Genomic DNA, 67,160 nt, shown 5'->3' with positions numbered 1-67,160 from the left:
GGGAGAGTGAAAAGGGAGAGGGGGCAGGGGAGAGAGTGGGGAGGGGAGAGAGGGGGAGGGGAGAGAGAGGGAAGATAGAGGAGGAAGGAGAGAGAGGGGGAAAGGGTGGGGAGAGAATGAAACTTGAGAGGGGAAGGAGAGAGAGGGGAAGGAGAGAGAGGGGAAGGAGAGAGAGGGGAAGGAGAGAGAGAGAAAGGAGAGAGAGGGGAAGGAGAGAATGAGACAGGGGAAGGAGAGAGAGGGTAAGGGGAAAGAGAGGGTGAAGGAGTGAGACCGAGCGACGAAGGGGAGAGAGTGGGAGAATCTGAAAAGAAAGGGAGAAGCGAGAGAGCAAGGAGGGAGGGGAGAGAGGGGAACGGGAGAGGGTGAGAGAGGGGAATGAGTGAGAGACGGGGAAAGCGAGATAGCGGGAAAGGGAGAGAGGGGTAAAAAGATGCAGAACGGGTCGTGATGGGGAAGGGAGAGAGAGTGCAAGAGAAGAGGGAAGCCTGTTGTGCCAGGGTTGGTCTTCGGGCTGTTTAATATTTATAATTAAACCCCATATTAATTGAGGTGAATTTAAATACTGAGCTAATTTTGAGTAGGTCCCTGTGAACTTTGAACTCACGACACCTGTTTATAAGACCAGTGCTCTAACCCCTGAACTACGGAGCCAAGTATGCTGATAAAGACAGGGGAAGGAGCAGGAAAGAGAGGGGCAGGGAAAAGAGAGAGTGGAAGGAGTGAGAGAGAGGGGGAAGGGGAGAGAGTGAGGAAGGGAAGAGAGAGAGGGGAAGGAGTGAGAGAGGAGAGAGAGGGGCGGCGGGGGGGAGATGTAGGGGAGAGAGAGGGAGGGGAAAGAGAAGTTAAGGGGAGAGAGAGGGAAGGAGTGAGAAAGAGTGGGTAAGTCGAGAGTGGAAGGGGAGAGAGAGAGGGAAAGTGGAGAATGGGGAAGGGGAGAGAGGGTGGAGAGAGAGGGAGAGGGGGGAGAGGGAGAGGGAGGATGAAGAGAGGGTGAGGGGAGAGTGTGAGAGAGGGCAATGAGTGAGAGACGGGGAAAGCGAGATAGTGGGAAAAAGATGCAGAACTGGTCGTGATGGGGAAGGGAGAGAGAGATTTGGAAGGGGAGCTTGTTGTTCCAGAGTCGGTCTCGGAGCTGAAATATTTATAATTCAACACTTGTTTACTGAAACACTGGGCTAATTTTAAATAGCTCCAAGTGAGATTTGAACGCTCGACTTTTGGTTAAATAATTTACATGACCAGTACTCTAACCCCTGAGCCATGGGGCCACCTGTGTTTGGAAAAACAGGGGAAGGAGCAGGAAAGGGAAAAGAGAGAGTGAAAGGAGTGAGAGAGAGGGGGAAGGGCAGACAGTGGGGAAGGAGTTAGAGAGAAGGGGAAGGGAAGACAGGGAGGAAGCGAGAGGGGAAGGGGAGAGGGAGAGGGAGAGGGGAGGGGAGAGAGAAAGGGGCGTGGGGAAAGAGAGGGAGGGAATGGAGATTTAGAGTGTGGAAGGGGAGGAGAGAGAAGGGAAGGAGTGGGAGAGAAGGGGAAGGAGTAAGAGAGAGAGAGAGAGAGGAGAAGGGGAGACTGGGAGGAGGAAACAGGGACAGTGGAGAGAAAGAGGAAAGGAGTGAGAGAGAGGTGGGAGGGGAAAGAGATTGAGGGCATAAGAAATAGGAGCAAGAGTAGGCCATACGGCCCCTCGAGCCTGATTCGCCATTAAATACGATCATGGCTGATCCGATCATGGACTCAGGTCCACTTCCCTGCCCATTCCCCGTAACCCCTTATCCCCTTATCGGTTCAGAAACTGTCTATCTCTGTCTTAAATTTATTCAATAACCCAGCTTCCACAGCTCTCTGAGGCAGCGAATTCCACAGATTTACAACCCTCTGAGAGAAGAAATTCCTCCTCCCGGGGTAGATTCAAACTCTGAAAGACCAGTTTGGATATTGGAGCTAATCAAGCTGTCTGGGGAGATTGGAGCTAATCAAATTGTCTGGGGAAATGTTTACCCTCGAAACCTGCCCCCGACAAGACATTTACATTTCAACAATCGATCGAAGGAAAGTACAGTTTCAATCCAAGCACAAAAACCCATGCAACATATGCATAATACGAATCACCTTTCCGGCCTGCATGGAAAGCTGGGACCCAGGCAGACAACTCGACACCAGAAACTAACTCCAACAAATTGTGAAGGCAAATGGTACGTTGGCCTTCATAGCGAGGGGATTTGAGTATAGGAGCAGGGAGGTCTTACTGCAGTTGTACAGGGCCTGAGTGAGGCCTCACCTGGAATATTGCGTACAGTTTTGGTCTCGTAATCTGAGGAAGGATGTTCTTGCTATTGAGGGAGTGCAGCGAAGGTTCACCAGACTGATTCCAGCGATGGCTGGACTGACATATGAGGAGAGACTGGATCAAGGGATGAAGGGGTATGGAGAGAAAGCAGGAAAGGGGTACTGAGGGAATGATCAGCCATGATCTTGTTGAATGGTGGTGCAGGCTCGAAGGGCCGAATGGCCTACTCCTGCACCTATTTTCTATGTTTCTATGTTTCTATGACCCAAAACCAAAGATAATTTCAACAATTGACACATTTTCAATCAAGTTACCAGTAACGAACCTGCCAAGACATAACGAGCCCGCCAAAACTGAAACAAGGAACCCGGCTCGAGTTGGTGCGTAGATTAGGAGCCTCTCAAAGTATAATCGAGGCCCTGTTTTTCAGTCAGTAGGTTATTCACAGGCTCCCTGCGGACTGTCTCACTCACTGACACCGCGGGTTAGGAGCGGCCTGGGGCGGGCCCAGGCTCTCTGCGGATTGTCGCACTCAATTATACCGCGGGCGGCGAGGTTTGGGTCATCGGTGGGTGGCGGCTGCAGGAGAGCTTCGGGCGGTGACGGGCCTTGGTTACTGGCGGGGGGTGGGGGCAGAGTGAGAGGGAGGTTTGTCAGGGAGAGTGAGAGGGAGGTTTGTCGGGGAGAGTGAGAGGGAGGTTTGTCGGGGAGAGTGAGAGGGAGGTTTGTCGGGGAGAGTGAGAGGGAGGTTTGTCGGGGAGAGTGAGAGGGAGGTTTGTCGGGGAGAGTGAGAGGGAGGTTTGTCGGGGAGAGTGAGAGGGAGGTTTGTCGGGGAGGGTGAGAGGGAGGTTTGTCGGGGAGAGTGAGAGGGTGGTTTGTCAGGGAGAGTGAGAGGGAGGTTTGTCGGGGAGAGTGAGTGGGAGGTTTGTCGGGGAGAGTGAGAGGGAGGTTTGTCGGGGAGAGTGAGAGGGAGGTTTGTCGGGGAGAGTGAGAGGGAGGTTTGTCGGGGAGAGTGAGAGGGAGGTTTGTCGGGGAGAGTGAGAGGGAGGTTTGTCGGGGAGAGTGAGAGGGAGGTTTGTCGGGGAGAGTGAGAGGGTGGTTTGTCGGGGAGAGTGAGAGGGAGGTTTGTCGGGGAGAGTGAGAGGGAGGTTTGTCGGGGAGAGTGAGAGGGAGGTTTGTCGGGGAGAGTGAGAGGGAGGTTTGTCGGGGAGAGTGAGAGGGAGGTTTGTCGGGGAGAGTGAGAGGGTGGTTTGTCGGGGAGAGTGAGAGGGAGGTTTGTCGGGGAGAGTGAGAGGGACGTTTGTCGGGGAGAGTGAGAGGGAGGTTTGTCGGGGAGAGTGAGAGGGAGGTTTGTCGGGGAGAGTGAGAGGGAGGTTTGTCGGGGAGAGTGAGAGGGAGGTTTGTCGGGGAGAGTGAGAGGGAGGTTTGTCGGGGAGAGTGAGAGGGAGGTTTGTCGGGGAGAGTGAGAGGGTGGTTTGTCGGGGAGAGTGAGAGGGAGGTTTGTCGGGGAGAGTGAGAGGGAGGTTTGTCGGGGAGAGTGAGAGGGAGGTTTGTCGGGGAGAGTGAGAGGGAGGTTTGTCGGGGAGAGTGAGAGGGAGGTTTGTCGGGGAGAGTGAGAGGGAGGTTTGTCGGGGAGAGTGAGAGGGAGGTTTGTCGGGGAGAGTGAGAGGGAGGTTTGTCGGGGAGAGTGAGAGGGAGGTTTGTCGGGGAGAGTGAGAGGGAGGTTTGTCGGGGAGAGTGAGAGGGAGGTTTGTCGGGGAGAGTGAGAGGGAGGTTTGTCGGGGAGAGTGAGAGGGAGGTTTGTCGGGGAGAGTGAGAGGGAGGTTTGTCGGGGAGAGTGAGAGGGAGGTTTGTCGGGGAGAGTGAGAGGGAGGATTGTCGAGGAGAGTGAGAGGGAGGTTTGTCGGGGTGAGTGAGAGGGAGGTTTGTCGAGGAGAGTGAGAGGGAGGTTTGTCGTGGAGATTGAGAGGGAGGTTTGTCGGGGAGAGTGAGAGGGAGGTTTGTCGGGGAGAGTGAGAGGGAGGTTTGTCGGGGAGAGTGAGAGGGAGGTTTGTCGGGAGAGTGAGAGGGAGGTTTGTCTGGGGACGGGGAGGGAGAATGGACAAATGGTATGTTGGCCTTCATAGCTCGGGGATTTGAGTATAGGAGCAGGGAGGTCTTACTGCAGTTGTCCAGGACCTTGATGAGGCCTCACCTGGAGTATTGAGTTCAGTTTTGGTCTCCTAATCTGAGGAAGGACGTTCTTGCTATTGAGGGAGTGCAGCGAAGGTTCACCAGACTGATTCCCGGGATGGCAGGATTGACATATGAGGAGAGACTGGATTGACTGGGCCTTTATTCACTGGCGTTTAGAAGAATGAGAGGGGATCTCATAGAAAAGTATAAAATTCTGACGGGACGGGACAGGTTAGATGCAGGAAGAATGTTCCCGATGTTGGGGAAGTCCAGAACCAGGGGACACAGTCTAAGGATCAGGGGTAAGCCATTTAGGACCGAGATGAGGAGAAACTTCTTCACCCAGAGAGTTGTTAACCTGTGGAATTCCCTGCCGCAGAGAGCTGTTGAGGCCAGTTCATTGGATATATTCAATGGGGAGTTAGATATGGCCCTTACGGCTAAAGGGATGAAGGGATATGGAGAGAAAGCAGGAAAGGGGTACTGAGGGAATGACCAGCCATGATCTTATTGAATGGTGGTGCAGGCTCGAAGGGCCGAATGGCCTACTCCTGCACCTATTTTCTATGTTTCTATGTTTTTACCACAGACCACCATAGCGAAGACAGAAGAAGTTGGCCTTCAGTGATCCCCGGCATCATCGGACACGTCACGGCATCAAGAGCCTGACGAAATCATCAATGAACCATTACCAAGAACCAACTTGGTAATATTGAGGCACCGGACCGACAGATTCCGACCAGAACCAAGTCGGAAGAAAACCGGAGATTCGAAGGTTTTCCACTCTACAACCTGTTCCTGACCTACCGACGGGCAAAACTTGACCTGAAGTAACCCAAAACTCTACCTCTGCAAGAGAAAAGTGGGCACTTACCCCATAGATCCAAAACGCACCCGACCGCATCAGCGGACACAACCCAACTGAAGAAAACTCGGTAAGAAGGCCTCGCCTACGTTCAGGGTACGGCAAGCAGAACCTGCCAGGCCCAGCGAACCCCGAAATCACAAACCACCGTCAACTGTCAAAGGAAGGATTGGGGAACATTATCCCTGTTACCCCAGAGTCGAACTTAGCTAGAGAGTGGGACAGGGAGGTGGGAGGTGTTCTTCTGCTGGATCTCTTCTTGTGTACGTATTAAAGTCTTCCCCATTTTGAGATTATGAGATTTTGACATTCACTGAATATTGTAACTTTCTTTCTGGAATAAAATCACCGTTTCTTGCACCAAAACCAGTTGTTGTTGCACTTTGTCACATCCCTCAATAAACCCAGGGTCTAGAATCGAGGGAGTGGGAGCGATTCGAGCCACTCAGAAGCTCAGAGGTCAACCTGACCCCCAAACCACCCGCTACAGAGAGGGGAAAGAGAGGGAGGAGATGGGGAGAGTGTGAGAAGGAGAGAGGGTGAGGTGAGGGAGGGAGAAGGGAGAGAGGGGTAGGAGCAAGAGATGGGGAAACAAGTGTTTCAGAGTGGGAAGGGGAGAGGGGGCAAGGGGGAGGGAGGGGGGAAGGGGAGAGAGAGTGGGGGAAGAGGAGAGAGGGGGGAGAGAGTGGGGAGAGAGTGGGTATGGGAGAGAGGGGGTATGGGAGAGAGGGGCGAACAGGACAGAGGGGGAGAGTCTGATGGGAAAGGGGAGAGTGAGAGCGAGGGAAAGAAAGAAAGGGAGGAAGGAGAGGATTGGAGACAGGGGAGGGGAGGAAGAAGGAGAGGGAGGAGAGAGAGAGGAGAGAAGAAAATGAAAAGGGAGAGGGGAAGGAGTGAGTGAGAGGGGATGGGGAGAGATAGAGGGGGAAGGGGGAGAGAGAGGGGGAAGGGGAGAGAGAGAGGGGGAAGGGGAGAAAGGGAGGAAGAGGAGAGAGGGGGGAAGGGGAGAGAGTAGGGAAGGAGAGAGAGGGGAAGGAGAGAGAGAGAATGGGGAGTGAGAGAGGGAAAGGGGAGAGAGAGAGGTGAAGGGGAGAGAGGGAGTGGAAGGGGAGAGTGAGGGGGAAGGGGAGAGAGTGGGGAAGCGGAGAGAGAGGGGGTAAGGGGAGAGAGAGAGAGGAAGGGGAGAGAGAGAGGGGAAGGGGAGAGAGAGGGGAAGGGGAGAGAGGGAGGAAGCGGAGAAGAGAGGGCGGAAGGGGGGAGAAAGGGGAAGGAGAGAGATGGGGAAGGAGAGAGAGGGGATGGGGAGAGAGGGAGGGGAAGGGGAGAGAGAGAGGGGAAGGGGAGAGTGAGGGGGAAGGGGAGAGAGTGGGGAAGGGGAGAGAGTGGGGAAGGGGAGAGAGAGGGGGGAAGGGGACAGTGAGGGGGAAGGGGAGAGAGGGAGGGAGAGAGATAGGGAAAGGAGAGAGAGAGGGGAAGGGGAGAATGAGGGGAGGAAATGGGTAGAGGAGAGAGAAGGAACGGGTGAGAGAGAGGGGAAGATGTGAGAGAGAGGGGGAAGGTGAAAGAGAGGGAGAGGAAGGGGAGAGAGAGGGGATTGAGTGAGAGATGGGGAAAGCGAGATAGTGGGAAAGGGAGGGAGGGGTAAAAAGATGTAGAACGGGTCATGATGGGGAAGGGAGAGAGAGAGTGTAAGAGAGATGAGAAGAGGAGAGGGGGAAGGGTGTGAGGGGAGCCTGTTGTTCCAGGGTTGGTCTCGGAGCTGTTTAATATTTATAATTAAACCCCTTGTTAATTGACGGTGAATTAACTACTGAGCTAATTTTAAATAGGCCCCAGTGAGATTTACTAGACCAGTGCTCTAACCCCTGAGCTATGGAGCCAAGTGTACTGGCAAAGACAGGGGAAGGAGCAGGAAAGAGAGGGGAAGGGAAAAGAGAGAGTAGAATGGGAGAGAGAGAGGGAAGGGGAGAGAGAGGGAGGGGAATGGGAGAGAGAGAGGGGAAGGGGAAAGAGAGGGAGGGAGAGAGGGGAAGGAGTGAAATAGATCGGAGAAGGCAAGAGCAAGAGGCAAACAAACGAGTGAGAGTTGAGGGAAAAGGGAAAGTGAGAGAGAGGGGCAGGGGGAGAATCTGAAAAGAATAGGGAGGAGGGAGAGACTGGTATTTAAATACTAAACTAACTTTGAGTAGACCCACAGTATGATTTGAACTTACGACCCCTGGTTTACAAAACCAGTGCTCTAACCCCTGAGCTATAGAGCCACCTGTTTTTTAAAAGACAGGGGAAGGGAAAAGAGAGAGTGGAAGGAGTGAGAGAGAGGGGGAGGGGAGAGAGAGGGAGGGGAAGGGGAGAGAGAGAGAGCGGGGAAGGGGAGAGAGAGAGGGAGGGGAAAGAAAAGTTAAGGGGAGAGAGGGAAGGAGTGAGAAAGAGTGGGTAAGTCGAGAGTGGAAGGGGAGAGAGAGAGAGAGGGAAAGTGGAGAAAGGGGAAGGAGTGAGAGAGAGAGGGAAGTGGAGACTGGGAGAAAGAGAGGGGCAGGGGAGAGAGCGAGGGAAGGGGAAAGAGAGGTTAAGGGAAGAGAGGGGGAAGGAGTGCGAAAGAGAGGGGAAGGGGAGAGAGGGGGGAAGGAGTGAGAGTGAGGGGGAACGGGAGACAGGGAGAGGAAGGGGAGAGAGAGAGGCGGGGAGAATGAAGAAGGGGGAAGAGAGGGGATGGAGTAGGAAAGAGGGAAGAGAGAGGGGAAGGGGAAAGAGAGGGATTGAAGAAGAGAGAGAAGGGGAGGATCTCAAAGGAAAGGGAAAGGAGAGAGAGAGACAGGAGGGCACCTGCTCTGGGAAAGGCAGGGGAAGGAGCTGGGGAGAGAGAGAGTGGAAGGGAGGGAGAGTGGAAGTGAGGGAGAGAGGGAAAGGAGTGATAGAGGGAAGGAGAGAGAGGGAGGCAGGAGAGAGAAAGAAGGGGAGACAGAGGCAGGAAGGGAAAGAGGGTGGGGGAGGGAGGGGGAAAGGAAGAGAGGGGAATGACTGAGAGACGGAGAAAAGGAGATTGCGAGAGAGTGAGAAAAAGATGTAGAATGGGGAAAGGAGAGAGAGATTTGGAAGGGAAGAGAGAGTGGAAGAGAAATGAGCCTGTTGATCCAGGATCAGTCTTGGAGCTGTTTAATATTTATAATTAAAGCCCTTGTTAACTAACAGCAAATTTAAATACTGAGCTAACTTTGAGTAGGCCCCAGTGAGATTTGAACCCACTGCTCCTTGTTTATTAGACCAGTGCTCTAACCCCTGAGCTATGGAGCCACCTGTTCTGGGAAAAACAGGGGAAGGAGCAGGAAAGAGAGGGGAAGGGAAAAGAGAGAGTGGAAGGAGTGGTAGAGAGGGGGAAGGGGAGAGAGAGGGAGGGGAAGGGGAGAGAGAGGGAGGGGAAGGGGAGCGAAGGGGCAGAAGTGACAGAGAGGGGGAAGGGGAGAGAGAGGGAAGGAGTGAGAGAGAGGAAGGGGGGAGAGATGGGAAGGTGAGAGAGGGAGAGTGAAAAGGGAGAGGGGGCAGTGGAGAGAGAGGGAGAATGGGGAGAATCTGAAAAGAAAGGGAAAAGTGAGAGAGAGGAGAGAGGGGAGGGAAGATAAGGGAAGGGGAGAGGGAGAGTGAAAAGGGAGAGGGGGCAGGGGAGAGAGGGCGAGGGGAGAGAGAGGGAAGATAGAGGAGGAAGGAGAGAGAATGGAAGGAGTGATAGAATGAAAGTAGAGAGGGAACGGGAGAGAGGAGAGAGAGGGGAAGGGGAGAATGTGACAGGGGAAGGGGAGAGAGGAGAAGGGGAGAATGAGACAGGGGAAGGAGAGAAAGGGGATGGAGAGAATGGGACAGGGAAAGAAGAGAGAGGGGGAGGGGAAAGAGAGGGTGAAGGAGTGAGATCGAGCGGGGAAAAAGGGAGAGAGAGTGTAAGAGAGACGAGAAGAGGAGAGGGGGAAGGGTGTGAGGGGAGCCTGTTGTTCCAGGGTCAGTCTCAGAGATGTTAAACATCCAGAGAGAGAAGGGGAGAGAAAGGGGGAAGGAAAGAGGTGAGGAAGGGGAGAAAGAGCGGGGAAAGGGGAGAGAGGGGGAAGGAGTGAGAGAGGTGTAGCAGCGAGATATAGAGGATAACGAGTGTGTAAGAATGGGAAGGGGAGAGAGAGCGAGGGGGAGGAGAAAGGGAAGGGGAGAGAGTGAGGGGAGAGAGGGGGAAGGGAGATGAGAGGGGGAAGGGAGAAGAGAGGGGGAAGCAGAGTGAGAAACGGGGAAAGCGAGATTGTTGGAAAGGGAGAGAGGGGTAAAAAGACTCATGATGGGGAGGGCAGAGAGAGACGAAAGGGTACGAGGAAGGCCTGTTGTTCCTCAGTCAGTCTCAGAGATATTAAACATTTATAATTAAAAACCTTGTTAACTGACATCAAACTTAAATATTAAGTTCATTTTGAGTTGGTCTCAGTGAGATTTGAACTGACGACTCCTGGTTTACAAGACCAGTGCTCTAACCCCTGAGCTATGGAGCCACCTGTTTTAAAAAAGACAGGAGAAGGAACAGGAAAGAGAGGGGAAGGGAAAAGAGAGAGTGGAAGGAGTGAGAGAGAGGGGGAAGGGGAGAGAGAGGAAGGGGAAGGGGGGAGAGAGAAGGGAAGGGGAAAGCGAGGGAGGGGAATGGGGTAAAAAAATGTGGAACGTAATGCGATGGAAAGAGAGAGCAGCAGAGAGGGGAAAGAGGGAGAAGGAGTGAGAGAGAGGCAGGCGCGTGAGAGAAATGGGAAGTGGGAGTGAGAGAAAGGGAGAAAGGGTGGGGAGAGAGAGAGGGGAAGGAGTGAAATAGATAGGAGAACGGGAGAGAGAGAGGCAAACATGCAAGTGAAAGGTGAGGGGAAAGGGAAAGTGAGAGGGAGGGGGAAGGGGAGAATCTGAAAAGTGGGAAAGAATAGGGAGGAGGGAGAGACTGGTGTTTAAAAAGTGGACTAATTTTGAGTAGGCCCCAGTGAGATTTGAACTCACGACCCCTGGTTTACAAGACCAGTGCTCTAACCCCTGAGCTATGAAGCCACCTGCTTTTAGAAAGACAGGGGAAGGGAAAAGAGAGAGTGGAAGGAGTGAGAGAGAGGGGGAAGGGGAGAGAGAGGGAGGGGAAGGGGAGAGAGAAAGAGAGGTTAAGGGAAGAGAGGGAAGGAGTGAGAAAGAGTGGGTAAGTCAAGAGTGGACGGGGAGAGAGAAAGGGAAAGTGGAGAAAGGGGAAGGGGAGAGAGAAAGAGGGAAGTGGAGACTGGGAGAAAGAGAGGGGCGGGGAGAGAGAGAGGGAAGGGGAAAGAGAGGTTAAGGGAAGAGAGGGGGAAGGAGTGTGAAGGAGAGGGGAAGGGGAGAGAGATGGGAAGGAGTGAGAGAGAGGGGGAAGGGGAGAGAGGGGGAAGGAGTGAGAGAGAGGGGGAAGGGGAGACAGGGGGGACGGAGTGAGAGAGAGGGGGAAGGGGAGAGAGGGGGACGGAGTGAGAGAGAGAGGGAGGGGGAGACAGGGAGAGGAAGGGGAGAGAGAGAGGCGGGGAGAATGTAGAAGGGGGAAGAGAGGGGAAGGAGTAGGAAAGGGAAGAGAGAGGGAAAGGGAAAGAGAGGGAGAGGAAGAAGAGAGAGAAGCGGAGAATCTCAAAGGAAAGGGAAAGGAGAGGGAGACAGGAGAGCACCTGCTCTGGGAAAGACAGGGGAAGGAGCTGGGGAGAGAGGGAGAGTGGAAGGGAGGGAGAGAGGGAAAGGAGTGAGAGAGGGAAGGAGAGAGAGAGAAAGGCAGGAGAGAGAGCGAAAGGGAGACAGAGGCAGGGAAGGGAAAGAGGGAGCGGATGGGGAGAGTGAGTGGAAGGAGAGGAAGGAGTGAGAGAAAAGCGAGGGAGGAAGATAGAGAGTGAGGGGGAAGGAAAGAGGGTGGGGTGAGGGAGGGGGAAGGGGAGAGAGGGGAATGAGTGAGAGAGAGGTGCAGGAGCGAGATATAGAGGGTAACGAGTGTGTAAGAGTGGGAAGGGGAGAGAGAGCGAGGGGGAGGAGAAAGGGAAGGGGAGAGAGTGAGGGGAGAGCGGGGGATGGGAGAAGAGAGGGGGAAGGGAGAAGAGAGGGGGAAGCAGAGTGAGAAACCGGGAAAATTAGATAGTTGGAAAGGGAGAGAGGGGTAAAAAGACTCATGATGGGGAGGGCAGAGAGAGACGAAAGGGTACGAGGAAGGCCTGTTGTTCCTCAGTCAGTCTCAGAGATATTAAACATTTAGAATTAAAAACCTTGTTAACTGACAGCAAACTTAAGCATAAAGTTCATTTTGAGGAGGCCCCAGGGAGATTTAAACTCACAGCCCCTGATTTACAAGACCAGTGCTCTAACCCCTGAGCTATGGAGCCACCTGTAACACCAGCTCTGGTTTGCATCTTACTATTGTTAACAAGGAGATGGGGCCTGAATAATCATTCTCGGTGATTCTTCCCTGAACATTGACAGAATCTTACAGCACACAAGGAGGGCCATTCGGCCCATCGTGTCTGTGTCGGCTGTGTGAAAGAGACTATTCCCACTCCGCCCCACCCCCCACCCCTGCCCTCCCCGCTCCACCCCCGCTCTACCCCCCGTCCCTGCTACCCGCACCCCCTGCCGGCTCTTCCCCCGGGGTTTAGCAGATCTGAAAGTGGATAAGTCTCCAGGCCAGGATGAAATGTATCCCAGGCTGTTGAGTGAAGCAAAAGAGGAAATAGCAGAGGCTCTGACCACCATTTTCCAATCCTCTCTGGCTTCAAGTGTGGTACCAGAGGACTGGAGGACTGCGAAGGTGGTACCTTTGTTTAAGAAGGGAGAAAGAGATAGACCGAGTAATGACAGACCAGTCAGCCTAACCTCCATGGTGGGCAAATTATTGGAAAAACTCCTGAAGGACAGGATAAATCTACATTTAGAAAGACACGGGTTAATCAGGGACAGTCAGCACGGATTTGTTGAGGGAAGTTCCTGTCTGACTAACGATTGAATTTTTCGAGGAGGTAACCAGGAGGGTCGATGAGGGCAGTGTGTATGATGTAGTGTATGTGGAGTTTAGCAAAGCTTTCGATGAGGTCCCACATGGCAGACTGGTCACAAAAGTAAAAGCCCATGGGATCCAGGGCAAAGTGGCAAGTTGGAGCCAAAATTGTCTCAGAGTCAGGAAGCAAAGGGTAATGGTTGATGGATGTTTTTGTGACTGGAAGGATGTTTCCAGTGGGGTTCCACAGGGCTCAGTGCTGGGTCCCTTGCTTTTTGTGTTATACATTAATGATCTAGACTTGAATAGAGGGGATATGATAAAGAAGTTTGCAGATGATACAAAAATATGCCGTGGGTTTGATAATGAAGAAGAAAGCTGAGGATTGCAGGAAGATATCGATGAACTGGTCAGGTGGGCAGAACAGTGGCAAATGGAATGTAATCCAGAGAGGTGTGAAGTCATGCATTTGGGGAGGGCTAACAAGGCAAGGGAATACACATTAAATGGTAGGACACTGAGAAGTGTCGAGGAACAGAGGGACCTTGGAGTGCAGGTCCACAGATCCCTGAAGGTAGCAGGCCAGGTGGATAAGGTGGTTAAGGCGGCATACGGAATACTTGCCTTTATTGGCCGAGGCATAGAATACAAGAGCAGGGGGGTTATGCTTGAACTGTATACAACACTGGTTAGGCCACAGCTGGAGTACTGCGTGCAGTTCTGGTCACCACATTACAGGAAGGATGTGATTGCACTGGAGAGGGTGCAGAGGAGATTTACCAGGATGTTGCCAGGACTGGAAAACTTTAGCCATGAGGAAATATTGGATAGGCTGGGGTTGTTTTCCTTGGAACAGAGGAGGCTGAGGGGAGATTTAATTGAGGTGTATAAAATTATGAGAGGCCTGGATAGAATGGATAGGAAGGACCTATTTCCCCTTAGCAGAGGGGTCAATAACCAGGGGGCACAGATTTAAAGTAATTGGGGGGAGGTTTAGAGGGGAGATGAGGAAATAAATAATAACTTGCTCTTTGATTTTTTTTCTGCCAAAATGCATGACCTCACACTTTCCAACATTATACTCCATCTGCCAAATTTTTGCCCACTCACTTAGCCTGTCTATGTCCTTTTGCAGATTTTTTGTGTCCTCCTCACACATTGCTTTTCCTCCCATCTTTGTATCGTCAGCAAACTTGGCTACGTTACACTCAGTCCCTTCTTCCAAGTCGTTAATATAGATTGTAAATAGTTGGGGTCCCAGCACTGATCCCTGCAGCACCCCACTAGTTACTGTTTGTCAACCGGAGATTGAACCATTTATCCCGACTCTCTGTTTTCTGTTAATTAGCCAACCCTCTATCCATGCAAATACATTACCCCCAACCCCCTGAACTTTTATCTCATGTAGTAACCTTTTAGGATGGGGAGAGAGAGAGTGAGAGGGGGACGGGGGGCCGAGAGAGAAAGAGAGCTGAAGGGGAGAGTGAGAGAGAGAAAGGGAGAAGGGGAGAGAGAGAAGGGGAGAATCTGAAAGGAAAGGGAAAAATGAGAGAGAGGCGATGGAAAATGAAAAGGCAGAGGCGGGAGAAATTCAAGTCACATATTTAAATACAAAAGTAATTTTGAGCAGGCCCCAGTGAGATTTGAACCCACGACCTCTGGTTTACAAGAGCAGTGCTCTAACCGCTGAGCTATGGAGCCACCTACTGTAGGAAAGACAGGGGAAGGAGCAGGAAAGAGAGGGGAAAGGGAAAAGAGAGAGGGGAAGGAGTGAGAGAGAGTGGAAGGGGAAAGAGAGGGAGGGAAGGGGAGAGAGGGGAAGGAGTGAGAGAGAGGGAAGTGGACTGGGAGAAAGAGAGAGGGGCAGGGGAGAGTGCGAGGGAAGGGGAAAGAGATGTTAAGGGATGAGAGGGGAAAGGAGTGCGAAAGAGAGGGGAAGGGGAGAGAGCGAAAGGGGAGAGAGATGGAAAGGAGTGAGAAAGAGCGGGAAAGGGAGAGAAAGGAGAAGGGGAGAGAGGGGGGGAGGCGTGAGAGAGAGGGGGAAGGGAGAGAAAGGAGAAGGGGAGAGAGGGGGGAAGGAGTGAGAGAGAGGGGAAAGGGGAGAGAAAGGAGAAGGGGAGAGAAGGGGGAAGGAGTGAGAGAGGGCGGGAAAGGGAGAGGAAGGAGAAGGGGTGAGAGGGGGGAAGGAGTAGGAAAGAGGGAAGAGAGAGGGAAAGGGAAAGAGAGGGAGGGGAAGAAGAGAGAGAAGGGGAGAATCTCAAAGGAAAGGGAAAGGAGATAGAGACAGGAGGGCACCTGCTCTGGGAAAGACAGGGGAAGGAGCTGGGGGGAGAGAGAGTGGAAGGGGAGAGAGAGTGGAAGGGAGGGAGAGAGGGAAAGGAGTGACAGAGGGAATGAGAGAGCGAGAGAGAGAAGGGGAGACAGAGACAGGGAAGGGAAAGAGAGCGCGGATGGGGAGAGTGAGTGGAAGGAGAGGAAGGAGTGAGAGAAGAGCGAGGGAGAAGGATAGAGAGTGAGGGGTAAGGAAAGAGGGTGGGGTGAGGGAGGGGGAAGGGGAGAGAGGGGAATGAGTGAGAGACGGGGAAAATGAGATAGAGATAGAGGGAGAAAAAGATGTAGAATGGGGAAGGGAGAGAGAGATTTGGAAGGGGAGAGTGAGTGTAAGAGAAATGAGCCTGTTGTTGCAGGGTCGGTCACAGAGCTGTTTAATATATTTATAATTAAAGCCCTTGTAAATTGACAGTGAATTTAAATACTGAGCTAACTTTGAGTAGGCCCCAGTGAGATTTGAACCCACAACCCCTGGTTTACAAGACCAGTGCTCTAACCCCTGAGCTTTGGAGCCACCTGTAACACCAGCTCCTGTTTACATCTTACTATTGTTAACAAGAAAGAAGGGCTGCCCCTGGGCCCTCAGCTCTTCTGGGCCCTGAACTCTCATTCGCTGCACCTCCGCCACGATCTCTCGTCACTCCTTTGCTGCTCACGCTCCAAACACCAACCTCGGTTTTGATGATGTCACCCACCTGAAAATTGTTACTGATTGATGGTGAATTCAGAAACAGAAGCACCAAAATTGAGTAGGCCCCAGTGAGATTTGAACCCATGACCCCTGGTTTATTACACTAGTACTCTAACCCCTGAGCTATGGAGCCAGCTTCCTTGGGCTGTGGGTCATTCCCCAGTTAGTGCTGTGTGTTTGAAGAATGAGGAGGGGTCAGTGAAACGCTCAGATTGTGTCTCATCCCCCAGACTCCTGCCTCCGTCTCTTCAATATTCACCTCTCAACATCGATATATCGGGTCTTTCACGTAGTAAAACATCCCAAGGCAACTCAGTCACACTCTGTCCCAATCTCTCTGCCTCTCTGTCTCTCTCAATCTCAATCTCTCTCTGTATCTTTCGCTTTCTCTCTCTCAGTGTATCTGTCTCTCCATCTCTCACTCTCACTCGATCACATGTTCTCTCTTTGTGTCTCTCTTACTATCTCTCACTTTCTCTCTGTCTCTCGAGGGGCAAAGGGAGAGAGGGAAGGGGAGAGAGGGGGAAGGGAGAGAGGGGGAAAGGGAGAGAGGGAAGGGGAGAGAGTGGGAAGGGAGAGAGAGGGAAGGGGAGAGAGTGGGAAGGGAGAGAGAGGGAAGGGGAGAGAGGGAAGGAGAGAGAGGGGGAAGGGGTCAGATGGAAACGAAAAGAAAGGGAGATGGAGGAGGCAGTGGAGTGAGAAGGGAATAGAGAGAAGGGAAAGGGAGAGAGAGAGGGGAATGAGTGAGAGAGGGAAGGGGAGAGAAAGGGGGAAGGAAAGAGGTGAGGAAGGGGAGAAAGAGTGGGGAAAGGGGAGAGAGGGGGAAGGAGTGAGAGAGAGGTGTAGGAGTGAGATATAGAGGGTAACGAGTGTGTAAGAGTGGGAAGGGGAGAGAGAGGTAAAAGGGGAGGGGAGAGAGTGAGGGGATTGAGGGGGAAGGAGGAAAGTGAGATAGTGGGAAAGGGAGAGAGGGATAAAAAGACTCAGAAAGGGTCATGAGTGGGAGGGCAGAGAGAGATTTGGAAGGGGAGAGTCAAAAGTCCAATGAAAGCCTATTGGTCCTCAGTCAGTCTCAGAGCTGTTTTAACATTTATAATTAAATGCCTTGTTAACTGACGGTGAATTTAAATACTGAGCAGTGAGGGGAAAGGAAAAGTGAGAGAGAGGGGTAGGTGGAGAATCTGAAAAGTGGGAAAGAATCGGGAGGCGAAAGAGACTGGCATCGAAATACTGAACTAATTTTGAGCAGGCCTCAGTGAGATTTGAACCCACGACCCCTGGTTTACAAGACCAGTGCTCTCACCCCTAAGCTATGGAGCACATCTTTTGGGAACAACCGGGGAAGGACAATCACCTGAACAGAGAACAGATTTTGTCGGCTTTCTGGTCCTTGTTTGGTGGCGATCAGCTTGTTCCATTTAAGTCTGCACCTGTCGACTGGTAGTTGGCCAGTTATACGCCTGGCAGCTTTTTATTGTGACATCATCGGCGCTCCGTCGAACGAGGATGACTTGTTTCCACACCAAAAGGGATGAGTTCACAGATGTTTCAATGAAGGACCCGATGTTCCAGTCCTCAACTCCAGTTGAAGGGTGGAAGATGCCTGTGGGTGGATTGTTTTAACGTGGGGTGACCGTTGTACACCAGCCACCACACGGGCTTGACAGAGCGAGGTCTGGGTCCTGTGGCAAGGGTTGACCAGGACAACTGGAGACCTGCTCTGCTGCACGGACCCAGTGCGCGGACATAACGCACAGTGTGGGCTGGGCCCGTGCTGCCCCTGGGCCCGTGCTGCCCCTGGGCCCTCAACTCTCATTCGCCACTCCTCCGCCCCGATCTCTCGCCGCTCCTCCGCCCCCGATCTCTCGCCGCTCCTCCGCCCCGATCTCTCGCCGCTCCTCCGTCCCCGATCTCTCGCCGCTCCTCCGACCCCGATCTCTCGCCGCTCCTCCACCCCGATCTCTCGCCGCTCCTCCGACCCCGATCTCTCGCCGCTCCTCCGCCCCGATCTCTCGCCGCTCCTCCACCCCGATCTCTCGCCGCTCCTCCGCCCCGATCTCTCGCTGCTCACGCTTCAAACGCCAACCTCGGTTTTGATGAGGTCACCCAGTCGCCCACCTCAAAATCGTCGCTGATCGACAGTGAATTTAGAAATAAAAGCCATATGGAATAGATCCCAGTGAGATTTGAACCCATGACCACTGGTTTATAAGACCAGTGCTCTAACCCCTGAGCTATGGAACCACATGTTTGGTTGAGGACAGGGGAAGGAGCAGGAAGGAGGGAATGGAGTGGGAAAGAAGAGAGAGAGGGAGGGGAAGGGGAGAGGGGAGAGTGAGAGAGTGGGGAAAGGGGAGAGAGAGAGTGGGGTGGGGAAAGAGAGGGTCAGAGTGAGAAAGGGGAGAGAGAGAGAGGGTGACAATCTGAAATGAAAAGGAAAAGAGAGGAACAGTGAATTTAAATATTTGAGCTAATTTTGAGTAGGCCCCAGTGAGATTAGGCCCCTGGTTTACTAGACCAGTGCTCTAACCCCTGAGCTATGGAGCCATCTGCTCCGGACATGACAGGGAAAGGAGCAGGAAAGAGAGGGGAAGGGAAAAGAGAGAGTGGAAGGAGGGAGAGAGAGGGGGAAGGGGAAAGAGAGAGGAGGGGAAGGGGTGAAAGATGGGAAGAAGAGAGAGAGAGTTGGGGAGGGAGGGAAAAGAGGGGGTTAGGGGACGGGGAGAGAGAGTGTGGAGGGGGGGGTCAAAAATGGGGAAGGAGTGAGAGAAAGAAAGTGGGGTGGGGTGAGAGAGGGAGCGAACGGAGAGGGAGAGAGTGTGACGAAGGAGTGGGAGAGAGGGGGATGGAATGAGAGAGAGGGATGGGGAGAGGAAAGAGAGGGAAGGGACGGGGAGAGAGAGAGTAGAAGGGGGGAAAGGGGGGAAGGAGTGAGAAAGGGAGAGAGAGAGAGACAATCTGAAAGGAAAGGGAAAAGAGAGAGAGAGACAGGAGGAAGGAACAGAGGCTAAGATGAATTTAAATACTGAGTTAACTTTGAACAGGACCCAGTGAGATTTGAACCCACGACCCCTAGTTTACTAAACCAGTGCACTAACCCCTGAGCTATGGAGCCAGCAAATTGGATGAAAACAGGGGAAGGAGCATGAAAGAGAGAGAGAGGGGAAGGAGTGGGGAAGAGCGGGAGGGAGGGGAAGGGGAGAGAGTGGGGAATGAATGAGAGAGTGGGGGAAGGGGAGACAGAGAGGAAGAGAGAGGGAGCAGGGGAGAGAGAGAATGGGGTGGGGAAAGAAAGGTTAAGGGGAAAGAGGGAGAAGGAGTAAGATAGCGATGGGATTTGAGTACAGGGGCAGGGAGGTGTTACTACAGTTGTACAGGGCCTTGGTGAGGCCACACCTGGAGTATTGTGTACAATTTTGGTCTCCTAACTTGAGGAAGGACATTCTTGCTATTGAGGGAGTGCAGCGAAGATTCACCAGACTGATTCCCGGGATGGCGGGACTGACATATCAAGAAAGACTGGATCGACTGGGTTTGTATTCACTGGAGTTCAGACGAATGAGAAACATATAACATTCTGACGGGTTTCGACATGTTAGATGCAGGAAGAATGTTCCCGATGTTGGGGAAGTCCAGAACCAGAGGTCACAGTCGAAGGAGAAGGGGTAAGCCATTTAGGACCGAGATGAGGAGAAACTCCTTCACCCAGAGAGTTGTGAACCTGTGGAATTCTCTACCGCAGAGAGTTGTTGAGGCCAATTCATTAAATTATTCAAAAAGGAGTTAGATGTAGTCCTTACTACGAGGGGGATCAAGGGGTATGGCGAGAAAGCAGGAATGGGATACTGAAGTTGCATGTTCAGCCATGAACTCATTGAATGGTGGTGCAGGCTAGAAGGGCCGACTCCTGCAAAAATTTTCTATCGAGAGAGAGGGGAACAACCTGAAAGGAAAGGGAGAAGAGAGAGAGACAGAGGCAAAGAATGATGGACAGTGAATTTAAACACTGAACTAATTTTGAGTAGGCCCCAGTGAGATTCGAACTCACAACCCCTGACCTATGGAGCCACCTGCAACACCAGCCCCTGTTTGCATCTTACTATTGTTAACAAGGAGGTGGGGCCTGAATAATCATTCTCAGTGATTCATCCCTGAACATTCACAGAATCTTACAGCACACAAGAGGGAAAGAGTGAGAGAGGGAAGGGGAGAGAGATGGAAAGGCGAGAGAGGAAGGAGACAGGGGAGAGAGAAAGGAAGGCGAGAGAAGGGAGAATGGAGAGAATCTGAAAAGAAATGGAAAAGTGAGAGAGAGAGGAGAGAGAAGATAGGGGAAGGGGAGAGGGAGAATGAAAAGGGAGAGGGGGCAGGGGAGAGAGTGGGTAGGGGAAGGGGAGAGAGAGGGAAGATAGAGGAGGAAGGAGAGAGAGGGGAAGGGGTGGGGAGAGAAGGAAAGTAGAGAGGGAAGGGGAGAGAGGAGAGAGAGGGGAAGGGGAAAGAGAGGGTGAAGGAGTGAGACCGAGCGGGGAAGGGGAGAGAGAAGGAGAATCTGAAAAGAAAGGAGAAGAGAGAGAGAGGAGGGAGGGTAGAGAGGGGAACGGGAGAGGGTGAGAGAGGGGATTGATTGAGAGACGGGGTAAGCGAGATAGCGGGAAAAAGATGTAGATCGGGTTGTGATGGGGAAGGGAGAGAGAGTGTAAGAGTAGAGGGGAGCATGTTGCTCCAGGGTCGGTCTCGGGGCTGTTTAATATTTATAAACAAAGCCCTTGTTAATTGACGGTGAATTTAAACACTGAACTAATTTTGATTAGGACCCAGTGAGATTTAAACTCACGACTCCTGGTTTACAAGACCAGTGCTCCAATCCCTGAAACATAGAAACATAGAAAATAGGTGCAGGAGTAGGCCATTCGGCCCTTCGAGCCTGCACCACCATTCAATATCATGGCTGATCATTCACCTCAGTACCCCTTTCCTGCTTTCTCGCCATACCCCTTGATCCCTTTAGCCGTAAGGGCCACATCTAACTCCCTCTTGAATATATCCAATGAACTGGCATCAACAACTCTCTGCGGTAGGGAATTCCACAGGTTAACAACTCTCTGAGTGAAGAAGTTTCTCCTCATCTCGGTCCTAAATGGCTTACCCCTTATCCTTAGACTGTGTCCCCTGGTTCTGTACTTCCCCAACATCGGGAACATTCTTCCTGCATCTAACCTGTCCTGTCCCGTCAGAATTTTATACGTTTCAATGAGATCCCCTCTCATTCTTCTAAACTCCAGTAAATATAAGCCTACTCGATCCAGTCTCTCCTCATATGTCAGTCCTGGCATCCCGGGAATCAGTCTGGTGAACTTCGCTGCACTCCCTCAACAGCAAGAATGTCCTTCCTCAGATTAGGAGACCAAAACTGAGCTATGGAGCCACCTGCTCTGGGAAAGACAGGGGAAGGAGCAGGAAAGAGAGGGGAAGGGAAAAGAGAGAGTGGAATGGGAGAGAGAGAGGGTAGGGGAGAGAGAGGAAGGGGAAGGGGAGAAAGAGAGGGGAAGGGGAAAGAGAGGGAGGGGAAGGGATGAGAGAGGGGGTAAAAAGATGTAGAAGGGGTTGTAATGCGATGGAAAGAGAGAGGAAAAAGTGATTAAGGGGAGAGAGAGAAATGGGAAGTGGGAGTGAGAAAGCGTGGAAGGGGCGGGGAAAGAAGTGAAATTGATCAGAGAAGGGGAGAGAGAGAGGCAAACAAGCAAGTAAGAGATGAGGGGAATGGGAAAGTGAGAGAGAGGGGCCGGGGGAGAATCTGAAAAGTGGGAAAGAATAGGGAGGCGGGAAAGACTGGTTTTAAATGCTAAACTAACTTTGAATAGGCCCCAGTGAGATTTGAACTCACGATCTTTTGTTTACAAGACCAGTGCTCTAACACCTGAGCTATGGAGCCACCTGCTTTGGGAAAGACAGGGGAAGGGAAAAGAGAGAGTGGAAGGAGTGAGAGAGAGGGGGAAGGGGAGAGAGAGAGGGGGGAAGGGGAGAGAGAGATGGTTGGGAAAGAGAGGTTAAGGGGAGAGAGGGAAGGAGTGAGAAAGGGTGGGTAAGTCGAGAGTGGAAGGGGAGAGAGAGAGGGAAAGTGGAGAAAGGGGAAGGGGAGACAGGGAGAGAAAGTGGAGAAAGGGGAAGGAGTGAGAGAGAGAGGGAAGTGAAGACTGGGAGAAAGAGAAGGGCAGGGGAGCGAGCGAGGGAAGGGGAAAGAGAGGTTAAGTGAAGAGAGGGGGAAGGAGTGCGAAAGAGAGGGGAAGGGTCGAGAGCGGAAGGGGAGAGAGATGGGAAGGAGTGAAAGAGGGGGAAAGTGAGAGAAAGGAGAAGGGGAGAGAGGGGGGAAGGAGTGAGAGTGAGGGGAAAGGGGAGACAGGGAGAGGAAGGGGAGAGAGAGAGGTGGGGAGAATGTAGAAGGGGGAAGAGAGGGGAAGGAGTAGGAAAGAGGGGAAAGAGAGGGAGGGGAAGAATAGAGAGAAGGGGAGGATCTCAAAGGAAAGGGAAAGGAGAGAGAGACAGGAGGGCACCTGCTCTGGGAAAGACAGGGGAAGGAGCTGGGGAGAGAGAGAGTGGAAGGGAGGGAGAGTGGAAGGGAGGGAGAGAGGGAAATGAGGGAGAGAGGGAAAGGAGTGATAGAGGGAAGGAGAGAGAGAGAGGCAGGAGAGAGAGAGAAGGGGAGACAGAGGCAGGGAAGGGAAAGAGGGTGGGGTGAGGGAGGGGGAAGGGGAGAGAGGGGAATGAGTGAGAGACGGGGAATAGGAGATAGCGAGAGAGGGAGAAAAAAGATGTAAAATGGGGAAGGGAGAGAGAGATTTGGAAGGGGAGAGAGAGTAGAAGATAAATGAGCCTGTTAATCCAGGATCAGTCTTGGAGCTGTTAAATATTTATAATTAATAACCTTGTTAACAAACAGCAAATTTAAATACTGAGCTTACTTTGAGTGGGCCCCAGTGAGATTTGAACCCACAGACACTGGTTTATTAAACCAGTGCTCTAACCCCTGAGCTATGGAGCCAACAACTCTGCTAAAGACAGGGGAAGGAGCAGGAAAGGGAGGGGAAGGGAAAAGAGAGAGTGGAAGGAGTGGGAGAGAGGGGGAAGGGGAGAGAGAGGGAAGGAGCGAGAGAGAGGGGAAAGGGGAGAGAGAGGGAGGGGAAGGGGAGAGAGAGGGAGGGGAAGGGGAGAGAAGGGGCAGAAGTGATAGAGAGGGGGAAGGGGAGAGAGAGGGAAGGAGTGAGAGAGAGGAAGGGGGGAGAGATGGGAAGGCGAGAGAGGGAGAGTGAAAAGGGAGAGGGGGCAGGGGAGAGAGAGGGAGAATGGGGAGATTCTGAAAAGAAAGGGAAAAGTGAGAGAGAGGAGAGAGGGGAGGGAAGATAGGGGAAGGGAGAGGGAGAGTGAAAAGGGAGAGGGGGCAGGGGAGATAGAGGGTCGGGGAGAGAGGGGGAGAGAGAGGGAAGATAAAGGAGGAAGGAGAGAGAGGGGAAGGAGTGAGAGAATGAAAGTAGAGAGGGAAGGGGAGAGAGGAGAGAGAGGGGAAGGGGAGAATGAGATAGGGGAGAGAGGAGAAGGGGAGAATGAGACAGGGGAAGGAGAGAGAGGGGAAGGGGAAAGAGAGGGTGAAGGAGTGAGATCGAGCGGGGAAAAAGGAAGAGAGAATGTAAGAGAGACGAGAAGAGGAGAGGGGGAAGGGTGTGAGGGGAGCCTGTTGTTCCAGGGTCAGTCTCAGAGATGCTAAATATCCAGAGAGAGAAGGGGAGAGAAAGGGGGAAGGAAAGAGGTGAGGAAGGGGAGAAAGAGTGGGGAAAGGGGAGAGAGGGGGAAGGAGTGAGAGAGAGGTGCAGGAGCGAGATATAGAGGGTAACGAGTGTGTAAGAGTGGGAAGGGGAGAGAGAGCGAGGGGGAGGAGAAAGGGAAGGGGAGAGAGTGAGGGGAGAGAGGGGGAAGGGAGAAGAGAGGGGGAAGGGAGAAGAGAGGGGGAAGCAGAGTGAGAAACGGGGAAAGCGAGATAGTTGGAAAGGGAGAGAGGGTTAAAAAGACTCATGATGGGGAGGGCAGAGAGAGACGAAAGGGTACGAGGAAGGCCTGTTGTTCTTCAGTCAGTGTCAGAGATATTAAACATTTATCATTAAAAACTGACAGCAAACTTAAATATCAAGTTCATTTTGAGTAGGCCCCAGTAAAATTTAAACTCACGACCGCTGGTTTACAAGACCAGTGTTCTCACCCCTGAGCTATGGAGCCACCTGTAACACCAGCTCCTGTTTGCATCTTACTCTTGTTAACAAGGAGGTGGGGCCTGAATAATCATTCTTGGTGATTCATCCCTGAACATTCACAGAATCTTGCAGCACACAAAGAGGGCCATTCGGCCCATCGTCTCTATGGCGGCTGTGTGAAAGAGATTATTCCCACTCCACCCCACCCCCCACCCCTGCCCTCCCCGCTCCACCCCCGCTCTACCCCTCCTCCCTGCTACCCGCCCCCGCCCCCCGCCCTTCCCCCGGGGTTTAGCAGCTTTGAAAGTGGATAAGTCTCAGGCCCGGATGCAATGTATCCCAGGCTGTTGAGTGAAGCAAAAGAGGAAATAGCAGAGGCTCTGACCATCATTTTCCAATCCTCTCTGGCTTCAAGCATGGTACCAGAGGACTGGAGGACTGCGAAGGTGGTACCTTTGTTTAAGAAGGGAGAAAGGGATAGACCGAGTAATGACAGACCAGTCAGCCTAACCTCCGTGGTGGGAAAATTATTGGAAAAAGTCCTGAAGGACAGGATAAATCTACATTTCGAAAGACACAGGTTAATCAGGGGAAGGAGCAGGAAAGGGAGGGGAAGGGAAAAGAGAGAATGGAAGGAGTGAGAGAGAGGGGAAAGGGGAAAGAGAGAGGAGGGAAAGGGGTGAGAGAGAGGGAGAAGGGGAAAGAGAGAGGAGGGGAAGGGGTGAAAGATGGGAAGGAGAGAGAGAGAGACGGGGAGGGAAAAGAGGGGATTAGGGGACGGGGAGAGAGAGTGTGGAGGGGGGGTGTAGAGAATGGGGAAGGAGTGAGAGAGTGGGGGAAGGAGAGAAAGAGAGTGGGGTGGGGAAAGAGAGGGAGGGAACGGAGAGAGAGAGAGTGTGACGAAGGAGTGGGAGAGAGGGGGAAGGAATGAGAGAGAGGGATGGGGAGAGGAAAGAGACGGGGAGAGAGAGAGTAGAAGGGAGGAGAGAAGGGAAGGAGTCAGATCGGGAGGGGAAGGGGAAAGAGGGAGAGAAAGGGGAAGAAATGAGAGAGAGGGGAAAGGGGAGACTGGGAGGGGGAAAGGAGAGAGAGAAGGGGGGAAGGAGTGAGAAAGGGAGAGAGAGAGACAATCTGAAAGGGAGAGAGAGAGACAATCTGAAAGGAAAGGGAAAAGAGAAAGACAGAGACAGGAGGAAGGAACCGAGGCAAAGAAAGATTAATTTAAATACTGAGTTAGTTTTGAGTAGGCCCCAGTGAGATTTGAACCCACGACCCCTGGTTTACTAGACCAGTGCTCTAACCCCTGAGCTATGGAGCCAACTGCATGCTAAGGACAGAGGAAGGAGCAGGAAGGAGAGAGAGAGGGGAAGGAGTGGGAAAGAGCGGGAGGGAGGGGAAGGGGAGAGAGTGGGGAAGGAATGAGAGAGTGGGGGAAGGGGAGACACAGAGGAAGAGAGAGGGAGCAGGGGAGAGAGAGAGTGGGGTGGGGAAAGAGAGGTTAAGGGGAAAGAGGGAGAAGGAGTAAGATAGCGAGGGGATTTGAGTACAGGGGCAGGGAGGTGTTACTACAGTTGTACAGGGCCTTGGTGAGGCCACACCTGGAGTATTGTGGACAATTTTGGCCTCCGAATTTCAGGAAGGATGTTCTTGCTATTGAGGAAGTGCAGCGAAGGTTCACCAGACTGATTCCCGGGATGGCGGGACTGACATATCAAGAAAGACTGGATCGACTGGGCCTTTATTCACTGGAGTTCAGAAGAATGAGAGGGGATCTCTTAGAAACATATAACATTCTGACGGGTTTAGACAGGTTAGATGCAGGAAGAATGTTCCCGATGTTGGGGAACTCCAGAACCAGGGGACACAGTCTAAGGATAAGGGGTAAGACATTTAGGACCGAGATGAGGAGAAACTTCTTCACCCAGAGAGTGGTGAACCTGTGGAATTCTCTACCACAGAAAGTAGTTGAGGCCAATTCACTAAATATATTCAAAAAGGAGTTAGATGAAGTCCTTACTACGAGGGGGATCAAGGGGTATGGCGAGAAAGCAGGAATGGGGTACTGAAGTTGCATGTTTAGCTATGAACTCATTGAATGAGGAAGAGGAAGGAGAGAGTAGGCTCAAAGGGGCGACTCTTGCACCTATTTTCTATCGAGAGAGAGATAGGGGAACAATCTGAAAGGGAGGAGAGAGAGAGAAGCAAAGGATGATGGACAGTGAATTTAAACACAACACTAACTTTGTTTCTGGTTCAGTCTCAGAGCTGTTTAATAGTTATAATTAAAGCCCTTGTTAATTGACAGTGAATTAAAGTGAGCTAACTTTGATTAGGCCCCAGTGAGATTTGAACTCATAACCCCTGAGCTATGGAGCCACCTGCTTTAAAAAAGACAGGAGAAGGAACAGGAAAGAGAGGGGAAGGGAAAAGAGAGAGTGGAAGGAGTGAGAGAGGGGGGGAAGGGGAGAGAGAGGGAAGGCGAGAGAGGGAGGAGACAGGGGAATGAGAAAGGAAGGGGAGAGAGAGGGAGAATGGGGAGAATTGGGGAAGGGGAGAGAGTGGGTGGGGGAGGGGAGAGAATGGGCAGGGGAGAGAGGAGAGAGAGGGGAAGGGGAGAGAGGAGAGAGAGGGGAAGGGGAGAATGAGACAGGGGACGGAGAGACAGAGGGGAAGGGGAAAGAGAGGGTGAAGGAGTGAGACCGAGCGGGGAAGGGGAGAGAGATAGAGAATCTGAAAAGAAAGGGAGAAGAGAGAGAGGAGGGAGGGGAGAGGGAAATGAGTGAGAGACGGGGAAAGCGAGAGAGTGGGAAATAGATGTAGAAGGGGAAGGGAGAGAGAGATTTGGAAGGGAAGAGTGATGAGAAGAGGAGAGGGGAGCCTGTTGTTTCAGGGTCAGTCTCATAGTTGTTTAATATTTATAATTAAAGCCCTTGTTAATTGACAGTGAATTTAAATACTGAACTAACTTTGAATCGGCCCCAGTGAGATTTGAATTCACAACCCCTGGTTTACAAAACCAGTGCTCTAACCCCTGAGGTATGGAGTCACCTGCTTTAAAAAAGACAGGAGAAGGAACTGGAAAGAGACGGGAAGGGAAAAGAGAGAGTGGAAGGAGTGAGAGAGAGGGGGAAGGGAGAGTGAGGGAAGGAGTGGGAGAGAGATGGGAAGGCGAGAGAGGGAGGAGACAGGGGAATGAGAAAGGAAGGGGAGAGAGAGGGAGAATGGGGAGAATCTGAAAAGAAAGGGAAAAGTGAGAGAGAGGAGAGAGGGGAGGGAAGATAGGGGAAGGGAAGAGGGAGAGTGAAAAGGCAGAGGGGGAAGGAGAGAGGGGAAGGGGAGAATGAGACAGGGGAAGGAGAGAGAGGGGAAGGGGAAAGAGAGGGTGAAGGAGTGAGACCGAGCGGGGAAGGGGAGAGAGAGGGAAAATCTGAAAAGAAAGGGAGAAGAGAGAGAGGAGGGAGGGGACAGGGAGAGGGTGAGAGAGGGGAATGAGTGAGAGACGGGGAAAGCGAAATAGTGGGAAAAAGATGTAGAACAGGGCATGATGGGGAAGGGAGAGAGAGATGAGAGCCTGTTGTTCCAGGGTCGGTCTCAGCGCTGTTTAATATTTATAATTAAACCCCATATTAATTGAGGTGAATTTAAACACTGAGCTAATTTTGAGTAGGCCCCTGTGAACTTTGAACTCACGACACCTGTTTATGAGACCAGTGCTCTAACCCCTGAACTACGGAGCCAAGTATGCTGATAAAGACAGGGGAAGGAGCAGGAAAGAGAGGGGCAGGGAAAAGAGAGAGTGGAAGGAGTGAGAGAGAGGGGGAAGGGGAGAGAGTGAGGAAGGGAAGAGAGAGAGGGGAAGGAGTGAGAGAGGAGAGAGAGGGGCGGCGGGGGGGAGATGTAGGGGAGAGAGAGGGAGGGGAAAGAGAAGTTAAGGGGAGAGAGAGGGAAGGAGTGAGAAAGAGTGGGTAAGTCGAGAGTGGAAGGGGAGAGAGAGAGGGAAAGTGGAGAATGGGGAAGGGGAGAGAGGGTGGAGAGAGAGGGTAGGGGAGAGAGGGAGAGGGGGGATGAAGAGAGGGCGAGGGGAGAGTGTGAGAGAGGGCAATGAGTGAGAGACGGGGAAAGCGAGATCGGGGTAAAAAGATGCAGACCAGGTCATGATGGGGAAGGGAGAGAGAGATTTGGAAGGGGAGCTTGTTGTTCCAGAGTCTGTCTCGGAGCTGTAATATTTATAATTCAACACTTGTTAATTGAAACACTGGGCTAATTTTAAATAGCTCCAAGTGAGATTTGAACTCATGACTTTTGGTTAAATAATTTACATGACCAGTACTCTAACCCCTGAGCCATGGGGCCACCTGCTTTTGGAAAAACAGGGGAAGGAGCAGGAAAGGGAAAAGAGAGAGTGAAAGGAGTGAGAGAGAGGGGGAAGGGCAGACAGTGGGGAAGGAGTTAGAGAGAAGGGGAAGGGAAGACAGGGAGGAAGAGAGAGGGGAAGGGGAGAGGGAGAGGGAGAGGGGGAGGGGAGGGGAGAGAGAAAGGGGCGTGGGGAAAGAGAGGGAGGGAATGGAGATTTAGAGTGTGGAAGGGGAGGAGAGAGAAGGGAAGGAGTGGGAGAGAAGGGGAAGGAGTGAGAGAGAGAGAGAGAGAGGAGAAGGGGAGACTGGGAGGAGGAAACAGGGACAGTGGAGAGAAAGAGGAAAGGAGTGAGAGAGAGGTGGGAGGGGAAAGAGATTGAGGGCATAAGAAATAGGAGCAAGAGTAGGCCATACGGCCCCTGGAGCCTGATTCGCCATTAAATACGATCATGGCTGATCCGATCATGGACTCAGGTCCACTTCCCTGCCCATTCCCCGTAACCCCTTATCCCCTTATCGGTTCAGAAACTGTCTATCTCTGTCTTAAATTTATTCAATAACCCAGCTTCCACAGCTCTCTGAGGCAGCGAATTCCACAGATTTACAACCCTCTGAGAGAAGAAATTCCTCCTCCCGGGGTAGATTCAAACTCTGAAAGGCCAGTTTGGATATTGGAGCTAATCAAGCTGTCTGGGGAGATTGGAGCTCATCAAATTGTCTGGGGAACTGTTTACCCTCGAAACCTGCCCCCGACAAGACATTTACATTTCAACAATCGATCAAAGGAAAGTACAGTTTCAATCCAAGCACAAAAACCCATGCAACACATGCATAATACGAATCACCTTTCCGGCCTGCATAGAAAGCTGGGACCCAGGCAGACAACTCGACACCAGAAACTAACTCCAACAAATTGTGAAGGCAAATGGTATGTTGGCCTTCAAAGCGAGGGGAAATGAGTATAGGAGCAGGGAGGTCTTACTGCAGTTGTACAGGGCCTGAGTGAGGCCTCACCTGGAATATTGTGTTCAGTTTTGGACTCGTAATCTGAGGAAGGACATTCTTGCTATTGAGGGAGTGCAGCGAAGGTTCACCAGACTGATTCCAGCGATGGCTGGACTGACATATGAGGAGAGACTGGATCGAGGGATGAAGGGGTATGGAGAGAAAGCAGGAAAGGGGTACTGAGGGAATGATCAGCCATGATCTTGTTGAATGGTGGTGCAGGCTCGAAGGGCCGAATGGCCTACTCCTGCACTTATTTTCTATGTTTCTATGTTTCTATGACCCAAAACCAAAGATAATTTCAACAATTGACACATTTTCAATCAAGTTACCAGTAACGAACCTGCCAAGACTTAACGAGCCCGGCAAAACTGAAACAAGGAACCCGGCTCGAGTTGGTGCGTAGATTAGGAGCCTCTCAAAGTATAATTGAGGCCCTGTTTTTCAGTCAGTAGGTTATTCACAGCTCCCTGCGGACTGTCTCACTCACTGACACCGCGGGTTAGGAGCGGCCTGGGGCGGGCCCAGGCTCTCTGCGGATTGTCGCACTCAATTATACCGCGGTCGGCGAGGTTTGGGTCATCGGTGGGTGGCGGCTGCAGGAGAGCTTCGGGCGGTGACAGGCCTTGGTTACTGGCGGGGGGTGGGGGCAGAGTGAGAGGGAGGTTTGTCGGGGAGAGTGAGAGGGAGGTTTGTCGGGGAGAGTGAGAGGGAGGTTTGTCGGGGAGAGTGAGAGGGAGGTTTGTCGGGGAGAGTGAGAGGGAGGTTTGTCGGGGAGAGTGAGAGGGAGGTTTGTCGGGGAGAGTGAGAGGGAGGTTTGTCGGGGAGAGTGAGAGGGAGGTTTGTCGGGGAGAGTGAGAGGGAGGTTTGTCGGGGAGAGTGAGAGGGAGGTTTGTCAGGGAGAGTGAGAGGGAGGTTTGTCGGGGAGAGTGAGAGGGAGGTTTGTCGGGGAGAGTGAGAGGGAGGTTTGTCGGGGAGAGTGAGAGGGAGGTTTGTCAGGGAGAGTGAGAGGGAGGTTTGTCGGGGAGAGTGAGAGGGAGGTTTGTCGGGGAGAGTGAGAGGGAGGTTTGTCGGGGAGAGTGAGAGGGAGGTTTGTCAGGGAGAGTGAGAGGGAGGTTTGTCGGGGAGAGTGAGAGGGAGGTTTGTCGGGGAGAGTGAGAGGGAGGGTTGTAGGGGAGAGTGAGAGGGAGGTTTGTCGGGGAGAGTGAGAGGGAGGTTTGTCGGGGAGAGTGAGAGGGAGGTTTGTCGGGGAGAGTGAGAGGGAGGTTTGTCGGGGAGAGTGAGAGGGAGGTTTGTCAGGGAGAGTGAGAGGGAGGTTTGTCGGGGAGAGTGAGAGGGAGGTTTGTCGGGGAGAGTGAGAGGGAGGTTTGTCGGGGAGAGTGAGAGGGAGGTTTGTCAGGGAGAGTGAGAGGGAGGTTTGTCGGGGAGAGTGAGAGGGAGGTTTGTCGGGGAGAGTGAGAGGGAGGTTTGTCGGGGAGAGTGAGAGGGAGGTTTGTCAGGGAGAGTGAGAGGGAGGTTTGTCGGGGAGAGTGAGAGGGAGGTTTGTCGGGGAGAGTGAGAGGGAGGGTTGTAGGGGAGAGTGAGAGGGAGGTTTGTCGGGGAGAGTGAGAGGGAGGTTTGTCGGGGAGAGTGAGAGGGAGGTTTGTCGGGGAGAGTGAGAGGGAGGTTTGTCGGGGAGAGTGAGAGGGAGGTTTGTCGGGGAGAGTGAGAGGGAGGTTTGTCGGGGAGAGTGAGAGGGAGGTTTGTCGGGGAGAGTGAGAGGGAGGTTTGTCGGGGAGAGTGAGAGGGAGGTTTGTCGGGGAGAGTGAGAGGGAGGTTTGTCGGGGAGAGTGAGAGGGAGGTTTGTCGGGGAGAGTGAGAGGGAGGTTTGTCGGGGAGAGTGAGAGGGAGGTTTGTCGGGGAGAGTGAGAGGGAGGGTTGTAGGGGAGAGTGAGAGGGAGGTTTATCGGGGAGAGTGAGAGGGAGGTTTGTCGGGGAGAGTGAGAGGGAGGTTTGTCGGGGAGAGTGAGAGGGAGGTTTGTCGGGGAGAGTGAGAGGGAGGTTTGTCGGGGAGAGTGAGAGGGAGGTTTGTCGGGGAGAGTGAGAGGGAGGTTTGTCGAGGAGAGTGAGAGGGAGGTTTGTCGAGGAGAGTGAGAGGGAGGTTTGTCGGGGAGAGTGAGAGGGAGGTTTGTCGGGGAGAGTGAGAGGGAGGTTTTTCAGGGAGAGTGAGAGGGAGGTTTGTCGGGGAGAGTGAGAGGGAGGTTTGTCGGGGAGAGTGAGAGGGAGGTTTGTCTGGGGACGGGGAGGGAGAGTGGACAAATGGTATGTTGGCTTCGTAGCTAGGGGATTTGAGTATAGGAGCAGGGAGGTCTTACTGCAATTGTACAGGATCCTTAGTGAGACCTCACCTGGAGTATTGTGTACAGTTTTGGTCTCCTAATCTGAGGAAGGATGTTCTTGCTGTTGAGGGAGTGCAGCGAAGGTTCACCAGACTGATTCCCGGGATGGCTGGACTGTCATATGAAGAGAGACTGGATTGACTGGGCCTTTATTCACTGGCGTTTAGAAGGATGAGAGGGGATCTCATAGAAACATATAAAATTCTGACGGGACTGGACAGGTTAGATGCGGGAAGAATGTTCCCGATGTTGGGGAAGTCCAGAACCAGGGGACACAGTCTAAGGGTAAAGGGTATGCCATTTAGGACCGAGATGAGGAGAAACTTCTTCACTCAGAGAGTTGTTAACCTGTGGAATTCCCTGCCGCAGAGAGCTGTTGAGGCCAGTTCATTGGATATATTCAAGGGGGAGTTAGATATGGCCCTTACGGCTAAAGGGATGAAGGGATATGGAGAGAAAGCAGGAAAGGGGTACTGAGGGAATGACCAGCCATGATCTTATTGAATGGCGGTGCAGGCTCGAAGGGCTGAATGGCCTACTCCTGCACCTATTTTCTATGTTTCTATGTTTCTACCACAGACCACCATCGCGAAGACAGAAGAAGTTGGCCTTCAGTGATCCCCGGCATCATCGGACACGTCACGGCATCAAGAGCCTGACGAAATCATCAATGAACCATTACCAAGAACCAACTTGGTAATATTGAGACACCGGACCGACAGATTCCGACCAGAACCAAGTCGGAAGAAAACCGGAGATTCGAAGGTTTTCCACTCTACAATCTGTTCCTGACCTACCGACGGGCAAAACTTGACCTAAAGTAACCCAAAACTCGATCTCTGCAAGAGAAAAGTGGGCACTTACCCCATAGATGCAAAACGCACCCGACCGCATCAGCGGACACAACCCAACTGAAGAAAACTCGGTAAGAAGGCCTCGACTACGTTCAGGGTACGGCAAGCAGAACCTGCCAGGCCCAGCGAACCCCGAAATCACAAACCACCGTCAACTGTCAAAGGAAGGATTGGGGAGCATTATCCCTGTTACCCCAGAGTCGAACTTAGCTCGAGAGTGGGACAGGGAGGTGGGAGGTGTTCTTCTGCTGTATCTCTTCTTGTGTACGTATTAAAGTCTTCCCCATTTTGAGATTGCGAGATTTTGACATTCACTGAATATTGTAACTTTCTTTCTGGAATAAAATCACAGTTTCTTGCACCAAAACCAGTTGTTGTTGTACTTTGTCACATCCCTCAATAAACCCAGGGTCTAGAATCGAGGGAGTGGGAGCTATTCGAGCCACTCAGAAGCTCAGAGGTCAACCTGACCCCCAAACCACCCGCTACAGAGAGAGGAAAGAGAGGGAGGAGACGGGGAGAGAGTGGGAAGGAGAGAGGGTGAGGCGAGGGAGGGGGAAGGGAGAGAGGGGTAGGAACAAGAGACGGGGAAACAAGTGTTTCAGAGTGGGAAGGGGAGAGGGGGCAAGGGGGAGGGAGGGGGGAAGGGGAGAGAGAGTGGGGGAAGAGGAGAGAGGGGGGAGAGAGTGGGGAGAGAGTGGGTATGGGAGAGAGGGAGTATGGGAGAGAGGGGCGAACCGGACAGAGGGGGAGAGTCTAATAGGAAAGGGGAAGAGTGAGAGCGAGGGGAAGAGAGAAAGGGAGGAGGGAGAAGATTGGAGACAGGGGAGGGGAGGGAGAAGGAGAGGGAGGAGAGAGAGAGGAGGGAAGAAAATGAAAAGGGAGAGGGGAAGGAGTGAGTGAGAGGGGAAGGGGAGAGATAGAGATAGAGAGGGAAGCGGAGAGATAGAGGGGGAAGGGGGGAGAGAGAGGGGGAAGGGGAGAGAGAGAGGGGGATGGGGAGAAAGTGGGGAAGAGGAGAGAGGGGGGAAGGGGAGAGGGGGGGAAGGGGTGAGAGAAGGGAAGGAGAGAGAGGGGAAGGAGAGAGAGGGAATGGGGAGTGATAGAGGGAAAGGGGAGAGAGAGGGGTGAAGGGGAGAGAGAGAGTGGAAGGGGAGAGTGAGGGGGAAGGGAGAGAGTGGGGAAGGAGAGAGAGAGGGGGTAAGGGGAGAGAGAGGGGGGAAGGGGAGAGAGAGAGGGGAAGGGGAGAGAGGGAGGAAGGGGTGAAGAGAGGGGGGAAGGGGAGAGACAGGGGAAGAAGAGAGATGGGAAAGGAGAGAGAGGAGATGGGGAGAGAGGGAGGGGAAGGGGAGAGAGAGAGTGGAAGGGGAGAGTGAGGGGGAAGGGGAGAGAAGGGGGAGAAGGGGACAGTGAGGGGGAAGGGGAGAGAGTGGGGAAGGGGAGGGAGAGGCGAAGGAGAGAGAGAGAGAGGGGAAGAGGAGAGGGAGGGGAAAGGGAGAGAGGGAGGGAGAGAGAGAGGGAAAGGAGAGAGAGAAGGGAAGGGGAGAGTGAGGCGAGGAAATGGGTAGAGGAGAGAGAAGGAACAGGTGAGAGAGAGGGGAAGATGTGAGAGAGAGGGGGAAGGTGAAAGAGAGGGAGGGGAAGGGGAGAGAGAGGGGAATGAGTGAGAGATGGGGAAAGCGAGATAGTGGGAAAGGGAGAGAGGGGTAAAAAGATGTAGAACGGGTCATGATGGGGAAGGGAGAGAGAGAGTGTAAGAGAGATGAGAAGAGGAGAGGGAGAAGGGTGTGAGGGGAGCCTGTTGTTCCAGGGTTGGTCTCGGAGCTGTTTAATATTTATAATTAAACCCCTTGTTAATTGACGGTGAATTAACTACTGAGCTAATTTTAAATAGGCCCCAGTGAGATTTACGAGACCAGTGCTCTAACCCCTGAGCTATGGAGCCAAGTGTACTGGCAAAGACAGGGGAAGGAGCAGGAAAGAGAGGGGAAGGGAAACGAGAGAGTAGAATGGGAGAGAGAGAGGGAAGGGGAGAGAGAGGAAGGGGAAGGGGAGAGAGAGAGGGGAAGGGGAAAGAGAGGGAGGGGAATGGGAGAGAGTGGGGTAAAAAGATGTCGAACGGGTCGTAATGCGATGGAAAGAGAGAGCAGCAGAGAGGAGAAAGAGTGGTTAGGGGAGAGAGGGAGAAGGAGTGAGAGAGAAGCAGGCGTGTGAGAGAAATGGGAAGTGGGAGTGAGAGAAAGTGTGGAAGGGGCGGGGAGAGAGAGAGAGGGGAAGGAGTGAAACAGATCGGAGAAGGGGAGAGAGAGAGGCAAACAAACGAGTGAGAGGTGAGGGAAAGGGAAAGTGAGAGAGAGGGGTTGGGGGAGAATCTGAAAAGAATAGGGAGGAGGGAGAGACTGGTATTTAAATACTAAACTAATTTTGAGTAGACCCTAGCAAGATTTGAACTTACAACTCCAGGTATACAAACAAGACCAGTGCTCTAACACCTGAGCTATGGAGCCACCTGTTTTTTAAAGGACAGGGGAAGGTAAAAGAAAGAGTGAAAGAAGTGAGAGAGAGGGGGAAGGGGAGAGAGAGGGAGGGGAAGGGGAGAGAGAGAGGGAGGGGAAAGAAAAGTTAAGGGGAGAGAGGGAAGGAGTGAGAAAGAGTGGGTAAGTCGAGAGTGGAAGGGGAGAGAGAGAGAGAGGGAAAGTGAAGGGAGTGAGAGAGAGAGGGAAGTGGAGACTGGGAGAAAGAGAGGGGCAGGGGAGAGAGCGAGGGAAGGGGAAAGAGAGGTTAAGGGAAGAGAGGGGGAAGGAGTGCGAAAGAGAGGGGAAGGGGAGAGAGGGGGAAAGGAGTGAGAGTGAGGGGGAAGGGGAGACAGGGAGAGGAAGGGGAGAGAGAGAGGCGGGGAGAATGAAGAAGGGGGAGGAGAGGGGAAGGAGTTGGAAAGATAGAAGAGAGAGGGGAAGGGGAAAGAGAGGGAGGGGAAGAAGAGAGAGAAGGGGAGGATCTCAAAGGAAAGGGAAAGGAGAGATAGAGACAGGAGGGCACCTGCTCTGGGAAAGACAGGGGAAGGAGCTGGGGAGAGAGAGAGTGGAAGGGAGGGAGAGTGGAAGGGAGGGAGAGAGGGAAAGGAGTGATAGAGGGAAGGAGAGAGAGAGAGGCAGGAGAGAGAAAGAAGGGGAGACAGAGGCAGGGAAGGGAAAGAGGGTGGGGGAGGGAGGGGGAAAGGAAGAGAGGGGAATGAGTGAGAGACGGAGAAAAGGAGATTGCGAGAGAGTGAGAAATTTATGTAGAATGGGGAAGGGAGAGAGAGATTTGGAAGGGGAGAGAGAGTGGAAGAGAAATGAGCCTGTTGATCCAGGATCAGCCTTCGAGCTGTTTAATATTTATAATTGAAGACCTTGTTAACTGACATCAAACTTAAAAATTAAACTCATTTTGAGTCGGTCCCAGTGAGATCTGAACTGACGACCCCTGGTTTACAAGACCAGTGCTCTAACCCCTGAGCTATGGAGCCACCTGTAACACCAGCTCCTGTTTGCATCTTACTATTGTTAACAAGGAGGTGGGGCCCGAATAATCATTCTCGGTGATTCATCCCTGAACATTGACAGAATCCTGAAGGACAGGATAAATCTACATTCAGAAAGACACAGGTTAATCAGGGGAAGGAGCAGGAAAGGGAGAGGAAGGGAAAAGAGAGAGTGGAAAGAGTGAGAAAGAGGGGGAAGGGGAAAGAGAGAGGAGGGGAAGGGGTGAGAGAGAGGGGGAAGGGGAAAGAGAGAGGAGGGGAAGGGTGAAAGATGGGAAGGAGAGAGAGAGAGACGGGAGGGAAAAGAGGGGGTTAGGGGACGGGGAGAGAGAGTGTGGAGGGGGGGGGGTAGAGAATGGGGAAGGAGTGAGAGAGTGGGGGAAGGGGAGAAAGAGAGTGGGGTCGGGAAAGAGAGGGAGGGAACGGAGAGAGAGAGTGTGACAGAGGAGTGGGAGAGAGGGGGAAGGAATGAGAGAGAGGGATGGGGAGAGGAAAGAGAGGGAAGGGACGGGGAGAGAGAGAGTAGAAGGGGGGAGAGAAGGGAAGGAGTCAGATAGGGAGGGGAAGGGGAAAGAGCGAGAGAAAGGGGAAGAAATGAGAGAGAGGGGAAAGGGGAGACTGGGAGGGGGAAAGGAGAGAGAGAAGGGGGAAAGGAGTGAGAAAGGGAGAGAGAGAGACAATCTGAAAGGAAAGGGAAAAGAGAGAGAGAGAGACACAGGAGGAAGGAACAGAGGCAAAGAAAGATGAATTTAAATACTGAGTTAATTTTCAGTCGGTCCCAGTGAGATTTGAACCCACAACCCCTGGTTTACAAAACCAGTGCTCTAACCCCTGAGCTGTGGAGCCACCTATTTTAAAAAAGACAGGAGAAGGAACAGGAAAGAGAGGGGAAGGGAAAAGAGAGAGTGGAAGGAGTGAGAGAGAGGTGGAAGGGGAAAGAGAGGGAGAGGAAGGGGAGAGAGGGGAAGGAGTGAGAGACGGGAAGGGGAGAGAAATGGGAAGGCGAGAGAGGGAGGAGACAGGGGAGAGAGAAAGGAAGGGGAGAGAGAGGGAGAATGGGGAGAATCTGAAAAGAAAGGGAAAAGTGAGATAGAGGAGAGAGGGGAGGGAGGATAGGGGAAGGGAAGAGGGAGAGTGAAAAGGCAGAAGGGGCAGGGGAGAGAGGGGGAGGGGAGAGAGGGGTAGGGGAGAGAGGGGGTAGATAGAGGAGGAAGGAGAGAGAGGGGAAGGAGTGAGAGAATGAAAGTAGAGAGAGGAGAGAGAGGGGAACGGGAGAATGAGACAGGGGAAGGAGAGAATGAGACAGGGGAAGGGGAAAACGAGGGTGAAGGAGTGAGACCGAGTGGGGAAAAAGGGAGAGAGAGTGAAGCTTGTTGTTCTAGGGTCGGTCTTCGGGCTGTTTAATATTTATAATTAAAGCCCTTGTTAATTGACAGTGAATTTAAATACTGAGCTAATTTTAAATAGGTCCCAGTGAGATTTGAACCCATGACCCCTGGTTTAATAGACCAGTGCTCTAACCCCTGAGCTATGGAGCCACCTACTCTGGGAAAATCAGGGGAAGGAGCAGGAAAGAGAGAGGAATGGGAAAAGAGAGAGTGGAAGGAGTGAGAGAGAGGGGAAGTGGAGCGAGAGGAAGGGGAAGGGGAGAGAGGGGAAGGAGTGAGAGAGAGGAGAAGGGGAAAGAGAGGGAGGGGAAGGGGAGAGAGAGAGGGAAGGAGTGAAAGAGAGGGGGGAAGGGAGACAGGGAGAGGAAGGGGAGAGAGAGAGGCGGGGAGAATGTAGAAGGGCGGAGAGAGGGGAAGGAGTAGGAAAGAGGGAAGAGAGAGAGGGGAAGGGGAAAGAGAGGGAGGGGAAGAAGAGGGAGAAGGGGAGAATCTCAAAGGAAAGGGAAAGGAGAGAGAGACAGGAGGGCACCTGCTCTGGGAAAGACAGGGGAAGGAGCTGGGGAGAGAGAGAGGGGAAGAGAGGGAGAGAGGGAAAGGGGTGAGAGAGGGAAGGAGAGAGAGAGTGGAAGGGGAGAGAGATGGAAGGAGAGAGAGAGAGAGGCAGGAGAGAGAGAGAAGGGGAGACAGAGGCAGGGAAGGGAAAGAGAGGGAACAGATGGGGAGAGTGAGTGGAAGGAGGGGAAGGAGTGAGAGAAGAGCGAGGGAGAAGGATCGAGAGTGAGGCGGAAGGAATGTGGGTGGGGTGAGGGAGGGGGAAGGGGAGAGAGGGGAATGAGTGAGAGACGGGGAAAATGAGATAGAGAGAGAGGGAGAAAAAGATGCAGAATGTGGAAGGGAGGCAAAGAGTGCAAGAGAAATGAGCCTGTTGATCTCGGGTCAGTCACAGAGCTGTTTAATATTTATAATTAAACACCTTGTTAACTAACAGCAAATTTAAATACTGAGCTAATTTTGAGCAGGCCCACAGTGAGATTTGAACCCACGACCCCTGGTTTACTAAACCAGTGCTCTAACCCCTGAGCTATGGAGCCACCGGCCCTAGGGAAGACAGGGGAAGGAGCAGGAAAGAGAGGGGAAGGGAAAAGAGAGAGTGGAAGGAGTGAGAGAGGAGAGAGTAGGGCGGGGGGGAGGTGCAGGGGAGAGAGAGGGAGGGGAAAGAGAAGTTAATGGGAGAGAGAGGGAAGGAGTGAGAAAGAGTGGGTAAGTCGAGAGTGGAAGGGGAGAGAGAGAGGGAAAGTGGAGAAAGGGGAAGGGGAGAGAGGGTGGAGAGAGAGGGAGAGGAGGGATGGAGAGATGGTGAGGGGAGAGTGTGAGAGAGGGAAATGAGTGAGAGAGAGGGGAAGTGGAGAGAGAGGGTGAAGGGGAAAGAGAGGGAGGGGAAGGGGAGAGAGGGGGAGGGGAAGGAGTGAGAGAGAGGGAAGTGGAGACTGGGAGCAAGAGAGAGGGGCAGGGGAGAGAGCGAGGGAAGGGGAAAGAGAGATTAATGGAAGAGAGGGGGAAGGAGTGCAAAAGAGAGGGGAAGGGGAGAGAGCGGAAGGAGAGATGGGAAGGAGTGAAAGAGGGGGAAAGGGAGAGAAAGGAGAAGGGGAGAGAGGGGGGAGGAGTGAGAGAGAGGGGAAGGAGAGAGAGGGGGGAAGGAGTGAGAGAGAGGGGGAAGGGGTGAGAGGGGGGAAGGAGTGAGAGAGAGGGGGAAAGGGAGACAGGGAGAGGAAGGGGAGAGAGAGAGGCAGGGAGAATGTAGAAGGGCGGGGAGAGGGGAAGGAGTAGGAAAGAGGGAAGAGAGAGGGGAAGGGGAAAGAGAGGGAGGGGAAGAAGAGGGAGAAGGGGAGAATCTCAAAGGAAAGGGAAAGGAGAGAGAGACAGGAGGGCACCTGCTCTGGGAAAGACAGGGGAAGGAGCTGAGGAGAGAGCGAGGGGAAGGGAGTGAGAGAGGGAATGGGGTGAGAGAGGGAAGGAGAGAGAGAGTGGAAGGGGGGAGAGAGAGGGAAGGAGAGAGAGAGAGAGGCAGGAGAGAGAGAAAAGGGGAGACAGAGGCAGGGAAGGGAAAGAGAGGAAACAGATGGGGAGAGTGAGTGGAAGGAAGGGAAGGAGTGAGAGAAGAGCGAGGGAGAAGGATCGAGAGTGAGGGGGAAGGAAAGAGGGTGGGGTGAGGGAGTGGGAAGGGAGAGAGGGGAATGAGTGAGAGACGGGGAAAATGAGATAGAGACAGAGGGAGAAAAAGATGCAGATTGTGGAAGGGAGGGAAAGAGTGTAAGAGAAATGAGCCTGTTGATCTCGGGTCAGTCACAGAGCTGTTTAATATTTATAATTAAACACCTTGTTAACTAACAGCAAATTTAAATACTGAGCTAATTTTAAATAGGCTCCAGTGAGATTTAAACTCATGACCCCTGGTTTACAAGACCTGTGCTCTAACCCCTGAGCTATGGAGCCAAGTGTGCTGGCAAAGACAGGGGAAGGAGCAGGAAAGAGAGGGGAAGGGAAAAGAGAGAGTGGAAGGAGTGAGAGAGAGGGGAAGGAGGGAGAGAGGGGGATGGGGAGAGAGAGAGAGGGAAGGGGAGAGGGGGAAGGTGTGAGGGAGGGGAAGGGGAGAGAGAGAGAAGGAAGGGGAGAGAGATTGGAAGATGTGAGAGAGAGAGGGGAAGGGGAGAGAGAGTGGGAAGGGGAGAGAGAGTGGAAGGAGTGAGAGAGAGGGGAATGGGAGACATGGAGGAAGAGAGTGGAAGGGAGGGAGAGAGAGGAGGGAAGGGGAGAGAGGGGGAAGAGGAGAGAGAGGGGGAAGGGGAGAGAGAGTGGAAGGAGTGAGAGAGAGGGGAATGGGAGACATGGAGGAAGAGAGTGGAAGGGAGGGAGAGAGAGGAGGGAAGGGGAGAGAGAGGGGGAAGGGGAGAGAGAGGGGGAAGGGAGAGAGAGGTGTTATGACTTGAATAGATACTGCAAGCTCAAAGTAAGGTGTGACTAGTCCGTTATTACAGATCTCAGAATGCCTCTCCAGCCTGTGAGGTCTCCTTATATACAGGTGCTCCCAAGGGATTGAGACTCCAGGGGATGAGCCTTCTGCTGGTTAGACATGGTATTTACAGGTTTATATACATAACAATGGGGAAGGCAGAGAGAGATCTGGAAGGGGAGAGAAAGAGTGTAAGAGAGACGAGAAGAGGAGAGGGGGAAGGGTGTGAGGGGAGCCTGTTGTTCCAGGGTCGGTCTCGGAGTTGTTTAATATTTATAATTAAACCCATTGTTAATTGACGGTGAATTTAAATACTGAGCTAATTTTGAGTAGGCCCCAGTGAGATTTAAACTCACGACTCCTGGTTTACAAGACCAGTGCTCCAATCCCTGAAACATAGAAACATAGAAAGTAGGTGCAGGAGTAGGCCATTCGGCCCTTCGAGCCTGCACCACCATTCAATAAGATCATGGCTGAACATTCCCTCAGTACCCCTTTCCTGCTTTCTCTCCATACCCCTTGATCCCTTTAGCCGTAAGGGCCATATCTAACTCCCTCTTGAAAATATCCAATGAACTGGCCTCAACAACTCTCTGCGGCAGGGAATTCCACAGGTTTACAACTCTCCGAGTGAAGAAGTTTCTCCTCATCTCGGTCCTAAATGGCTTACTCCTTACCCTTATACTGTGACCCCTGGTTCTGGACTTCCCCAACATCGGGAACATTCTACCTGCATCTAACCTGTCCAGTCCCGTCAGAATTTTATACTTTGCTATGAGATCCCCTCTCATTCTTCTAAATTCCAGTGAATAAAGGCCCAGTTGATCCAGTCTCTTCTCATATGTCAGTCCTGCCATCCCGGAAATCAGTCTGGTGAACCTTCGCTGCACTCCCTCAATAGCAAGAATGTCCTTCCTCAGATTAGGAGACCAAAACTGAGCTATGGAGCCACCTGCTCTGGGAAAGACAGGGGAAGGAGCAAGAAAGAGAGGGGAAGGGAAAAGAGAGAGTGGAAGGAGTGAGAGAGAGGGGGAAGGGGACAGAGAGGAAGGGGAAGGGGAGAGAGAGGGGAAGGGGAAAGAGAGGGAGGGGAATGGGAGAGAGTGGGGAAGGTGAGAGAGAGGGGAGGGGAATGAGAGGGAAGGGGAAGGGGAAAGAGATGGAGGGGAAGGGGAGAGAGTGGGAGTAAAAAGATGTAGAACGGGTCGTAATGCGATGGAAAGAGAGGTTAAGGGGAGAGAGGGGGAAGGAGTGAGAGAGAGGCAGGCGTGTGAGAGAAATGGGAAGGGGGAGTGAGAGAGAGGGGTGAATGAACGAGTGAGAGGTGAGGGGGCTGGAGAGGAAAGGGAAGGTGAGAGAGAGGGGCAGGGGGAGAATCTGAAAAGTGGGAAAGAATAGGGAGGAGGGAAAGACTGGAATTTAAATAGTAAACTAATTTTGAGTAAGCCCCAGTGAGATTTGAACGCACAACCCCTGAGCTATGGAGCCACCTGCCTTAGGGCAGACAGGGGAAGGAGCAGGCAAGGGAAAAGAGAGAGGGGAAGGAGTGAGAGAGAGGGGGATGGGGAGACAGTGGGGAAGGAGTGAGAGAGAGGGGGATGGGGAGTCAGGGAGGAAGTGATGGAGGAAGGGAAAAGAGAGAGGGGGAGGGGAAAGAGAGGTTGGGGGAGAGAGAGTGTGGAAGGGAGGGAGAGGGAGAGTAAGGGGAGAGAGTGGGGAAGGAGTTCGAAAGAAGGGGAAGGGGAGACAGGGAGAAAGAGAGAGGGGAAGGGGAGAGAGGGAGAGGGAGAGGGAGAGGGGAAGGGGAGAGAGAAAGGGGTGTGGGGAAAGAGAGGGAGGGAATGGAGATTGAGAGTGTGGAAGGGGAGGAGAGAGAGGGGAAGGAGTGAGAGAGAGAGGGGAAGGGGAAAGAGAGGGAAGGAGTGAGAGAGAGGAAGGGGGGAGAGATGGGAAGGCGAGAGAGGGAGGAGACAGGGGAGAGAGAAAGGAAGGGGAGAGAGAGGGAGAATGGGGAGAATCTGAAAAGAAAGTGAAAAGTGAGAGAGAGGAGAGAGGGAAGGGAAGATAGGGGACGGGGAGAGGGAGAGTGAAAAGGGAGAGGGGGCAGGGGAGAGAGTGGGTAGGGGAGAGAATGGAAGGTGTGAGAGAATGAAAGTAGAGAGGGAAGGGGAGAGAAGGGAAGGAGAGAGAGGGGAAGGGGAGAAAGGAGAGAGAGGGGAAGGGGAGAATGAGACAGGGGAAGGAGAGAGGGGAAGGGGAGAGAGAGGGTGAATCTGAAAAGAAAGGGAGAAGAGAGGGGAGAAGGTGAGAGAGGGGAATGAGTGAGAGACGGGGAAAGCGAGATAGCAGGAAAGGGAGAGGAGGTAAAAAGATGCAGAACAGGTCGTGAAGGGAGCCTGTTGTTCCAGGGTCAGCCTAAGAGCTGTTTAATATTTATAATTAAAACACTGCATAATTGATTGTGAATTTAAATACTGAACTAATTTTGAGTAGGCCCCAGTGCGATTCGAACCCACGACACCTGGTTTATTAGACCAGTGCTCTAACCCCTGAGCTATGGAGCCACATGCTGTGTGAAAGACAGGGGAAGGAGCAGGAAAGAGAGGGGAAGGGAAAAGAGAGCGTAGAAGGGGAGAGAAAGGGGGAAGGGGAGAGAGAGGAAGGGGAAGGGGAGAGAGAGAGAGAGAGAGAGGGAAGGGGAGAGAGAGAGGAAGGGGAAGGGGAGAGAGAGGGGAAGGGATGAGAGAGTGGGGTAAAAAGATGTAGAACGGGTCGTAATGCGATGGAAACAGAGAGCAGCAGAGAGGAGAAAGAGTGGTTCAGGGGAGAGAGGGAGAAGGAGTGAGAGAGATTTTAAATAGCTCCAAGTGAGATTTGCACTCACAACTTTTGGTTAAATGATTTACATGACCAGTACTCTAACCCCTGAGCTATGGGGCCACCTGCTTTAGGAAAGACAGGGGAAGGAGCAGGAAAGGGAAAAGAGAGAGTGGAAGGAGTGAGAGAGAGGGGGAAGGGGAGACAGTGGGGAAGGAGTGAGAGAGCCTGGGGAAGGGAAGACAGTGGGGAAGGAGTGAGAGAGAAGGGGAAGGGAAGACAGGGAGGAAGAGAGAGGGGAAGGGGAGGGCGAGAGGGGAAGGAGTGGGAGAGAGAGGGAAGGAGTGAGAGAGAGAGAGGAGAAGGGGAGACTGGGAGGAGGAAACAGGGACAGCAGAGAAAGAGAGGGAAGGAGTGAGAGAGAGTCGGGAGGGGAAAGAGAGGGAGATAAGAACATAAGAAATAGGAGCAAGAGTAGGCCATTCAGCCCCTCGAGCCTGCTCTGCCATTTAATACGATCATGGCTGATCCGATCATGGACTCAGGTCCACTTCCCTGCCTGCTCCCCATAACCCTTTATTCCCTTATCGGTTAAGGAACTGTCTATTTCTGTCTTAAATATATTCAATGTCCCAGCTTCCAAAGCTCTCTGAGGCAGCGAATTACACAGATTTACAACCCTCTGAGAGAAGAAATTCCTCCTCATCTCAGTTTTCTTATTCTAAGCCCATGCCCCCTAGTTCTAGTCTCCCCCATCAGTGGAAAGATCCTCTCTGCATCCACCTTGTCGAGCCCCCTCATAATCTTCTACGTTTCGATAAGATCACCTCTCATTCTTCTGAACTCCAATGAGTAGAGGCCCAACCTCCTCAACCTTTCCTCATAAGTCAACCCCCTCATCTCCGGAATCAACCGAGTGAACCTTCTCTGAACTGCCTCCAAAGCAAGTGTATCCTTTCGTAAATATGGACACCAAAACTGCACGCAGTACTCCAGGTGTGGCCTCACCAATACCCTGTGTAACTGCAGCAAGACTTCCCTGCTTTTATACTCCATCCCCTTTGCAATAAAGGGGAAGATTCCATTGGCCTTCCTGATCACTTGCTGTACCTGCATACTAACCTTTTGTGTTTCATGCACAAGTACCCCCAAGTCCCACTGTACTGCGGCACTTTGCAATCTTTCTGCATTTAAATAATAACTTGCTCTTTGATTTTTTTCTGCCAAAGTGCATGACCTCACACTTTCCAACATTATGCTCCACCTGCCAAATGTTTGCCCACTCACTTAGCCTGTCTATGTCCTTTTGCAGATTTTTTGTGTCCTCCTCACACATTGCTTTTCCTCCCAACTTTGTATCGTCAGCAAACTTGTCTACGTTACACTCAGTCTCTTCTTCCAAGTCTTTAATATAGATTGTAAATAGTTGGGGTCCCAGCACTGATCCCTGCAGCATCCAGAGAATGAACCATTTATCCCGACTCTCTGTTTTCTGTTCGTTAGCCAATCCTCAATCCATGCTAATATATTACCCCCAACCCCGTGAACTTTTATCTTGTGCAGTAAACTTTTGTAATAGGGAGAGAGAGAGTGCAAGGAGCGGGGGTGCGGGGGCGGGGGAGAGGGAAGGCAAGAGAGAAGGGGAGAATCAGAAAGGAAAGGGAAAAGAGATTTCCAGAAATGAGAGACATTTAATTTATAATTAAAGCCCTTGTTAATTTAAATACTGAATTAATTTCGAGTAGGCCCGAGTGAGATTTGAGCTCACAACCCCTGGTTTACTAGACCAGTGCTCTAACACCTGAGCTATGGAGCCACTTTCTTTTGAAATGAAAGGGGAAGGAGCAGGAAAGATAGGGGAAGGAGTGAGAGAGAGGGGAAGGGAGACAGCAAGGAAGAGACGGAGGTGGGGATACAGACAGAGAGAGTGTGAAAGTGGGAAAGGGAAAAGAGAGTTCCAGAAATGAAGAACATATTTAAGTACAGAACTAATTTTGAGTAGACCCCAGTGAGATTTGAACACACAACCCCTGGTGTACCAGCTCTGGAAATGACAGGGGAAGGAGCAGGAAAGAGAGGGGAAGGGGAGACAGGGAGGAAGAGAGAGGAGAAGGGGAGATTGAGAGGAAAGGGGAAAGAGAGGTTAAGGGAAGAGAGGGGGAAGGAGTGAGAAAGAGTGGGGAAGGGGAGAGAGCAGAAGGGGAGAGAAAGAGGGGAAGCGGAGAGACGGGAAGGGGAAGGGGAGAGAAGGGAAGGAGTGAGAGAGAGGGGGAAGGAGAGACAGGGAGGGGAAGGAATGAGAGAGAGGGGGAAGGGGAGACAGGGAGGGGAAGGGAGAGAGAGAGGGAAAGGAGTGAGAAAGGGAAGGAGAGAGAGAGAGGAAGGATTGTGAGAGATGGAAGGGGAGAGAGAGGTGTAGGAGAGAGAGACGGGGGAAGGAGAGAAAGAGAGGCGGGCAGGAGAGAGAGATGGAGTGGATGGGAAGAGAGAGTGGAAGGAGGGGAGAGAGGGAAGGGGAGAGAGAGAGCGGGAAGGGGATAGAGAGAGGGTGAAGGAGTGGGAAATAAATTGGATGGGGAGAGATAGGGAGAAGGGTAGAAAGAGGGGAAGGGGAGAGAGAGGGGGAAGGAGTGAGGTGAGAGAGGAGGAAGGATGAAGAGGGGAATGAGTGAGAGACGGGGAAAGCGAGACAGCGGGAAAGGGAGAGAGGGGTAAAAAGATGTAGAACGGGTCATGATGGGGAAGGGAGAGAGAGATTTGGAAAGGGAGAGTGTAAGACAGATGAGAAGAGGAGAGGGGGATGGGTGTGAGGGGAGCCTGTTGTTCCAGTGTCGGTCTCAGAGCTGTTTAATATTTATAATCAATGCTCTGGTTAATTGACGGTGAATTTAAATACTGAGCTAATTTTGAGTAGGCCCCAGTGAGATTTGAACCCACGACCCCTGGAGACAGGGAGGAAGAGAGAGGGGAAGGGGAGAGGGAGAGGTGGGGAGATGGAAGATTACAGAATTGCTGGAAACCTCGCAGTGTTTGGACTCACTGAAAAGGAAATTCGATTTGGGAATATCAAACAGAAAGTTTGGGATCCTAGAATGCAGATGGAAGAAATCTACGAGTTTTAACCAAGTTTGAGATTTTAAAGGTGAATGTTGGGTCTGTGAGAAAAGGGGTTGCAAGACCCGGGGTGGGTTCAAACTCTGAAAGGCCAGTTTGGATATTGGATCTAATCAAGCTCGCTGGGGATATTGGAGCTCATCAAATTGTCTGGAGAACTGTTTACCCTCGAAACCTGCCCCCGACAAGACATTTACATTTCAACAATCGATCGAAGGAAAGTACAGTTTCAATCCAAGCACAAAAACCCATGCAACACATGCATAATGCCAATCACCTTTCCAGCCTGCATAGAAAGCTGGGACCCAGGCAGACAACTCGACACCAGAAACTAACTCGAACAAATTGTGAAGGCAAATGGTATGTTGGCCTTCATAGCTCGGGGATTTGAGTATAGGAGCAGGGAGGTGTTACTGCAGTTGTACAGGGCCTTGGTGAGGTCTCACCTGGAATATTGTGTTCAGTTTTGGACTTGTAATCTGAGGAAGGACGTTCTTGCTATTGAGGGAGTGCAGCGAAGGTTCACCAGACTGATTCCAGGGATGGCAGGACTGACATATGAGGAGAGACTGGATCAAGGGATGAAGTGGTATGGAGTGAAAGCAGGAAAGGGGTACTGAGGGAATGATCAGCCATGATCTTATTGAATGGCGGTGCAGGCTCGAAGGGCCGAATGGCCTACTCCTGCACCTATTTTCTATGTTTCTATGTTTTTACCACAGACCACCATAGCGAAGACAGAAGAAGTTGGCCTTCAGTGATCCCCGACATCATCGGACATGTCATGGCATCAAGAGCCTGACGAAATCATCAATGAACCATTACCAAGAACCAACTTGGTAATATTGAGGCACCGTGACCGACAGATTTCGACCAGAACCAAGTCGGGAGAAAACCGGAGATTTGAAGGTTTTCCACTCTACAATCTGTTCCTGACCTACCGACGGGCAAAACTTGACCTAAAGTAACCCAAAACTCTAGCTCTGCAAGAGAAAAGTGGGCACTTACCCCATAGATCCAAAACGCACCCGACCGCATCAGCGGACACAACCCAACTGAAGAAAACTCGGTAAGAAGGCCTCGACTACGTTCAGGGTACGGCAAGCAGAACCTGCCAGGCCCAGCGTACCCCGAAATCACAAACCACCGTCAACTGTCAAAGGAAGGATTGGGGAGCATTATCCCTGTTACCCCAGAGTCGAACTTAGCTAGAGAGTGGGACAGGGAGGTGGGAGGTGTTCTTCTGCTGGATCTCTTCTTGTGTACGTATTAAAGTCTTCCCCATTTTGAGATTATGAGATTTTGACATTCACTGAATGTTGTAACTTTCTTTCTGGAATTAAATCACAGTTTCTTGCACCAAAACCAGTTGTTGTTGTACTTTGTCACATCCCTCAATAAACCCAGGGTCTAGAATCGAGGGAGTGGGAGCGATTCGAGCCACTCAGAAGCTCAGAGGTCAACCTGACCCCCAAACCACCCGCTACAGAGAGGGGAAAGAGAGGGAGGAGACGGGGAGAGAGTGGGAAGGAGAGAGGGTGAGGCGAGGGAGGGGGAAGCGAGAGAGGGGTAGGAGCAAAAGACGGGGAAACAAGTGTTTCAGAGTGGGAAGGGGAGAGGGGGGCAAGGGGGAGAGAGGGGGGAAGGGGAGAGAGAGTGGGGGAAGAGGAGAGAGGGGGGAGAGAGTGGGGAGAGAGTGGGTATGGGAGAGAGGTGGTATGGGAGAGAGGGGCGAACAGGACAGAGGGGGAGAGTCTAATGGGAAAGGGGAGAGTGAGAGCGAGGGAAAGAGAGAAAGGGAGGAGGGAGAGGATTGGAGACAGGGGAGGGGAGGGAGAAGGAGAGGGAGGAGAGAGAGAGGAGGGAAGAAAATGAAAAGGGAGAGGGGAAGGAGTGAGTGAGAGGGGAAGGGGAGAGATAGAGATAGAGAGGGAAGCGGAGAGATAGAGGGGGAAGGGGGGAGAGAGAGGGGGAAGGGGAGAGAGAGAGGGGGAAGGGGAGAAAGTGGGGAAGAGGAGAGAGGGGGGAAGGGGAGAGGGGGGGAAGGGGTGAGAGAAGGGAAGGAGAGAGAGGGGAAGGAGAGAGAGGGAATGGGGAGTGATAGAGGGAAAGGGGAGAGAGAGGGGTGAAGGGGAGAGAGAGAGTGGAAGGGGAGAGTGAGGGGGAAGGGAGAGAGTGGGGAAGGAGAGAGAGAGGGGGTAAGGGGAGAGAGGGGGGGAAGGGGAGAGAGAGAGGGGAAGGGGAGAGAGGGAGGAAGGGGAGAAGAGAGGGGGGAAGGGGAGAGACAGGGGAAGAAGAGAGATGGGAAAGGAGAGAGAGGAGATGGGGATAGAGGGAGGGGAAGGGGAGAGAGAGAGGGGAAGGGGAGAGTGAGGGGGAAGGGGAGAGAGGGGGGAGAAGGGGACAGTGAGGGGGAAGGGGAGAGAGTGGGGAAGGGGAGGGAGAGGCGAAGGAGAGAGAGAGAGAGGGGAAGAGGAGAGGGAGGGGAAAGGGGAGAGAGGGAGAGAGAGAGAGAGAGGGAAAGGAGAGAGAGAAGGGAAGGGGAGAGTGAGGCGAGGAAATGGGTAGAGGAGAGAGAAGGAACAGGTGAGAGAGAGGGGAAGATGTGAGAGAGAGGGGGAAGGTGAAAGAGAGGGAGGGGAAGGGGAGAGAGAGGGGAATGAGTGAGAGATGGGGAAAGCGAGATAGTGGGAAAGGGAGAGAGGGGTAAAAAGATGTAGAATGGGTCATGATGGGGAAGGGAGAGAGAGAGTGTGAGAGATGAGAAGAGGAGAGGGAGAAGGGTGTGAGGGGAGCCTGTTGTTCCAGGGTTGGTCTCGGAGCTGTTTAATATTTATAATTAAACCCCTTGTTAATTGACGGTGAATTAACTACTGAGCTAATTTTAAATAGGCCCCAGTGAGATTTACTAGACCAGTGCTCTAACCCCTGAGCTATGGAGCCAAGTGTACTGGCAAAGACAGGGGAAGGAGCAGTAAAGAGAGGGGAAGGGAAAAGAGAGAGTAGAATGGGAGAGAGAGAGGGAAGGGGAGAGAGAGGAAGGGGAAGGGGAGAGAGAGAGGGGAAGGGGAAAGAGACGGAGGGGAATGGGAGAGAGTGGGGTAAAAAGATGTCGAACGGGTCGTAATGCGATGGAAAGAGAGAGCAGCAGAGAGGAGAAAGAGTGGTGAAGGGGAGAGAGGGAGAAGGAGTGAGAGCGAAGCAGGCGTATGAGAGAAATGGGAAGTGGGAGTGAGAGAAAGTGTGGAAGGGGTGGGGAGAGAGAGAGAGGGGAAGGAGTGAAATAGATCGGAGAAGGGGGAGAGAGAGAGGCAAACAAACGAGTGAGAGGTGAGGGAAAAGGGAAAGTGAGAGAGAGGGGTTGGGGGAGAATCTGAAAAGAATAGGGAGGAGGGAGAGACTGGTATTTAAATACTAAACTAATTTTGAGTAGACCCCAGTAAGATTTGAACTTACAACTCCAGGTATACAAACAAGACCAGTGCTCTAACACCTGAGCTATGGAGCCACCTGTTTTTTAAAGGACAGGGGAAGGTAAAAGAAAGAGTGAAAGAAGTGAGAGAGAGGGGGAAGGGGAGAGAGAGAGGGAGGGGAAAGAAAAGTTAAGGGGAGAGAGGGAAGGAGTGAGAAAGAGTGGGTAAGTCGAGAGTGGAAGGGGAGAGAGAGAGAGAGGGAAAGTGAAGGGAGTGAGAGAGAGAGGGAAGTGGAGACTGGGAGAAAGAGAGGGGCAGGGGAGAGAGCGAGGGAAGGGGAAAGAGAGGTTTAGGGAAGAGAGGGGGAAGGAGTGCGAAAGAGAGGGGAAGGGGAGAGAGGGGGAAAGGAGTGAGAGTGAGGGGGAAGGGGAGACAGGGAGAGGAAGGGGAGAGAGAGAGGCGGGGAGAATGAAGAAGGGGGAAGAGAGGGGAAGGAGTTGGAAAGATAGAAGAGAGAGGGGAAGGGGAAAGAGAGGGAGGGGAAGAAGAGAGAGAAGGGGAGGATCTCAAAGGAAAGGGAAAGGAGAGATAGAGACAGGAGGGCACCTGCTCTGGGAAAGACAGGGGAAGGAGCTGGGGAGAGAGAGAGTGGAAGGGAGGGAGAGTGGAAGGGAGGGAGAGAGGGAAAGGAGTGATAGAGGGAAGGAGAGAGAGAGAGGCAGGAGAGAGAAAGAAGGGGAGACAGAGGCAGGGAAGGGAAAGAGGGTGGGGGAGGGAGGGGGAAAGGAAGAGAGGGGAATGAGTGAGAGACGGAGAAAAGGAGATTGCGAGAGAGTGAGAAATTTATGTAGAATGGGGAAGGGAGAGAGAGATTTGGAAGGGGAGAGAGAGTGGAAGAGAAATGAGCCTGTTGATCCAGGATCAGCCTTCGAGCTGTTTAATATTTATAATTGAAGACCTTGTTAACTGACATCAAACTTAAAAATTAAACTCATTTTGAGTCGGTCCCAGTGAGATCTGAACTGACGACCCCTGGTTTACAAGACCAGTGCTCTAACCCCTGAGCTATGGAGCTACCTGTAACACCAGCTCCTGTTTGCATCTTACTATTGTTAACAAGGAGGTGGGGCCCGAATAATCATTCTCGGTGATTCATCCCTGAACATTGACAGAATCCTGAAGGACAGGATAAATCTTCATTCAGAAAGACACAGGTTAATCAGGGGAAGGAGCAGGAAAGGGAGAGGAAGGGAAAAGAGAGAGTGGAAAGAGTGAGAAAGAGGGGGAAGGGGAAAGAGAGAGGAGGGGAAGGGGTGAGAGAGAGGGGGAAGGGGAAAGAGAGAGGAGGGGAAGGGTGAAAGATGGGAAGGAGAGAGAGAGAGACGGGAGGGAAAAGAGGGGGTTAGGGGACGGGGAGAGAGAGTGTGGAGGGGGGGGGTAGAGAATGGGGAAGGAGTGAGAGAGTGGGGGAAGGGGAGAAAGAGAGTGGGGTCGGGAAAGAGAGGGAGGGAACGGAGAGAGAGAGTGTGACAGAGGAGTGGGAGAGAGGGGGAAGGAATGAGAGAGAGGGATGGGGAGAGGAAAGAGAGGGAAGGGACGGGGAGAGAGAGAGTAGAAGGGGGGAGAGAAGGGAAGGAGTCAGATAGGGAGGGGAAGGGGAAAGAGCGAGAGAAAGGGGAAGAAATGAGAGAGAGGGGAAAGGGGAGACTGGGAGGGGGAAAGGAGAGAGAGAAGGGGGAAAGGAGTGAGAAAGGGAGAGAGAGAGACAATCTGAAAGGAAAGGGAAAAGAGAGAGAGAGAGACACAGGAGGAAGGAACAGAGGCAAAGAAAGATGAATTTAAATACTGAGTTAATTTTCAGTCGGTCCCAGTGAGATTTGAACCCACGACCCCTGGTTTACAAAACCAGTGCTCTAACCCCTGAGCTGTGGAGCCACCTATTTTAAAAAAGACAGGAGAAGGAACAGGAAAGAGAGGGGAAGGGAAAAGAGAGAGTGGAAGGAGTGAGAGAGAGGTGGAAGGGGAAAGAGAGGGAGAGGAAGGGGAGAGAGGGGAAGGAGTGAGAGACGGGAAGGGGAGAGAAATGGGAAGGCGAGAGAGGGAGGAGACAGGGGAGAGAGAAAGGAAGGGGAGAGAGAGGGAGAATGGGGAGAATCTGAAAAGAAAGGGAAAAGTGAGATAGAGGAGAGAGGGGAGGGAGGATAGGGGAAGGGAAGAGGGAGAGTGAAAAGGCAGAGGGGGCAGGGGAGAGAGGGGGAGGGGAGAGAGGGGGTAGATAGAGGAGGAAGGAGAGAGAGGGGAAGGAGTGAGAGAATGAAAGTAGAGAGAGGAGAGAGAGGGGAACGGGAGAATGAGACAGGGGAAGGAGAGAATGAGACAGGGGAAGGGGAAAACGAGGGTGAAGGAGTGAGACCGAGCGGGGAAAAAGGGAGAGAGAGTGAAGCCTGTTGTTCCAGGGTCGGTCTTCGGGCTGTTTAATATTTATAATTAAAGCCCTTGTTAATTGACAGTGAATTTAAATACTGAGCTAATTTTAAATAGGTCCCAGTGAGATTTGAACCCATGACCCCTGGTTTAATAGACCAGTGCTCTAACCCCTGAGCTATGGAGCCACCTACTCTGGGAAAATCAGGGGAAGGAGCAGGAAAGAGAGAGGAATGGGAAAAGAGAGAGTGGAAGGAGTGAGAGAGAGGGGAAGTGGAGCGAGAGGAAGGGGAAGGGGAGAGAGGGGAAGGAGTGAGAGAGAGGAGAAGGGGAAAGAGAGGGAGGGGAAGGGGAGAGAGAGAGGGAAGGAGTGAAAGAGAGGGGGGAAGGGAGACAGGGAGAGGAAGGGGAGAGAGAGAGGCGGGGAGAATGTAGAAGGGCGGAGAGAGGGGAAGGAGTAGGAAAGAGGGAAGAGAGAGAGGGGAAGGGGAAAGAGAGGGAGGGGAAGAAGAGGGAGAAGGGGAGAATCTCAAAGGAAAGGGAAAGGAGAGAGAGACAGGAGGGCACCTGCTCTGGGAAAGACAGGGGAAGGAGCTGGGGAGAGAGAGAGGGGAAGAGAGGGAGAGAGGGAAAGGGGTGAGAGAGGGAAGGAGAGAGAGAGTGGAAGGGGAGAGAGATGGAAGGAGAGAGAGAGAGAGGCAGGAGAGAGAGAGAAGGGGAGACAGAGGCAGGGAAGGGAAAGAGAGGGAACAGATGGGGAGAGTGAGTGGAAGGAGGGGAAGGAGTGAGAGAAGAGCGAGGGAGAAGGATCGAGAGTGAGGCGGAAGGAATGTGGGTGGGGTGAGGGAGGGGGAAGGGGAGAGAGGGGAATGAGTGAGAGACGGGGAAAATGAGATAGAGAGAGAGGGAGAAAAAGATGCAGAATGTGGAAGGGAGGCAAAGAGTGTAAGAGAAATGAGCCTGTTGATCTCGGGTCAGTCACAGAGCTGTTTAATATTTATAATTAAACACCTTGTTAACTAACAGCAAATTTAAATACTGAGCTAATTTTGAGCAGGCCAATTTAAATACTGAGCTAATTTTGAGCAGGCCCACAGTGAGATTTGAACCCACGACCCCTGTGCTCTAACCCCTGAGCTATGGAGCCACCGGCCCTAGGGAAGACAGGGGAAGGAGCAGGAAAGAGAGGGGAAGGGAAAAGAGAGAGTGGAAGGAGTGAGAGAGGAGAGAGTGGGGCGGGGGGGAGGTGCAGGGGAGAGAGAGGGAGGGGAAAGAGAAGTTAATGGGAGAGAGAGGGAAGGAGTGAGAAAGAGTGGGTAAGTCGAGAGTGGAAGGGGAGAGAGAGAGGGAAAGTGGAGAAAGGGGAAGGGGAGAGAGGGTGGAGAGAGAGGGAGAGGAGGGATGGAGAGATGGTGAGGGGAGAGTGTGAGAGAGGGAAATGAGTGAGAGAGAGGGGAAGTGGAGAGAGAGGGTGAAGGGGAAAGAGAGGGAGGGGAAGGGGAGAGAGGGGGAGGGGAAGGAGTGAGAGAGAGGGAAGTGGAGACTGGGAGCAAGAGAGAGGGGCAGGGGAGAGAGCGAGGGAAGGGGAAAGAGAGATTAATGGAAGAGAGGGGGAAGGAGTGCAAAAGAGAGGGGAAGGGGAGAGAGCGGAAGGAGAGATGGGAAGGAGTGAAAGAGGGGGAAAGGGAGAGAAAGGAGAAGGGGAGAGAGGGGGGAGGAGTGAGAGAGAGGGGAAGGAGAGAGAGGGGGGAAGGAGTGAGAGAGAGGGGGAAGGGGTGAGATGGGCGAAGGAGTGAGAGAGAGGGGGAAAGGGAGACAGGGAGAGGAAGGGGAGAGAGAGAGGCAGGGAGAATGTAGAAGGGCGGGGAGAGGGGAAGGAGTAGGAAAGAGGGAAGAGAGAGGGGAAGGAGAAAGAGAGGGAGGGGAAGAAGAGGGAGAAGGGGAGAATCTCAAAGGAAAGGGAAAGGAGAGAGAGACAGGAGGGCACCTGCTCTGGGAAAGACAGGGGAAGGAGCTGAGGAGAGAGCGAGGGGAAGGGAGTGAGAGAGGGAATGGGGTGAGAGAGGGAAGGAGAGAGAGAGTGGAAGGGGGGAGAGAGAGGGAAGGAGAGAGAGAGAGAGGCAGGAGAGAGAGAAAAGGGGAGACAGAGGCAGGGAAGGGAAAGAGAGGAAACAGATGGGGAGAGTGAGTGGAAGGAAGGGAAGGAGTGAGAGAAGAGCGAGGGAGAAGGATCGAGAGTGAGGGGGAAGGAAAGAGGGTGGGGTGAGGGAGTGGGAAGGGAGAGAGGGGAATGAGTGAGAGACGGGGAAAATGAGATAGAGACAGAGGGAGAAAAAGATGCAGATTGTGGAAGGGAGGGAAAGAGTGTAAGAGAAATGAGCCTGTTGATCTCGGGTCAGTCACAGAGCTGTTTAATATTTATAATTAAACACCTTGTTAACTAACAGCAAATTTAAATACTGAGCTAATTTTAAATAGGCTCCAGTGAGATTTAAACTCATGACCCCTGGTTTACAAGACCTGTGCTCTAACCCCTGAGCTATGGAGCCAAGTGTGCTGGCAAAGACAGGGGAAGGAGCAGGAAAGAGAGGGGAAGGGAAAAGAGAGAGTGGAAGGAGTGAGAGAGAGGGGAAGGAGGGAGAGAGGGGGATGGGGAGAGAGAGAGAGGGAAGGGGAGAGGGGGAAGGTGTGAGGGAGGGGAAGGGGAGAGAGAGAGAAGGAAGGGGAGAGAGATTGGAAGATGTGAGAGAGAGAGGGGAAGGGGAGAGAGAGTGGGAAGGGGAGAGAGAGTGGAAGGAGTGAGAGAGAGGGGAATGGGAGACATGGAGGAAGAGAGTGGAAGGGAGGGGGGAAGAGGAGAGAGAGGGGGAAGGGGAGAGAGAGTGGAAGGAGTGAGAGAGAGGGGAATGGGAGACATGGAGGAAGAGAGTGGAAGGGAGGGAGAGAGAGGAGGGAAGGGGAGAGAGAGGGGGAAGGGGAGAGAGAGGGGGAAGGGAGAGAGAGGTGTTATGACTTGAATAGATACTGCAAGCTCAAAGTAAGGTGTGACTAGTCCGTTATTACAGATCTCAGAATGCCTCTCCAGCCTGTGAGGTCTCCTTATATACAGGTGCTCCCAAGGGATTGAGACTCCAGGGGATGTGCCCTCTGCTGGTTAGACATGGTATTTACAGGTTTAGATACATAACAATGGGGAAGGCAGAGAGTGATCTGGAAGGGGAGAGAGTGTCAGAGAGACGAGAAGAGGAGAATGGGAAGGGTGTGAGGGGAGCCTGTTGTTCCAGGGTCAGTCTCGGAGCTGTTTAATATTTATAATTAAACCCCTTGTTAATTGACGGTGAATTTAAATTCTGAGCTAATTTTGATTACGCCCCAGTGAGATTTAAACTCACGACTCCTGGTTTTCAAGACCAATGCTCTAACTCCTGAAACATAAAAACATAGAAAATAGGTGCAGGAGTAGGCCATTCGGCCCTTCGAGCCTGCACCACCATTCAATATCATGGCTGATCATTCACCTCAGTACCCCTTTCCTGCTTTCTCTCCATACCCCTTGATCCCTTTAGCCGTAAGGGCAACATCTAACTCCCTCTTGAATATATCCAATGAACTGGCCTCAACAACTCTCTGCGGCAGGGAATTCCACAGGTTAACAACTCTCTGAGTGATGAAGTTTCTCCTCATCTCGGTCCTAAATGGCTTACCCCTTATCCTTAGACTGTGTCCCCTGGTTCTGGACTTCCCCAACATTGGGAACATTCTTCCTGCATCTAACCTGTCCTGTCCCGTCAGAATTTTATACGTTTCTATGAGATCCCCTCTCATTCTTCTAAACTCCAGTAAATATAAGCCTACTCGATCCAGTCTCTCCTCATATGTCAGTCCTGCCATCCCGGGAATCAGTCTGGTGAACCTTCGCTGCACTCCCTCAATAGCAAGAATGTCCTTCCTCAGATTAGGAGACCAAAACTGAGCGATGGAGCCACCTGCTCTGGGAAAGACAGAGGAAGGAGCAGGAAAGAGAGGGGAAGGGAAAAGAGAGAGTGGAATGGGAGAGAGAGAGGGTAGGGGAGAGAGAGGAAGGGAAAGGGGAGAGAGAGAGGGGAAGGGGAAAGAGAGGGAGGGGAAGGGATGAGAGAGGGGGTAAAAAGATGTAGAAGGGGTTGTAATGCGATGGAAAGAGAGAGGAAAAAGTGATTGAGGGGAGAGAGAGGCGTGTGAGAGAAATGGGAAGTGGGAGTGAGAAAGTGTGGAAGGGACGGGGAGAGAGAGAGAGAGGGGAAGGAGTGAAATTGATCAGAGAAGGGGAGAGAGAGAGGCAAGCAAGAAAGTAAGAGATGAGGGGAATGGGAAAGTGAGAGAGAGGGGCCGGGGGAGAATCTGAAAAGTGGGAAAGAATAGGGAGGAGGGAAAAACTGGTATTTAAATACTAACCTAATTTTGAATAGGTCCCAGGGAGATTTGAACTCACAATCTTTTGTTTATAAAACCAGTGCTCTAACACCTGAGCTATGGAGCCACCTGCTTTGGGAAAGACAGGGGAAGGGAAAAGAGAGAGTGGAAGGAGTGAGAGAGAGGGGGAAGGCGAGAGAGAGATGGGGGAAGGGGAGAGAGAGAGAGGGGAGAAGGGGAGAGAGAGATGGAGGGGAAAGAGAGTTTAAGGGGAGAGAGGGAAGGAGTGAGAAAGGGTGGGTAAGTCGAGAGTGGAAGGGGAAAGAGAGAGGGAAAGTGGAGAAAGGGGAAGGGGAGAGAGGGAGAGAAAGTGGAGAAAGGGGAAGGAGTGAGAGAGAGAGGGAAGTGAAGACTGGGAGAAAGAGAGGGGCAGGGGAGCGAGCGAGGGAAGGGGAAAGAGAGGTTAAGTGAAGAGAGGGGGAAAGAGTGCGAAAGAGAGGGGAAGTGTAGAGAGCGGAAGGGGAGAGAGATGGGAAGGAGTGAAAGAGGGGGAAAGTGAGAGAAAGGAGAAGGGGAGAGAGGGGGGAAAGAGTGAGAGAGAGGGGGAAGGGGAGAGACGGGGGAAGGAGTGAGAGTGAGGGGAAAGGGGAGACAGGGAGAGGAAGGGGAGAGAGAGAGGCGGGGAGAATGTCGAAGGGGGAAGAGAGGGGAAGGAGTAGGAAAGAGGGGAAAGAGAGGGAGGGGAAGAATAGAGAGAAGGGGAGGATCTCAAAGGAAAGGGAAAGGAGAGAGAGAGACAGGAGGGCACCTGATCTGGGAAATACAGTGGAAGGAGCTGGGGAGAGAGAGAGTGGAAGGGAGGGAGGGTGGATGGGAGGGAGAGAGGGAAAGGAGGGAGAGAAGGAAAGGAGTGATAGAGGGAAGGAGAGAGAGAGAGGCAGGAGAGAGAGAGAAGGGGAGACAGAGGCAGGGAAGGGAAAGAGGGTGGGGTGAGGGAGGGGGAAGGGGAGAGAGGAGAATGAGTGAGAGACGGGGAATAGGAGATAGCGAGAGAGTGAGAAAAAAGATGTAGAATGGGGAAGGGAGAGAGAGATTTGGAAGGGGAGAGAGAGTAGAAGATAAATGAGCCTGTTGATCCAGGATCAGTGTTGCAGCTGTTTAATATTTATAATTAAAGACCTTGTAACTAACAACAAATTTAAATGCTGAGCTAACTTTGAGTAGGCCGCAGTGAGATCACATGGCTCCGGTTGGGTGGAATGTAGAATGTTTCGGTGTAAGGGGTGTTGCAGTTGTGTGGGGTGGACTGGTTGGGCTGGGTGCTCTTTGCCTTTCCGTTTCATTGTCCATAGGTTTATATGTACCCTTCAGGGTTGCTGACCGAGGGTTGTGTGGTTCTTTGTCGGTCGGCACGGACATGATGGGCCAAAGTGGCCTCCTTCTGCGCTGTAGATTTCTTTGTTTATATGTTTCACTGGGGCACAATGGTGGAATGATCAGGAAGCATGACCAGTTTTGAACCATCAATCCCTGGGTCTCTATGCAACATTGTTCATCGTGGCTGTGGACATCAGAAACTTAATTCTGGCTGATGAGCGCTTTCTCGACATCCTGGGTAAGAAATCTCGTGGTAAGAAATCTCTGGCTGGACCACTAGGAAACCAAGGACAATGCCCTCGTAGCAGTTAAGGACAAGTTATAAAGAGTATTACAACAACAACAACAACAACTTGTATTTATATAGCACCTTTAACATAGTAAAACGGCCCAAGGCACTTCACAGGAGTATTATAAAACAAAACAAATAAATTTGACATCGAGCCACATAAGAAGAAGTTACAACAGATAACCAAAAGCTTGGTTAAAAAAAAGGGTAGGTTTTAAGGAGCGTCTTAAAGGAGGAATGAGAGGTAGAGAGGCGGAGAGGTTTAGGGAGGGAGTTCCAGAGCTTGGGGCCCAGGCAACAGAAGGCACGGCCATCAATGGTTGAGCAGTTATAATCAGGGATGGTCAAGAGGGCAGAATTTGAGGAGCGCAGACATCTCGGGGGGCTGTGGGGGGTGGGGGCGCGGACGCAGTGTTGTGAGGCTGAAGGAGATTACAGAGATAGGGCGTGGATAGGCCATGAAGGGATTTGATATCATGGCATTAGAAAGAAAGGGAAATGATTACAGGGTCAATGCTATCTATGAAATATGTAGTGTGTGAAATACTAGAGAGCTTCTTTAAGAGAGAAGTTGGATAGAAATATCATGGGTCAGGAAGGTGGCATCAGGAAATGGCAGATGTGTTAAATTAATTATACACATAAAATTCTAGGTCCAGTCAAACTGTCTTGGGGGACTATAACATACGCAGAGGTCAGTGAAGCATGCGCAAGAAGAAACCTGAAAATATTAAATGTTTACAGGGCACTAGGACCAGATGGGATACACATGAGATTCCTCAAGGAAGCAAGTGAGAAAATATATGAGGCTCTTGTTAATATTTTCAGGACGTTCATAAATGCTGGGGTGTTACATGGCAACTCATGTAATCCCTGTATTCAAAAGGGATATACATAAAGTAGGGAATTTTGAATCTGTTAATTTATCACTCAAGGATATTTGTTTTGGTCACCTGTCCTAATATCTCCTTAGTGGCTCGGTGTCAAATTTTGTCTGATAACGCTCCTGTGAAGCGGCTTGGGACATTTTACTATGTTATAGGCACTGCGCCAGGCCCTGGAACATCATGGGCCACCCCGACCTGTGCGAGAACACCACCCGCTGGTCGGGGCTATAAATAGAGCTGGAGGGCTGGGCCCTGGAACAGCGTGGGCGAAGGTGTGGCGAATGAGGGTACAGGGCCCAGAAGAGCCGAGGGCCCAGGGACAGCACGGGCCAGTCCACACTGCGATATGTGTGTGTACTAGGTCTGTGCAGCAGAGCAGGTCTCCAGTCATCCTGGTTAATCCTTGCCACTGGATAAAGGCCTAGTTCTGTCAAACCCGTGTGGTGGCTGATGTGCAACCGTCACCACATGTTCAAAAAATCCACGCACAGGCATCTTCCACCCCCTCAACTGGAGTTCAGGACTGGAACATCGGGTCCTTCACTTAAACATCTGTGAACTCTCGTGGAAGCAAGTCATCCTCGTTCGAGGGACCGCCTATGATGATGAAATGCAAGTTGTTGTTTTGTTGTTGATTGAGTCAAAATAGGTTTTAACTTTTGTGTAACTCATCGTTAAGGAAACATTTGGAATATCGTGTGGAATAATGATTGTTAATTGTCATTTCCATCAATATTCTTTTGCATGGGAAAAGAGTGATGAGGATAATTTGAGGACTCAATGGGGTAAATTGTTGTCTTCACCACATGCATGGTAATCTGACAGAATGGATCAGCCACCTATTATCGAACTTGCTTGATTTTCAGTTCAGTGATTTCAATGGAATGAAAATCGAACGGGTTCTATCAAGGGCAGACAAACCTCTCAGCCAGATTACTGCTCATGAAGTGAGGATAGAAAATTATCCCCATTGTTCGAGAAGTGATTAATAGAATTAAAATAGTTTTCAATTGAGAATGGGTATGTTCCAGGTCTTGAAAATACTGACTTTTCTGCTAGAGAACTTTTCTATTTTTTTTGTCAACTGTACAAAATACAACTTATGTTGTTCAACCTTTCTAATTTTCTTTTCTGTTCTTTTCCCCAATTTACATTTCTTTGAAGCTCAGAATGAAAAGCAGTTATTTTATTGTTCTATAGTTATTGCAAAATTGACAATAGCCTATAAAAAAAAAATGATGGAGATTCACATCCCTGTCTGCATCTGAAAAGAGAAAAGGTAGATCAGTTTTCTGACGCAGATCCTTCATCCGAACTGACTGACCAGTAAAAGCCTGTATCTTTATTGTACGGTAATTCACCTGATCATCTTGACCTTTTCCTCACATTCAATCCTAAATCCTATGCTGTATCTGGCTTCTCATTATTGGGCTCTTCTGATTACTAAGTCAAATCTATGTCTTGCAGAATATCCTGCAACAAATCATACTCTCTAAACTAATTCCCTCGGTGGTATACGTCAGCCAACTATATCACTCTTTGTGATTTTCTTTTCTGTCGTTACTATTCTGATACTTACCAGTGTTATCCTTACCGGTGTGGAATGTTTTAATTGGTTCAATCATGCTTATCATTCTGATGTACTCAGAAATACCCTTAGCCAATTTTATCTCTGCTTGTAACTTATGAAAATTCACTATTATAAACTTAAGAAAGTGTCAACTATTGTCCCCCGGCCCCTCCAGCAGTCATTCCTTCTTGTCCTGTCTCTTGTAACTTCTATAAATTCTTCTTCCTGCTCCTTTTCCATCGTGGTGGTACAGTTGCTAGCCATCCTAAGGAGAAGGCTCACTTTCTTTTGCAGTTGTAATCTTAATGATCCTGGTCGAGAGCATCATTCCATTGCCCTATTTCTGTTTGCACATTAACAACACATTCTATCCCACCCAGACCTGTCAGATTCTACTTTTCCTACTGGTTGTAGTTAAACTATCTCATGTTAAGTTAGCTGGAATTAGTTAGATTTCTCACTTTAAGAGAAAATGAGTTTCTTGATGCGTGAAAATTGACCTAACTGCTCTGGTGATAAATGGTGGAAATTTGTGACTGCAGTGAAGTCCACATGCAGATCACATTTCGGTGGGTCTTAATTACTTATTCTAGTGAAAGAGCACACGAAAGGGAAAACATATATTTACCGGTACTGTATCGTAAATGGTGCCTACTGCAGTCATTGAAAGACCTGGGTAATTATAGCCAATAAAATTAACACATTTTCCAAAAGTTGTGATGCATAAGATTGTCCAAAATGGAACAATGGCTTTAAACATGTTAAAAGCATATAAGTTTCCTACAATTTAAAACAAAAGACGTTAGTAGAAAAATGGTGACACTGAGGCTAATTGTAGTGCCCTTACCTCGACCATATCTGTGATCAGTTAACTCAACACAGTCCAGGGATTAATCCCAGGACCTCCCTGAGTTGTATGGCTTAATTAACGTAACAGATGTTATATTTATCCAGAGCCACCAGAGAAACACACTATTTATTATTTATAAAAAAAGATTTTCTTGAACTTATGTTTGATATTATGTTTGATATATTATTAAACAGGTATAGGCCATTTTCCAGGCAGTAATGTGGTGAAATTGTATCCTTTGCGCCAATCAACAACGACAACAACAACAACTTGTATTTATATAGCCCCTTTAACATAGTGAAAGGTCCCAAGGCGCCGCTTCACAGGAGTATTATATAATAAAAAATTTGACACCGAGCCGCACAATGAGAAATTAGCGCAGGTGACCAAAAGCTTAGTCAAAGAGGTATGTTTTAAGGAGCGTCTTGAAGGAAGAACATAGAGGCGGAGAGGTTTAGGCGGGAAGTTCCAGAGCTTGGGGCCAAGGCAAAAGAAGGCACGGCCACCAATTAGCGATTATAATCAGGGATGCTCAGGAGGGCAGAATTAGAGGAGCGCAGACATCTCGGGGGTGGAGATTACAGAGATAGGGAGAAGCGAGGCCATGGAGGGATTTGAAAATAAGGATGAGAATTTGGAAATCGAGGCGTTGCTTAACCGGAAGCCAATGCAGGTCAGCGAGCATAGGGGTGATGGATGAGCAGGACTTGGTGCGAGTTAGGACACGGGCATAGAAACATAGAAAATAGGTGCAGGAGTAGGCCATTCGGCCCTTCGAGCCCGCACCATCATTCAATAAGATCATGGATGATCATCACCTCAGTACCTCTTTCCTGCTTTCACTCCATACCCCTTGATCCCTTTAGCCATAAGGGCAATATCTAACTCCCTCTTGAATATATCCAACGAACTGGCATCAACAACTCTCTGCGGTAGTGAATTCCACAGGTCAACAACTCTCTGAGTGAAGAAGTTTCTCCTCACCTCGGTCCTAAATGGCTTACCCCTTATCCTTAGACTGTGTCCCCTCATACTGGACCTCGCCAACATCGGGAACATTCTTCCTGCATCTAACCTGTCCAGTCCCGTCAGTATTTTATATGTTTCTATGAAATCCCCTCTCATTTTTCTAAACTCCAGTGAATACAGGCCCAGTCGATCCAGTTTCTCCTCATATGTCGGTCCTGACATCCTGGAAATCAGTCTGGTGAACCTTCGCTGCACTCCCTCAATAGCAAGAATGTCCTTCCTCAGATTAGGAGACCAAAACTGAACACAATATTCCAGGGGAGGCCTCACCAACGCCCTGTACAACTGCAGTAAGACCTCCCTGCTCCTATACTCAAATCCCCTAGCTATGAAGGCCAACATGCCATTTGCCTTCTTCACCACCTGCTGTACCTGCATGCCAACTTTCAATGACAGATGTACCATGACACCCAGGTCTCGTTGCACCTCCCCTTTTCCTAATCTGCCGCCATTCAGATAATATTCTGCCCTCGTGTTTTTGCCAACAAAGTGGATAACCTCACATTTATCCACATTATACTGCATCTGCCATGCATTTGCCCACTCACCTAACCTGTCCAAGTCACCCTGCAGCCTCTAAGCATCCTCCTCACAGCTCACACCGCCACCCAGCTTAGTGTCATCTGCAAACTTGGAGATACTATACTCAATTCCTTCATCTAAATCATTGATGTATATTGTAAATAGCTGGGGTCCCAGCACTGAGCCCTGCGGCACCCCACTAGTCACTGCCTGCCATTCTGAAAAGGACCTGTTTATCCCGACTCTCTGCTTCCTGTCTGCCAACCAGTTCTCTATCCATGTCAATAGATTACCCTCAATACCATGTGCTTTAATTTTGCACACCAATCTCTTGTGTGGGACCTTGTCAAAAGCCTTTTGAAAGTCCAAATACATCATATCCACTGGTTCTCCCCTGTCCACTCTACTAGTTACATCCTCAAAAAATTCTAGAAGATTTGTCAAGTATGATTTCCCTTTCATAAATCCATGCTAACTTGGACCGATCCTGTCGCTGCTTTCCAAATGCGCTGCTATTTCATCTTTAATAATTGATTCCAACATTTTCCCCACCACTGATGTCAGGCTAACAGGTCTATAATTCCCCATTTTCTCTCTCCCTCCTTTCTTAAAAAGTGGTGTTACATTAGCTACCCTCCAGTCCATTGGAACTGATTCAGAGTCGATAGACTGCTGGAAAATGATCACCAATGCATCCACTATTTCTAGGGCCACTTCCTTAAGTACTCTGGGATGCAGGCCATGGGGATTTATCGATCTTCAATCCCATCAATTTCCCTAACACAATTTCCTGACTAATAAGGATTTCCTTTAGTTCCTCCTTCTCATTAGACCCTCTGTCCCCTAGTATTTCTGGAAGGATATTTGTGTCTTCCTTTGTGAAGACAGAACCAAAGTATTTGTTCAATTGGTCTGCCATTTCTTTGTTCCCCATTATAAATCCACCTGATTCTGACTGCAAGGGACCTACGTTTGTCTTCACTAATCTTTTAGCTGAGTTTTGGATCATCTCTAGTTTAAATAGGGTAAAATGTGGGAGGCCAACCAGGAGTGCATTAGAATAGTCAAGTCTAGAGGTAACAAAGGCATGGATGAAGACTTCAGCAGCAGATGGGCTGAGGGAAGGGCGGAGACGGGCGATGTTACAGAGGTGGAAATAGGTGGTCTTAATTATGCTGCAGATATGTAGTCGAAAGCTACAGGGTCAAATATGACACCAAGGTTGCGAACAGTTTGGTTCAGCCTCAGACAGAAGTTGGGGAAAGGGATGGAGTCAGTGGCTAGGGAACGGCGTTTGTGGCGGGGACCGAAAACAATGGCTTCGGTCTTCCCAATATTCACTAACATTATTGACTGCAAACACCTCACGCTAAAACATATATAGAGTGAAATATTAGACAGAAGTATCATTTTACAATGGTCACTAATGACACATTTTTTAAATGACTAACTAAAAACTGATGCTTTGCATCATGTTTAGTAATCTCATACTGATGTTTCTAAAAATTAGTAATTCTGCTCTGTGGCTACTGCCTTTTCCATATCTCCTCAGCCCCCACCTCTCACCTGCCCCAATCCTCAAAGCTCAGCTGATAACCGCTCCCCCACACGCTCTGATGCTTCATTTCCCCAGCTTTTATCAAACTCATTTTCTCCATGAAGCCCACCACCAGGCTTTTTCAACCCCTTCCAATCCAGTTCCTGACCACCCAACTTTCCCATTTCAATCCCAAGCTTGCAAACATTAATCCCTGCCTACCTCCAGGCATTGTCCCTACTCTTTCAAACCTGGCATCAGCGCCATTCTCCTCATTCACCCCAGACTGCTTTAGTTTCATAAACTTCTACTTTATCTCCAACCTGCCCTTTTTCGGCAAGGTTCAGTTTTTGTCTCCTCTGATATAGAGGCCCTGGAAAGGGTTCAGAGGAAAACCATTAGATTGATACCTTGTTTAAAAGGCCCTTAATAACCACAATAGGCTTAGAAAGCGGAGTCCTTTTACTCTAGAAAAGCGTAGACTTCAAAGAAATGTACATGAGGGCTTTAAAATTGTTATATATGCAAACTATAAATATACTCTCTGTGTAGTCACTGTATAGTTGCATAAGATGGAGACTTATTTACCTGATGTACTATCAATAAGGTTTACACTCTGTATATACATGCTTGCACCCCTCGAGGGTGCAACTGGTAGAGACCGGGGTTTCCTGCACTGGTGGCAGGGGCTGTATAAAAGGGGAGCCACCATGTGGCTGCCTCACTCTGGAGTTTGGAATAAAGGACAAAGGTCACTACAGTTTGAGTACAACACATTGCCTCATGGAGTCATTCGTAATTACATTACAGACATAATAACTGGCGACGAGAATACGGACTTTCACACGATTATGGCTACTTTTGGCACACTAAAAGACTTTGCAGAGAGTGATGATTGGGATGCTTTCACGGAAAGGTTCGAGCTATATTTCGCGGCAAACAACCTGGCAGGGGAGACGGACACATCGGCGGAGAAAGCAAAGCTATACTGCTGACCAATTGTGGGCCTGAAGTCTACCGCCTCGTCAGGGACTTGCTGGCACCTACGAAGGCGAAGGATAAGACATACGATGAGCTGACTGAACTAATTCACGACCAACTAAAACCAAAAGAGAGCATCCTCACAGCCAGGCACAGATTCTACACTCACCGCAGACCTGAGGGCCAGGAGATTGCAAAATATGCTGCTGACCTCAGGAGACTGGCGGCACCGTGTGATTTTGGCACGCACTTCAATGAAGCATTGCAAGACATCTTCGTTATAGGAATTGGCCACGAGGGCCTCCTTCACAAGCTATTATCTGCCGACACCACAGTCAACCTGCAGAAGGCCATCAGCATCAGTCACACGTTCATGACCTCGACCTGCAGCACCAAGCAAATTATTCATCCTGTGGACTCAAACCCAGCAAGTACTGTACACAGAATGGTGTCTTTCACAGGCAAGACTGTAGAACATGGCTCTGCCCAGGGCAGAGAGTACAGACCTCAGGGTTCCAGAACTCAGAGTCTGCCGAGGGGTGCTAATCGAGTAGCACCATGCTGGCGTTGTGAAGGAAACCAAGGGCTCACGTTTCGGTTTGCTGAGTATGTATGCAAAGCCTGTAACACAAAGGGCCATCTCCAGCGTATGTGTAAAAGAAATACGACTCACCGTCCAGCAGAGGAGTTGGTAGATGACTTTTGAATCCAGCAGGGAGTATGATGATTTGGCCAGAGAGGCAGCTCAGCCCGAATAAGAAGTGTATGGAGTGTATACCTGCACCCCGATTGTCCTCCAGTGAAGATGGAACTTGAGATAAACGCCGTTCCAGTCTTCATGGAAGTGGATACGGGAGCGAGCCAGTCAGTGATGAGCCAGGATGCCTTTGAGAGGCTATGGAACGAAAAACGACCCGAGCTGGTTCCAGTACAGGAAAAGTTGCGCACCTACACCAAGGAACTGATCCCAGTCCTCGGTAGTATGGATGAAAGTGTAATCCATAATGGCGTGGTGCTCAAATTACCTCTGTGGGTTGTTGCAGGTGATGGTCCAACGCTACTCGGAAGAAGGTGGATGGGGAAGATCCAGTGGAAATGGGAAGACCTCTTCACTCCAGCAATCGATGTCCCCCGTGCTCAGAGGCAGTGCAAACCTCACTTTCGCTTGGGCCAGGCACCAGAGAACAGACCAGTGCAGCATCTGAGGCACAGACCATGCATCACGACTGCGTGGCAATGATCCGACCGGAACGACCTTAAAGTACCTTCCCGGCTCCAGTGGCAGGACTCCTGGGGAGGAAGATCGAATTCACAGGCACTCTTCCAGCTTTTGTGGCAGAATCGCGGGAGAGAAGGATCAAGGCAGTCGACCTCGAGGACAGAAGCAACATGGCGTCCCTGCTGCAGCGAGGTGCAGCGTGGTGGAAAAAAAAGATGGCCGTGGCCAGACCACGAGGTGCAACGCTGAGGGTCCAACACGTGGTGTCTAACAAAGGATTTGATTCGAGTAAAGCCAACAGGGTTCTCTTAAAGGAGACCTGCAACCAACTGAACTTAAAGAGACATTGTATGCATGGCAATCAATGTAACGAACCGATTAAAAATGTAAAGAACAAAATGTTATTGCGAAATATCGGGAATAGAGTGTCCCCAAAAGTAGCAAGCGAGCGAATTCGGGAGCGTAAAGATGCTGATCCTGATGCCCTGCCCCAGGTGTCCCCTCAAGTTATAGGTCAATGACCTCAGGAGGGTGAAGGCACTGATCCTGATACCTTGCCCCAGGTCTATCCCACACTGCAGGCACCCGGTGGCACTTTTCGCCACAGACCTGGAAACGAAAACGGCGCCAATGCGCGCAATCG

The 67,160-nt window shown here is 51.4% G+C and overlaps 17 non-coding genes across 17 annotated transcripts; all 17 read right to left on the bottom strand.

Moving 5' to 3' along the window:
• Nucleotides 1-8,548: 8,548 nt before the first annotated feature.
• Nucleotides 8,549-8,621, bottom strand: trnai-aau (transfer RNA isoleucine (anticodon AAU)). The gene has a single exon. It is a non-coding gene; the product is annotated as a tRNA-Ile (tRNA).
• Nucleotides 8,622-10,312: 1,691 nt separating this feature from the next.
• On the bottom strand, nucleotides 10,313-10,385 carry trnat-ugu (transfer RNA threonine (anticodon UGU)). The gene has a single exon. It is a non-coding gene; the product is annotated as a tRNA-Thr (tRNA).
• Nucleotides 10,386-11,640: 1,255 nt separating this feature from the next.
• trnat-ugu (transfer RNA threonine (anticodon UGU)) lies at nucleotides 11,641-11,713 on the bottom strand. Its single transcript has one exon. It is a non-coding gene; the product is annotated as a tRNA-Thr (tRNA).
• Nucleotides 11,714-13,949: 2,236 nt separating this feature from the next.
• trnat-ugu (transfer RNA threonine (anticodon UGU)) lies at nucleotides 13,950-14,022 on the bottom strand. The gene has a single exon. It is a non-coding gene; the product is annotated as a tRNA-Thr (tRNA).
• Nucleotides 14,023-15,093: 1,071 nt separating this feature from the next.
• On the bottom strand, nucleotides 15,094-15,166 carry trnat-ugu (transfer RNA threonine (anticodon UGU)). The gene has a single exon. It is a non-coding gene; the product is annotated as a tRNA-Thr (tRNA).
• Nucleotides 15,167-16,590: 1,424 nt separating this feature from the next.
• Nucleotides 16,591-16,663, bottom strand: trnat-ugu (transfer RNA threonine (anticodon UGU)). Its single transcript has one exon. It is a non-coding gene; the product is annotated as a tRNA-Thr (tRNA).
• Nucleotides 16,664-17,514: 851 nt separating this feature from the next.
• trnai-uau (transfer RNA isoleucine (anticodon UAU)) lies at nucleotides 17,515-17,587 on the bottom strand. The gene has a single exon. It is a non-coding gene; the product is annotated as a tRNA-Ile (tRNA).
• Nucleotides 17,588-21,202: 3,615 nt separating this feature from the next.
• On the bottom strand, nucleotides 21,203-21,275 carry trnat-ugu (transfer RNA threonine (anticodon UGU)). Its single transcript has one exon. It is a non-coding gene; the product is annotated as a tRNA-Thr (tRNA).
• Nucleotides 21,276-22,309: 1,034 nt separating this feature from the next.
• Nucleotides 22,310-22,382, bottom strand: trnai-aau (transfer RNA isoleucine (anticodon AAU)). The gene has a single exon. It is a non-coding gene; the product is annotated as a tRNA-Ile (tRNA).
• A 2,446-nt stretch (nucleotides 22,383-24,828) lies between these two features.
• Nucleotides 24,829-24,901, bottom strand: trnat-agu (transfer RNA threonine (anticodon AGU)). Its single transcript has one exon. It is a non-coding gene; the product is annotated as a tRNA-Thr (tRNA).
• Nucleotides 24,902-37,163: 12,262 nt separating this feature from the next.
• Nucleotides 37,164-37,236, bottom strand: trnan-auu (transfer RNA asparagine (anticodon AUU)). The gene has a single exon. It is a non-coding gene; the product is annotated as a tRNA-Asn (tRNA).
• An 867-nt stretch (nucleotides 37,237-38,103) lies between these two features.
• Nucleotides 38,104-38,177, bottom strand: trnat-agu (transfer RNA threonine (anticodon AGU)). Its single transcript has one exon. It is a non-coding gene; the product is annotated as a tRNA-Thr (tRNA).
• A 1,329-nt stretch (nucleotides 38,178-39,506) lies between these two features.
• On the bottom strand, nucleotides 39,507-39,579 carry trnat-ugu (transfer RNA threonine (anticodon UGU)). Its single transcript has one exon. It is a non-coding gene; the product is annotated as a tRNA-Thr (tRNA).
• Nucleotides 39,580-42,587: 3,008 nt separating this feature from the next.
• On the bottom strand, nucleotides 42,588-42,660 carry trnai-aau (transfer RNA isoleucine (anticodon AAU)). Its single transcript has one exon. It is a non-coding gene; the product is annotated as a tRNA-Ile (tRNA).
• Nucleotides 42,661-51,302: 8,642 nt separating this feature from the next.
• On the bottom strand, nucleotides 51,303-51,375 carry trnat-ugu (transfer RNA threonine (anticodon UGU)). The gene has a single exon. It is a non-coding gene; the product is annotated as a tRNA-Thr (tRNA).
• A 604-nt stretch (nucleotides 51,376-51,979) lies between these two features.
• Nucleotides 51,980-52,052, bottom strand: trnan-auu (transfer RNA asparagine (anticodon AUU)). Its single transcript has one exon. It is a non-coding gene; the product is annotated as a tRNA-Asn (tRNA).
• Nucleotides 52,053-54,340: 2,288 nt separating this feature from the next.
• On the bottom strand, nucleotides 54,341-54,413 carry trnat-ugu (transfer RNA threonine (anticodon UGU)). Its single transcript has one exon. It is a non-coding gene; the product is annotated as a tRNA-Thr (tRNA).
• Nucleotides 54,414-67,160: the final 12,747 nt, after the last annotated feature.

Source organism: Pristiophorus japonicus, unplaced genomic scaffold (genome assembly GCF_044704955.1).
Source record: "Pristiophorus japonicus isolate sPriJap1 unplaced genomic scaffold, sPriJap1.hap1 HAP1_SCAFFOLD_586, whole genome shotgun sequence".
Lineage (NCBI taxonomy): Eukaryota > Metazoa > Chordata > Chondrichthyes > Pristiophoridae > Pristiophorus > Pristiophorus japonicus.
The sequence above is the reverse complement of the archived record's forward strand: the minus strand, read 5'-3'. Positions and strand labels throughout refer to the sequence as shown.